The sequence below is a fragment of the Oreochromis aureus genome, linkage group 15 (genome assembly GCF_013358895.1).
Source record: "Oreochromis aureus strain Israel breed Guangdong linkage group 15, ZZ_aureus, whole genome shotgun sequence".
NCBI lineage: Eukaryota > Metazoa > Chordata > Actinopteri > Cichliformes > Cichlidae > Oreochromis > Oreochromis aureus.
Window position 1 is genome coordinate 21,338,940 of NC_052956.1, and position 72,089 is coordinate 21,411,028.

Genomic DNA, 72,089 nt, shown 5'->3' on the forward strand with positions numbered 1-72,089 from the left:
TTGAATCAAATGGACCATTACGGCAAGGCTGGGATGGTCCATTTGGTAAAGTAAATCCGTTGGGCATCTTTCTTTGCCTTTAGACAATAATTCTGATGGCAAAAGAGCCAAATGGGACAGGCGCAAAAAAAAAAAAAAAAGAATACATCTATCTAATAGACTCCAATTTGCTCATGTAAATGCAGAGTCCTCTTCACACACTGAAGTTCCACATGGTTCAGTGCTAGGACCAATTCTGTTTACATTACACATGCTTCCCTTAGGCAGCATCATCAGAAGACTGGAGTGTATCACTGTTTTATGTTAAATTTTTGTTTCTCTTCTTCTTTCTTCTGTTTAGTTTTCTCCGGTTTATTTTCTATCTATTCACTGCAACTGAGCAGTAAACTTTCCACTTTAACATTTATGGAGCCTCACTTCTTCAAAGGAATAGAAAGGGTGATAGAGAGAAGTAAGACGAAAAGGACAAGATAGGAGAGAGCAGAGAGGAGAGCCAGAAGGGGGACGCCTGATCTGGCTTCCCACACCTCCCCGGTGGATCGGGCTGTACGCTCTACCTCCCCACTGCCTCCCAGAAAAGGGAAGAAGAGCGGAATATTTTTCTTTTCTTTGAAAACTGACGCTCTTCTTGCTTCGTAAAAGGTTGAGCTTTGATGGATTTTCTTTTGCACTTAACTTTCTCAGCCAGACAACTGAGGACCTGGTTGTGTCTCCATGTGTATCTGCCCTGAGTAAGGCTAGTCCTACAACCAACCAAGATGTGCTTGAGTGTGGCTGGGACTGTACACAGGGGGCAGGATGGGTCCTTTCCAAACCACAGCTGCAGATTTATTGGGGAAGGCAGCACATCGTATGTCACTCGGATGATGAAACTTATTGATGAAACCATTCCACAGATTTCACTCCATTAGAGTTTCCTCTTTTCAACACTGGATAACACACACCAGTTAGTTAAACTGCAGGAATGTCTTAAAGACATAAAGAGCAGAAGTGAAATTTATTTCCTCAAGAAAATCATAGATATGATGTTATCAGACACAGTAGGTCTTCTAATTTGTGGAGGATATTTAAATATACATGTACAACCAAAACTAGATATTTCTAATGAAAAAGCACAGGATGCATAAACATTAATTAAGAAAATTAATACATTATTTGAGGAGGTTGGTCTAATTGATATATGGAGAAACTTACATCCCTATCAAAGGGATTGTTCTTCACCCCATTCTTTATATACAAGAACAGATTATTTTATAATATTTGGGGAAGACAAAAATAAAATAAACACTTGTGAAATTGGGGCAATAGATTTAAGTTACTACGCACCTGTGTACCTGTCTGTTGATTTAACCTGCAACCAAAGAAATAGGATGTTACTCATAAAATGTTTCCTATTGTTTTCCTGGATGCTGCATGAATGTTTGAATCATAGAGTAACTTCCTTTTTGTTCCTTTTAAAGTAATTTCATATGATTTAATGTTGGGTGTAATATAAATTTATGTACAGTGTAGCAGGTTGGAAAAGGCTACATGTTTATTTTTGTAAGAAAACCAACACCCCCTTATTTTTTGTTTATTATTGTGACTTATTTTGACATTGTTATGCGTTGCCAGACCAGGGTTATATCTCGTTATGTCAGTAGATGGTGATCTTGCACTGCTGTGGAACTACCAGAGAGACTCGAGCTATAGGCTCCGTGCATGCGCAGCTCAGAAGTAAATGAGCTCCGGCCTCAGGATTGGCCTGGAAATGAGGAAGACTTCATTGTTACTGTAATCTAGTGACATTTACCTGTATATTAAGTGACACACTGCACGGTATATTGTTATTAAACTTTTTTTTTTGTTTAAATTGATGCATGACATTTTTAACAATACAAAAAAGGAGCGGTGTATCTCACTGTATCTATGATGATATTATGGCATGCAGAGGGATCTTACAAAGAAGCTCACAGGGAGAGATTGAGCTTGTTATTCAACCCCAAGCTGGTAGGGGGAGCTCTTTATTAAACAAACTTGCTTGTGCTACAATGTGCTTCAAGGGTCAATAACAGCATAACAGAACTCACTTATGGTACTGCATTCTTTCTATAAAACAATAACTGTCAGTGACTTTGTACCGTAGTATAAACACAACATTCAAGATAACAGTTAAAAGTAACGTAACCATAAACAATAAAACAAGAACATCTAAACAGCAGCACATGTCCCAAGGCATGATGGGAGAGAACTAGCTGTTCCCCCAACACGCCACACAGCCCCCACCTGAGTGGTTAGCTGTCCCCAGCAACCGGCATGTCCATAGCAAAGTCTCTGAGGTGTTGGGGAAGGCGACGGTTTCATTGAGGACGTTCCGTGGGTCCCCCAGCCGCCTCTGAGGCCAGGTTGGGGGCCTGCAGTTGAAGCTGGGACCCTGACTCCTCCCTGGATGGACTCAAGGGCTGATAGGGTGCCAGGCGATCACGATGGAGTACGACCACCCTGTTCCGTTTGACCAGCCGCACCCTGTAGACCACGTCGGACAGCCTCTCGAGAACAGTGCAGGGTCCAACCCACTGGCTCATCAGTTTGGGAGAAAGCACTTTCTTCCTCTCCGGGCTGTAGACCCACACATGCTGACCGGGCAAGAGTCCTTCCCCCTTGCAGCGGGTATCATAAGCCCGCTTCTGCCGGGAGCCTGCATCTCGGAGAGCCTGCCTGGTCAACTGATGCACCTCTTGTAGCCGGGCGAGGAGGTTGTGGAGGTAGTCCAACCCGGGGTCCCCGCACACTTCCTGCTCTGGGGGGGATCCAAACACCAAGTCCACTGGGGTACGAAGCTCATGACCGAACATCAAGGCCGCTGGAGTGCACTTAGTAGATTCCTGGACTGCAGAACGGTAGGCCATTAGGACCAGGGGAAGGTGTTGATCCCAGTCACGCTGCTGGCGGGAGGTCAGGATAGCAAGCTGGGTGGCCAGGGTGCAGTTGAAGCGTTCCACCAACCCATCACTTTGGGGGTGCAGTGGCGTCATCCGGGTCTTCCTGTTACCCAGCCGCTGACAGACCTCCTTGAACACCGGAGCCTCAAAATTCCGGCCCTGGTCGCTGTGCAGTTCCTCTGGTACCCCGAACGGGCAGAACATCTCGTTGACCAGACGCTCAGCAGTGGTAACAGCACTCTGGTCAGGGACTGCATAGGCCTCAGGCCACTTAGTGAAGTAGTCCATGGCAACCAGGACGTAGCGGTTCCCCTGGTCAGTGGTGGGGAAGGGTCCCAGGATGTCCACACCAACCCGCTCCATGGGAGCCCCCACCTGATACTGCTGCAAGGGGGCATGAGTGCGTTGGGAAGGCCCTTTCTGAGCCGTGCAGGCATCGCACCGATGGACATGGAGCTCTACGTCCTGGCGAAACCCGGGCCAGTAGAACCGAGACCGAAGTCGCCGCAGAGTCTTGGTAACTCCAAAGTGTCCTGCCCCCACCACACCATGGACCAGCTGGAGCACCCTGGACCACGACTGTTGAGGTACCACAAGCTGGAAGACCTCACGGTGACCCCCGGGAGCCTGCCAGCGGCGATAGAGGAGGCCGTTTTGGTTTGTGAGGTTGGCCCATTGGGAGTAGAGAGCTTTGGTCTCGAGGTCCAGTGCAGATACCTCTGGCCATGATGGTCTCTGACCGGCTCCAATCCAACACTGAACCTGGGAAAGGGCAGGGTCTTGGTTCTGGTCGTGTTGCAGCTGTTGGGGATCCATGGCCTCCAGACCCTCAGTATACCCTGCGGCGGACTGGACCTGAAGACTGCTACAATGCCCACCCGGAACAGAGTCCTTCTCAGGGCCGCCCTGTGGTGACGCGATCACTGAAGTCATGCCCTCCCGGTCCTCCAAGCGTTGGCAGTACCCGCACTGCTTTTTCTCACAAGGGCGTCAGGAGAGGGCATCTGCATTGGTGTGGAGACGTCCCGCCCGGTGACGAACCTCAAAGTGGTAATCTTGCAACGTCTCCAACCACCGGGCTAGCTGTCCCTCCGGTTCTTTAAAGCTGAGCAGCCAAGTGAGGGACGCATGGTCTGTGCGCAGGAGGAACTTCTTCCCGAAGAGGTAGGGTCTGAAATGGCGGAGACCCAGGATGATGGCCAGCAGCTCTCGACGGGTGACACAATAGTTCCTCTCCGGTCTGCTGAGGGAATGGCTGTAGTAGGAGATGACCCGCTCCCCCCCAGGGCCCTCCTGCGACAGTACAGCCCCCACACCTGTGTTGCTGGCATCGGTGTCCACGACAAAAGGGAGCTGCAGGTCTGGGTAGGCTAGCACCGGTGCCTCAACCAGTGCAGATCGGAGCCGATCAAATGCCACGGCACAGTCCTCACTCCAGTGGAACTCCCGGCCCTTCTGTGTGAGCCAGTGCAGGGGGCTTGCAATGATAGCAAAGTCCTTGACGAAACGCCAGTAGTATGATGCCAGGCCAAGGAAGCTCCGCAACTCAGCAGTGTTGCCCGGAATGGGCCAGTCCTTCACAGCAGCCACCTTCGCAGGGTCAGTGGAAACCCCTGCTCTGCTCACAACGTGACCCAAGAAGGTCGTCTCCTTTCGGAAGAGGTGGCACTTTTTGGGGTGGAGACGAAGGCCAGCCTGACGGATAGCATAGAAAACAGCAGTCAGGTTAGCCAAGGCTTTCTCGAAGTCTGTTGCGTGGACGAGGAGGTTATCCAGGTAGACCACACAGCGGTCGCGGGGGATGTCAGCCAGAACCCTCTCCATTAGGTGCTCGAATGTGGCTGGGGCATTGCAGAGGCCGAAGGGCATCACCTTAAACTGCCACAGTCCCTGGCCAATGGAGAAAGCAGTCTTTGGGTGGGCTTCTGGCGTCAGCTCCACCTGCCAATAGCCACTGCACAAATCGAGGGAACTGAACCAGCAGGACCCAGCAATGTCGTCAAGGGCATCGTCAATCCGGGGCAATGGGTAGGAGTCCTTGCGTGTGATGCTGTTGAGTAGACGATAGTCGACACAAAGCCGCCAGGTACCATCCTTTTTCCGAACCAGTACAACCGGGGCTGCCCAGGGGCTGTTTGAGGGTTCGATGATGCCCACCTCTGCCATTTCCCTGATCTTCTGCTCTGCTGCGGCATGCTTGGCAAGGGGAAGGCGACGAGGGCGGAGGTGGATGGGCTGTGCATCTCCAGTGTCAATGTCGTGTTGTACCAGGCTGGTTTGCATGCAGTCCTCATCCTTGGCTGCAAAGATGTCGGCAAACAAGTCGAGTATCTCTCGCAGCTGCCGTTGCTGATCAGCCTGGAGACCCTCGCAGCTCCTCTGGTATAGGTCCTCGACAGCTTGCTTGGTCTCTGTAGACCAAGCAAGCTGCTGGTGAAGGAGAGGCCCCTTCCACCGCCAGTGGCGACAGGTCCTCAGGCTTCCTGACGCTGGCTGAAAAAGTGGAGGCAGGCAGCGGGACTTCCTTGGTGGTGTGGAGCTTCACAGCCTCCGTGCCCAGGTAAAGGATTGCTCGGGACACGTCCACTGTGGCCTCCTATTTGGCTAGCAGGTCCAGACCAATGATGCATTGGTCCTGGATGCTGGCTAGCCAGAACTGGTGGTCCACAGTGCAGTTAGCAACAGTCACCGGGAGGGATCTTTCCCCCTTAACTTTGGCACGCTCCCCCGTGACTGTGGTGATGTGGAGCTGAATAGGCTGCCAACCCTGCGGTCTTGGGCCGTCAGTACCAGGGAGGACTCCGGCCTGTACCAAGGAAAGCGTGGATCCAGTGTCTATCAGGGCTCTACAGGTGGTGCCGGCAAGGTCACAGTCCAGATACAGTCCCCGTGTCTGGCCGAGCCGGCCAACCCGCAAGTGTGGTTCAGAGGACAGAGTGGTGGCAGGGGGCAGTTCCTCCGTTGTGCCACCCCGCCTTAGTTTAACGGCAGCTGGGATGCCAGGCTTTGTGGGCTTGGTGCTGGACAGTAGCGTGCGATGTGGCCTGGTTCTCCGCACCGATGGCAGTTACCCCTGGATTGGCCTCCTGCTCGTCTATTCCCTCGCCGAGATCGCCAGAGTGGTGTGTTGGTGGTTTGGCGGGCCTCCTCCTCCTGGTTACTCCTTTCGTAGTCCGTTTGGCGCACTTGGTGACTTATGCCAGGGCTGCGTGCACCTGGGCTGAGCACATGCTCCACTCTTTCGGCCTCAGTTAGAGCTGCCGCCAGGGTTTCTGGTGCATGCAGACGGATGTGCTCTTGTAGTCGTTTTGGCTGGAGACCCTGGACAAAAGCCTGGAGAGCAAGCTCTTCTTGTGCTGCAGCACCAAAAGCAGGGTACCCTCTACATGCACAAAGATGTAGGTCGGCAGCATAGGCACCCAGACTCTCCTCTTGTCTCCGTGGGCGGCTAGCAAGTTTATCTCGGGCATCATCTGCATGTGTACGGAGGCCAAACCTGCTCTGCATTGCTCTGGCAACAGCAGGCCAACTTAAACGCTCTTCTGGCTGAAGATCTGTGAGGATCTGCAGGGCCCTGCCTTCCAAGGCGAGGGCGACTTGGACAGCTGTCTCCTCTGTCGACCATCCGTTTAGCTGAGCAGCCAGCTGTTCGCAGAAGTCGAGTCTACGGTAGTGCAACGTCTACGGTGTCTGTAGACCATTACGTCTTCTCATTGGCCCGGAGTCTACGGTGAGCGTAGACACTGTAGACTCAGGCCAATAGGAGTACCGAAACCCACTGTAGACGACCAATCGTCTGGTCGACGGAAGTTGCGTCACCAAAACAACAACAACACACAGCGAAGAAGCCGGCAAGTCTGCTATTTTTTTGAAATGGAAACGGGCATTTCTTCTATGTTTACGTGAAGTTACAGACTCTGGATTTAGCGGAAATTACACGATGCTGAATAGCGCATTTAAGCCTTTTTCTTTGTGGTAAATGTTAGCCGCGCGCTAGCCGACATCTAATGTATTACGCCCATTTCTAGTCTTTTCAGTGGCTACAACTGATGATCGCGACATTAGCAATTCATGTTGTAGATCCAGATGCCCATGCACCTCGTCAGCAGGCCTGGTGAGAACTATGGTCTTCACCAAATCTGCACACAGCAGCTGCTCAGCCGAGCCGCTGCCTTCACTCACGCACGGAGGGTATCCACGCGCCTTCAAGTCAACATGATGCTTTCCGTGGCTCCTTACAAACGATCTGAGATACATGAAGTAGTAAGTGTATTTAATATCATACTAGGCAGATTTACCGCACTGCCATTTACTACACATTTACCCGTGTTTGGCTATTGTCAGTACATCTCGCTCGTTGTAAACTTTCTTTAAGTATGTGTAACATTCACAATGATATTGTTGATGGTAACGTGTATGATTCCAGCCTACCTGATAGGCACTTTTGACTTTTTGTAGTTCAGTTCACTGATTGACTATCTTGCAGTGCTGTTTTCCTGTATTCCTGTTTCATCTACTTTAATAAAGTTTCCTGTGTTACAGTAACAGTGAGTTGTGGATTTAATTCAATTCAATTCAATTCAATTTTATTTATATAGTGCCAAATCACAACAAAAGTCGCCTCAAGGCGCTTTATATTGTACAGTAGATAGCACAATAATAAATACAGAGAAAAACCCAACAATCATATGACCCCCTATGAGCAAGCACTTTGGCGACAGTGGGAAGGAAAAACTCCCTTTTAACAGGAAGAAACCTCCGGCAGAACCAGGCTCAGGGAGGGGCGGCCATCTGCTGCGACCGGTTGGGGTGAAAGAACTTACTTAATGAATGCCTAAGTTGGGCTTTAATCTGCCTTAGACATGTAGACACAACTATGTAGAAACACATAACAGACCTGAACCAAAGAAGCAATGTGTACAAGCAGGCAAAGACAAGTTTTGGAAGTATTTGTACGACACATGCCTCCACAACAACTTCAGTGTATCCTGGAATTGTTTAGTAAACACTAACAGAGCTATTATCTATATGTTATGTGTGTCAAATTTCCCCAGAATAGTCTTGGTTGACATCAGGTGACTGTGAAAGCCATGGTGTATGATCACACCTTTTTCATAATCAACTACTCAGTCTATTTGTCACAGGACAAACATAATCTCTCATAGCAAGTTTGTAATGATTTTACAACTCTTTTACCTTTGACAAGTGAACCCTAACATGGCAGCAAAGTGCAACAATGTCTCTCTGTGTAGGGGTCAAGAGTTCAGGGCATGCCTTTAATTTCTTGCCTGTCTGTAAATGACAGTGTCATGGCATGAATAATCCTTCAGATTTTACCAGTAGAAAAGTAAAACAATTACATTGTCTCATCAGGAGAACCCAAAAGACTCCTCTTATAGCTAGTCTTTGCACATAATAATCACAGAAGAAAAGAAAGGAATTGATTTTCAATTGCACTTAGTTTCAGGAGACTTTCCAACCTGTTGGTTCAAAAGAGCCAAAAGAAAATCCTCATCGATGTTGGAGTAAAAACTAGATGCTTTTATTGGAATATACACTGATAATGCTTACTGTCCTGTCATTGTAAACCAGTCAAAATACACAAATAAAACATTGTGATCATGCTGAAGACCACAGACAGCATTCCAGGCATCAGGTGAGATAAAGGAGCTGGAAACATCACCTGATAAAGAAAAAACAGACAACAGACTGAATGAATGAAAGAAGGCTTCTTCACTGAACATTTTCCACCAATCACAAGCCTCTTCTTTCACTCTAGACTTTTGACCAATCACCGATCAGGATGAATTGCACTACTGTACTGTGCATCCCCATTTGCGGATAAGGTAGGTCTCTGGAGGTGCCTCCCCATTATAGCGTGGCAGCTTCATGCTCCCCCAGACAGGAGCCCCTGATGGCAGTGGCGGCTGCACTTGGTCCTGGAGACAGTTGGCGTTGTCCCCCTTGGCTGCCAGCAATGAGGGTGTGCTGCTCCCAGGCATCACCATGAGTGGTGGCTGGCTGGCTGCTCATGGTCTTGGAGCCTGCAGCATGCTTTGGTGGCTCCAACAGCTTCCCAGTGGGCGGGGGTGTGAGGCTCCATCTGGTAAGCCCCACAGATCATCCCCTGGCTGGCTTGCTGCTGCCTGGGGCTCTCCCCACTTCTTTGGTCATGCTTCATTCACCGCTTCCAGGCAACTGATAAGCTCCTCAATCTTCCTTAGCTCCTCTTCCTGAATACTGGCCATGTTCTTGGAATCCCACTTCTGACACAAATGTGGCATACAAAGAAATCTCACAAAAAAGCTCACAGAGAGAGCTTGAGCTTGTTATTCAACCCCAAGCTGGTATGGGAAGCTCTTTATTAAACAAACTTGCTTGTGCTACAGTGTGCTTCAAGGGTCAATAAAAGCATAACAGAACTCACTTATGGTATGGCATTCTTTCTATAAAACAATAACTGTCAGTGACTTTGTACCGTAGTATAAACACAACATTCAAGATAACAGTTAAAAGTAACATAACCATAAACAATAAAACAAGAACATCTAAACAGCAGCACATGTCCCAAGGCATGATGGGAGAGAACTAGCTGTTCCCCCAACACGCCACAATATCAAACTTCCTGTTTGTGATATTCAAAAAACATCTTTGACAGCAAAAACACTCAATTTCAGCTTTCAGACACTTTAAAAACATAAAAATAAAAGAAGAAGACTGACGATAACATGTCTGATTGTGCACACCTAGTTTTAAAGATTAGTGTGCACCAAAATATGATTGTTGGGTTTTTCTCTGTATTTATTATTGTGCTATCTACTATACAATATAAAGCGCCTTGAGGCGACTTTTGTTGTGATTTGGCGCTATATAAATAAAATTGAATTGAATTGAATTGAATTGAAAATCCTCAAGTTGTAGATGCTGTTCAAGGGCTCTGATGCTTGCAGGCTAACTTTCTTATTGTGCTGTGCTGACTGGCTTTCCAGCTTCTTGGTAAGTTTGAATTTTGTTAGTGAATGCTAAACACTTCCTCTTCACTTATCAGAAAAAATACGACTTCAGAGGTGCAAAGAGGAACAATCAGGTCTCAGACCACTAATACATCTCATCTAGCTGCTAACAGCGGTCACTGCTGCAGTGTCATCATTGCAAACATCACGATTCAAATTCTGATGTGTAATAAGTTTGAATCTTGACCTCTTTTCATGTGTGCAGACAAACATCACCATGAACACTGTTTTCTAATAATAAACCAAATGTACAAAAGAGCTGCATTAATGTAAACACTTCATCTAACAGTCTTCACACATTTAACTTCTCTTTTCTCCTGTTGATCAAAACATTTTACCCTGTTCTGCAATCCTGCAGGAAAGTCTGCAAAATAAATTAATTCAGAAGATATTGAAAAGTTTTAAAAAGTTTTTAGTCATTCAATATCTACATTAAGAGAGAGAGGGAGATGTGGCTGCTTAAACACTATGAACTGAATTAATTTAGCAAGAGGAGAAAAAAGGAGTGATGTCACTATGAGGAAGTGAGCAGGAAGTTGATGCTGTATTCATCTCTGAGTCTCATTTGTGAACGTGAGAGCAAGAACAGAGACTGAGAGAGACATGATTAACTTTTTGACTTGACTGACTCTTGGAAACTCAAGGTGAAAATTAAACTTGTGTTGTATTTATAATAAACTTCACATTATAAACACAACACTCATGTTCATATATTTCTTTATAACGTGATAGAAGGTCAGCATAACTGTAACAGTACTACCTGATCTTTAGTAAATCAAACAGCTCAGTATCAATCTTTGAACTTTGACAGACTAAAGAAGTCAAACCTAAATCAGACAGACTGAGTCTTTCTGCAGACTGTTCTCTGGTTATAAAGAAGGTCACAGATCAGGATGTTGGTCGTTACACCTGCAGACAGTACAAAACAGCAACAGGACAACAAGAAGGTTCAGACTTTATGAACTATTAAAACATTGGAGACTCTTCTGCTTCTGTCAGACTCCACTGATCAATGACATCATCAGCTCAGCACAGACATGAATCCACTGCTGTTTAAAACATTTAAGTTTTGATTTATTCTCATGTTTAGAAGCCAAAACCTGTTTTCATGTGCAGTTTGATTTATTATAACAATAATAACTTTATTTATAGAGCACTTTTCAAAACACAGAGTTAAAGCTTCACAGTTCAAGTAAAAGCTGCACATTGAAGATAAGTATACAAGTGTTAAAACATACAGAAACATAAACACACACATAATCAGCCATACAGACAGACATTCATCCAATATACACACATAGATGCATGTATGGTTTAAAACTATGGTTACAAATGAAGTGAATGGATTAAAACAATAACAGAGTCAGCCAACCTGATTGACTGAGGAAGACTTCCACATTCTGGGCGCTACAACCTCAAAGCATCACCTCTGGTTTCAAAATCAGGTTAGAGGGCCCTGGTTAGATGATCGGAGAGGCCGACTGCATTGATAAGCTGTACGAAGCTCTGCTATATAAGCAGGGGCCTGTCCATGTAGAGCCTTATATGTTAATAACAGAATTTTAAAGTGGATTCTGAATCTCACTGAAAGCCAGTGAAGGGATGAAGCAATAAATAAATACATACAATAAAATTCACATATTTTTTCTTTTCTTTTCTTTTTTCTTTTGTGTTCTTTGTTGTACAATTTAAGGTAACACACTGAGATAAAGTCATGGTGGCTGTATTTCATGTCCCCTGTTTTTCAGTTCAATAATGTCACCTACTGGTGCAGGAAAAATAGGCGGGGCAGATGAGCGTGGAGAAAGGACACTTTATTAGTTCTGCATGAGGGAAGTAATGAAGAACATATTCTTTTGTATGCTTGCTTCAGTCTTTGTTTATAAGGCAGTTTTTACAGCTCTCTAAACAACCAAATATTTTCAGGAAGGCTCAGATAAGAAAGCTGTTTTATTTTTGAATTTACTGAGTGAAGTTAGGAAGACCAGCTATCAGAATAACAGGTTATCTAATGGTGTTTAAATTTCTTTTAATGTGTTAACATTATTATTATCTGTAAATATTTCTTTTGGGTGTGTTATAATCAGACTAAATCAGAAATAACAAAAAATGTTTGTTTGCTCTGTGTTTGCCTCCCTGGTCTTACACCAGATAAAAATGGGTTTCACCTTTCTCACTTCTTTTACATTTGCTTCGATTGCTTAAACACATTTCTTGAAACTATGCCTCGTATTCCCCAAACAATAAACACAAATCCATAATGTCTCACCCAATTTCCCAAACATTGTATTGTCAGGTCAAAATGAAGCTCTACACTCAAAACCATTCACTGAAAAACCAAACTTTGCCCACAGACATCACACACAAGACCTCAAAAACACACACACGACACCATAGTCGTACATATTGGTGCAATAAATGTAAAACAACATTTACAAAACTGGCAAGTTATGTTGCTTGTGGTTCTTCCCCTCAAAAACCTTTTCACATGATGAACACAAAAGACGCAACCAATGTATATACAGTGGCACATTCTTATTCATGTAGCATACAGTACAACACACACCAGAAACATTATTCCACCTCAGCATCCTGTCTGTGGTCTGAGTCAGGCCAGAGAATCTCATCCACATCACAGGGTATATTGGCGCTAGCCAGGCAGCAGGGGTAAAATCCTCTTGCATGCCTGATTCACCCCTGGCATGCATCTACTGATATGTCTAGACAGGCGTTCTCCACGGCCTGGAAGAGGTGCACATGGACATAAGGTTCTCTGTCGCACACTTTCCACCGCCATGCCAAAAATTACTCCTCTATCGGGTTTAGAAAGGGAGAGTATGCAGGCAGAAAGATGTTAGACAACCTTGGGTTATTGGTAAACCAGTCATGAACCAGAGCAGCGCGATGGAAGCTGACGTTATCCCAAACAACAATGTAGTGAGGCTGCTCTGTGCTGGTTCCCTGTAGTTCCGCTGGACATATGTTGTCTCAGACCATCAAGAAAAGCAAGGAGAAGCATAGTGTTATAGGGTCCAAGAATGGCATGGCGGTGGAGTAGCCCTCGTTGGCTGATGGCTGCGCACATAGTGACATTTTCTCCACGGTGACCAGGGACATTTACAATAGCCCAATGGCCAATTATGTTCCTCCATCTCTACCTACTCCTCCCTGGTGTCCTAGACCTCCTTCTCCTCCTCGACCTCTTCCTTTGCATGTCTTTGGATCCATTGTTTCAAACCTGAATGAGTTGACTTTGGTCCTTTTATTTATCCATTAAAGTTTCTGACTGGTGTGTGATACATTTTGACTCCTAGTGTTTCCACTTTGTTAATTGTGTGCTAGTTGAGCTAAAGCTGTGCTGATGTGAATTAACATTATTGACTGCTAGTGCTTTCTAAGGGACCACATGGTGTAAGCACTGACAAATGTAGGGATTTGTGTGAAGAGTTTTGCAGTAACAGTTCACCACATCTGATTCATGTGTTAAAGCAGGTGCAAAGTGTTTATAGTTCAAGGAAATGGGTGTGCTTTTTGAAAGTGGCATTATGGTTTTGAAATTTGGGTTCACAAGATTGGTTATAGTGTTTAAGCAATCGAGAAAAACTGTTAATACACTGGCTAATGATGATGACTAGAGACCTGTGAGTACACAGCTGAACTTAATCTAATGATACGTAGGAAGTGGAACAGAACATAATGCACACAGACAGATGGATAACATAATAAAACAGCAAATGTGAACATGTGGAAAATAATCAGAGAACAAAAACAAACTGCAAACACTGGATCAACGACCCAGGAACTGTCACGCAGGCGGAAACGGACTCAGGCGTAGACCAGCTGAACTAGAATTGCAATCACAAGTTTATTTACAAACACACCACGTGAAAGTATATATACTGTACAGGGCAGGGATATTCAATGGTCCTGGGGAAAAGGGAAGAAAGTCCAAACACGCTCTGCTCATTCGCTTCTTTGGTACTTGTCTTCAGCACTCTCACTCCACTCCACTACACGCTGCCAGGGAAGTAGATCAGGGATAAGGACGAGTCCAGGAACCTATGTACAGGAGAGCTGCGGTTAGCATAAACTGAGAAACAACACAAGAAACAGAGTTTATCGGGGCTGTACTGACGAGAATAACTCAACGATCCAGCAAAGACACCTTCTGAGCCCTCAGCTTAAATAGCAGCCCAGGAGTCCCGGTAATCAGGTGGATTCACAGCAGGTGTGTGAGCCAAGGGCGGGAGCCCAGCTGAGCTCTCAGCTCTCTGAGAGAGACAAACTCAAAACAACATGTGGCCTGCAACCTAGGTCAGCCAGGGAGACACGGAGACCATGACAGGAACCCTGACAACAGTAACCAACGTTATTCTCCAGATTACAATTTTAATGTTTTCTATAACTATTTCTCTTCATTTTGGCTGTATGATAAGAAGACTAAATAATGAATTAATAGAAAAAAAAACTGTGATCAGTATCATTAGATTTTTTGTGGCTCTGTCTCTGATACCTCACACACATCATCCTTCAACCTCAGACCACAGGACAAGCTGGTGGTTATTATTGTCTCCAGTTTGACTTCCTGTTCTTTCATCTTCAGTATTAAACTCTGAGCTCTGCTGCTGTTGTACCCACATTCTCACTTCCCCCTCACTTCTGAGAAGAAACGAAGTGCCACACTGTATCAGGGCACTAATGCATTTCACCTGGGTTCTAGCTGCTAATGGTAATGCTAATGCTAATGATCACTGTAGCAGTATCACCATGTTTTATTGTTAACATCAACAGAGTTTCTGTTGCAGAAAGAGTTTTCTGACTTTTGACCTCTTTTCATGTGTGTCTACAAACATCATCATGAGACTGTTTTCTAATAATAAACTATATGCACAGAAGAGCTAAAGTACTGCAAACACTTATCTCTACTAACAGTCTTCACACCTTTAACTTCCTCTCTCCTATTTTTGATCAAGATATCTTAAACTTCTGTACAGTCCTTTGAAAAGGTTGACAAGTTTTCATGCAAATCGCATGAAGTCTAAAAGTAAAAATGTTTAAAAGTTGTTCAGTCATTTAATATCTACAATAAGAGAGAGAGGGAGGTTATCAAGCTGACTTAAATAAATTCATTCCTCTGGACACAGGGGAGACAAAGTGACTGATGTCACTATGAGGAAGTGAGCAGGAAGTTGATGCTGTATTCATCTCTGAGAGCAAGAACAGAGACTGAGAGAGACAGAGAAGCACGATGGCTGCATTCACATGGATTCAAATGTCTTCATTACTGATACTGATGCTTCAGTTTAAAGGTAAGTGTACATAGAAACACATTCAATTAATAAACTGCATTATTATCACAAGTGTTATTAATTCTTTCTTTAACTGAAACAGTCATGATTAACTTTTTGACTTGAGCTGACTCTTGGAAACTAAAGTTGAAACTTAAACTTGTGTTGTATTTAAAACAAACTTCACATTATAAACATAACACTCATATTCATAACATATTTGATGTTTCACATTTCTCTCTCTCTTTTTCTCAACAGGAACAACTGAGCAACATCAACGTGGACATGATGTTACTCTGCCTTGTAAAAATGTGATACAAGGTCAGCATAACTGTAGCAGTACTACCTGGATCTTCAGTGATTCAAGCAGCACAGTATCACTCTTTGAATTTGGGCAGAATAAAGAAGTCAAACGTAAATCAGACAGACTGAGTGTTTCTGCAGACTGTTCTCTGGTTATAAAGAAGGTCACAGATCAGGATGTTGGTCGTTACACCTGCAGACAGTACAAAACAGAAGGAGGACCACACGAAGGTCCAGACTTTATGATTCATCTGTCTGTTATTAACAGTGAGTATTTACATCTTAATGTTTTCTGTTAGGATGCCTGGGTCATTGACCCAGGGCTTTTGAGTTTATTATATTATTTATAATTTCTAGTCTTTGGTTTCTTTGAGTTCTGTCTTATGGTTTATGTCTCTGTCGTCTCTAGTTGCTCTGTCTCCCCTGTCAGCTGTATCCCCTTGTCTAGTTCGCGTCTCTGTGTATCCTTAGTTGCTATATCCCCGTGTCCAGTCAGTCTGTGTCTGTAAGTTCAGTCTGTGTTGTGTTTCCTGTTTTACTTTGAAGGTCTCTGTCTTTTCTCAGTGTGTTCAGTTTACGCTTCTTTGTCTCGTTAGTCCTGATTTGCCCCAGCTGTGTTTCCCTCCTGTTGCCCATTCCTGATTACTCCCTCTGCGTATTTAAGCCCTGTGTTTCCTGTGCTCTCGGTCGCGTTCTACCGTTTACTTAGCTGTGTGTTCTGTTAGTCCTCTGGTTTAAGTTTATTTTGATTTTTTCCAGTCATGTTATGTTACCCCTTTTTGAGTTCAGTATTAAAGCTGTTTTGAGTTCACCTTTGGTCTCCGGAGTCTGCACCTTGGGTCCTATTCCTGTCTGCACACAGCCAACCCTAACATTTTCAGCTCAAACTGTCCTGTTAGAACAACAAACTGAAACACCACAATAATTATGATCACAGTGATGAAGTTCATTTTTCTATTGTTGCTTTTCTCTTACAATATCTCCATCTTCACCAGTGTATGTACATGAGAACAATGATAAAGCATCTTGAACAGCTCTGTGTTGACATATGAACACTGTAGACTCACAGTTGAGTGTCTGTATGAAGATAAAGAGAACATATCCTCAGACATGAGACATCATCAAAAATGAGACTTGTTAGACTGTTAAACATCTCACCACTGTTTCCTCTCTGTTGTTGTTCACTTACTTTCAAGTCTTTTCTTACTGTTGCTGTCTTTAATGTTGTTATTGCATTTCTTTAGGTGAAGATGTGAAAACGACAACAAAATCAACAATTAAACCAAAATTAAAAATAACAAATATATGGACAACAAGAGAGGAAGTAAAGACATCGCTGACAACAACATCAAATCAACCAGACGGTAGTGACTGAATTGCTCTGTTTTTAAAAATCTGTATCGACTGTTTAGCTTCTATGAAAGATAAAATGAAATTTTATTACTAATATATTTTTGAACACATTTAGTTGATTATTAACATTTTCATTGCTGGTGTTTATTTAGAATATTTGATTTTGTATTTTTAAATAAATACTGCAGCCTGAAACTCCACAGTCCAAAAACACATCAACCGTCATCTCTACATGTTAGAAAACCGACTGTATTTATTAGATTTGAAATCTTTGGTTTTGTACTGAACAGAAATTTGAAGCCAAAATATTTTTATTATTTTCAGATTGTCTGTATTTGCTGAGATGTATCATTGTGTCTGTGGGTTTAGCAGCACTCTTAATATCTGCTGTTACAGTCAACATGTGGACAAAAACTAAAGGTGAGAACATTCACAGATGAAACTTTCATACATAAAAAAACTTCGAGTTTTACTGTAATTTTTATTTTTGTTATTTCAGGAAACAAAACACAGACTTAAGAAAACATTGTAAGATTGAACACTCAATATTCCTCTGTAACTTTTGTTACTATTACCGGTGCCAGATCTAGGTGAAATCCGACAGCAAACGATACACAGACTAGGGAGCACTGCAAAGCCAATTATATAAAAACTGTGGAATAATAGAGAGGACACCAAAGCTAGAAGATAGAAGCAGATGTTACATGAGCTCTGCTTTTCTGTTTCAACCCTATGTCACTGTTTTGGCGTGTGCTGGGAGGCGGAGCTTCATGGCTTCAGAATGCTCGAACAACTAATAAGCTAGTTAATAGTGAACTTCTTTAAACCAGCCCAAGTCGAGTGATAACAAGAAAGAGCAAATAAAAGCTGATTGATGCTGATTCACTTGTAGGCGTGTGTCTACCTCACCTTCCAGGTGGCGCCAGGTAGGGCGCTGCTCTTGCGGCGACCAGCAGGTTGTCTCTGTCTGTCAGTGTCAGTGTTTTAACTTATTTTTATTCTTTTACTCCTTTATTTTATTTTATTTATTTATTTTGCCTGAGGAATCTTGTAGCATCGGCTTGTGCTTTGTGGAACTTCTTTTAATGAAGATGGGTTTTTTAATTCGCATGGTTTTATTGGCAATCCTGACGGTTGTTTGGAGTCAGTGCTACTCTCAAACAATTACATACTCACGGGAGTTTCTTCTGGATCTTCGGTGGAAAGGCCCGTCTCTGGACTCTTTTCACCCTCCAGTGTTTTCCAGCTCTGGATTATCCAGTAACCACAGCGGCACTTTTGTTTTTAACAGAGTCAAAGCAAGAAAGCGGGGTAAGAAGGGAGGCGTACGTCAGCGATTGCGGAAGCAAATACGATACAATCGTATTCCTTTACCATCAATAATCCTGGCTAATGTGCAGTCTCTGTGGAGTAAATTGGATGAACTGCATTTGAATGTCGCACATTTACGTGACTACAGGGATATATGTCTAATGGCATTCACAGAGACTTGGCTCAAGGATTCTGACCCTGATTGTTCTCTGGAACTAAAAGGCTTCGGGTCTCCCATACGTTTGGATCGAGACCCCGGAGCTACCCAGAAATCTCAAGGAGGAGGGGTGTGTCTGTATATAAATCAGAAATGGTGTAAAAACGTGACCGTTCGTAGACAAGTGTGTCTGCCTGACATTGAGCTCCTCTCTGTGTCTTTGAGGCCGTTTTATCTGCCGAGGGAATTCCCACAGATCAACGTCACCGTCGTTTACATCCATCCTAAAGCGAATCCTAAGAATGCGACTGACACCATCTCCAACGTCATCCACTCACTACAATCTCTCCCCTGAGGCTCCTAATATTGTTCTTGGGGACTTTAATCGCTGCGACTTGAAGAAAACACTGAGCAGTTTTTATCAGTATGTGAACTGTTCCACACGCTTCAATAAGACTCTGGATTTGTGTTACGGTTCCATAAAAGGTGCGTATACATCTGTGGCTGGCCCCGCCCTCGGATCCTCGGATCACAACACGGTGCATCTTCTGCCAGTTTACAAGACTGTGCTGAGAAGAGAGAAAGTGAGGAAACACCGCATAAAGGTTTGGAGTGACGATGCCTCTTTAGCCCTGCAGGGCTGCTTTGACTGTACAGACTGGTCGGTGTTTATAGAATCATGCAGAGACATTAATGAACTCACTGACGTTGTCTGCAGCTATATCTCCTTTTGCAGAGACATGATTATCCCTTCAAAGGTTGTGCATTTTTCCCTAACAACAAACCATGGTCTTCAAAAGCTCTTATGAGGCTGATTCATGAAAGGAAAAAAGCTTTTACTGAAGGGAATAAGTTAGAAATTAGGAAGGAGATCAGATCAGAAATTAAAAAGCCAAAATAAAATACAAGGATAAGGTAGAGGCAGAGATGGGTAGCAATAACCTAAGGGTGGCCTGGGCAGGCATGAAACACATGACTGGTCACTGTTACAGTGACTGTAATAAGATCATTCTGCCTGGTTTTAGTTCAGACTCTCAGTTAGCCAATGAGCTGAATAGATTTTATTTGAGATTTAATGCTAATCATAATCCAAGGAATACACTTGATTTCTTAATAGAGAGCACCAGGGGCCCGCCAGCTTTGTTCTTTGATGAAAGAAGGGTGGGAAATCTTTTAAAATGAGTAAGATTAATAAAAGTCCAGGTCCTGATAATATATGTGGCCAGGTGCTTAGAACATGCGCTGAGCAATTATGCAGTATTTTTTATTATATCTTTCTTTTATCTCTTCAGCAACAGAAGGTTCCAGAGGTATGGAAAAAATCAATTATTTCTCCAGTTGCTAAGACCACAAAACCTACGTCATTAAATGATTTTAGGCCTGTCGCTTTAACATCCTTAGTGATGAAATCCTTTGAAAAACTTGTCAGGAAGGAGATCCTGCAGCAAGTAGAGAAGCTTATAGATCCACTACAATTTGCATACAGGCCTTGTAGAGGTGTGGATGATGCAGTGGTCACTCTGTTGAACTACCTTTATCACCATCTTGATGGCGCCAAAGCTCATGCTCGGCTCTTATTTATTGATTTTTCTTCAGCTTTTAATACTATCCAGCCACATCTTTTAGTTGATAAGCTTCTTAACCAGTTTAAACTTGATTTTAATCTCGTTGGTTGGATTTTAGACTTTTAACTGACAGATCTCAGTGTGTGAGAGTAAACGGCTGTTTTCCAAACAGCTGAACTCTTCTACTGGCTCACCACAAGGTTGTCTCTCTCCTCTACTGTATATTTTGTACACTAATGACTGTCGCAGTACACAGGCCAACAGGCATTTCATTAAATATGCAGATGACACAGTCATTGTAAGCCTCCTTCATGGTGAAGAGGATTCCCATGGGCCTGTTGTGGATGAGTTTGTTTCGTGGTGTGATCAGTCATTCTTAATGATTAACACCTTAAAAACCAAGGACATGGTTATTGACTTCAGGAAGACATCGCCCCATCCTGCGCTAACAGTGGTAAATGGTGCAGCCATTGAACTGGTGGACAGTTATAAGTATTTGGGGGTTGTTCTTGATAAGGCTCTGTCCTTTGATTCACATCTTGCTGCTACAGTGAAAAGGTCCAACAAAGATTGTACTTTTTAAGGAGGTTGAGAGGTTTTAATGTTTCATCTGAAATGATGACTCTTTTTATAAAAGTTTTATTGAATCTGTTTTAACTTTCTGTATCATTGCCTGGTACGGTAATAATATGTCCCTGAATAATAAGACCAGACTTAACAACCTGGTTAAAGTGGCTGGCAAGATTTCAGGGAGGCCTCAGGTCCAGCTTGTGGACTTTTATAACAGGCAGGTGCTGAGGAAGGCAAACTCTGTCCTGTTGTGTTCAGATCATCCTCTCTTTAATGATTTTCAACTGCTTCCATCAGGTCGTCGTTATAAAGTGCCTGCAGTGAAGACAAAGAGACACAGACTGTCTTTTGTACCTAGTGCTATTATCACAGTTAATAACACTAAACCATGAGTGTTGTTGCCATTGCACATTGCACTTATTTTGATGAAAAATCTAGGTTGTTTTATCAGGCTTATATTATATTATTTTGGTGAGTGTATGTGATGTGTTGGTTGTCTGTTTGTTTGTTTGTATGGACATACTGCAAATCAATTTCCCGTTAGGGACAATAAAGTTACCATTGACCATTGACCATTGACTTAGATGTTACAGCAGGTATGTCTAAGTTCAGTAAACTCAAACAGACTCTGCAGCTGCTTGATTTACTTTCTTAAGTTCATGAAATTTATTATTAGTTGTTTTAAACCATAAACAAAAGGTGTTGAGTACACATGACACAAAACACCAACTGCCACAACTGGTCGTGTCCATCTGCCACAGGACAAAAGACATGTTGTGGAAAAGAGCCAGAGATTAATAACAAGTAATGATTAAATGCAGAGAGGGCTATTAACACATAGCGGGTGAAAAGGTGACTGAAGACGAAATACTCCACGCATCATGAGAATCCCCCAGCAGCCTTTGCACTATAGCTAAGAGAGGATTCAGGGTCACCTGATCCAGCCCTAACTATATGACTGAGCAAAAAGGAAAGTTTTAGGCCTAATCTTCAAAGGCTCTTCCTCCAGTTCGACTGTAAAATACTCAAGGAACCACAAGGAAGCCCACAATCTGAAAGGGAAGTGCTCTTATGAGGGTGATACCGTATCAGTATTACTGATTATTCAAGACATTTTATGTGAGGGCAGGATTTTAAATTTGATTCCAGAATATAACAGAAGACAATGAAAAGAAGCCAATATATGAGAAATATGTTAGTAATATTTAAGTTAATAACACTAATTAATAAAATAATAATAATATTTATAAGTTCCAAGCTTAACTGTAATCATAAGAAATCTAAAAATGTAATAAAATGCATAAGACTGAAAACATCGAATAAAACAGGAAAACAACATCACAAAGTATGAATATCAGAGAGAATCTAAAGTGTGTTGTGTTGTTTTCCACAGGAGCTTAATGATGAGGGTGAAGATGGAGTGAACTATGAAAACATTGGAGACTCTTCTGCTTCTGTCAGACTCCACTGTGTGTGTGTGTGTGTGTGTGTGTGTGTGTGTGTGGCTGGGTCTAAGTCTGAGACTTGCTGAGCTCTGTGGGACATTGTTATGATGGGTGAGGGTTGCTCCTCCCCACCACTCCCTGCTGGTCACTGTCCTTGAGAACTTTTAGGAACTCTTTCTGGGGCCTCCTCCTCCTTCTGCACATGGTTGTCATCTGGACGTGTGGGCTTGGGTCTCAAGTACTCCTGGGGTGCTTTGGATGGCCCTGCTGAACTGGATTGTTCCTTGTCTACTTCTGGGTCCAGGGGTGTTGTTGTGGCCTCGGACCCTCATTATTAAGTCCGTTTTGTGACACACACACACACACACACACACACACACACACACACACACACACACACACACACACACACACACACACACTTATAGCAAAATTGACCATGTACATGTGTGTCTTTGTATTTTCCTGATGTGCTGTTTGCTTTTTATATATTTTCTTACAATTTTCTTACAGGTGCAACAGTTGGTGATCTGCTGAGTTTAACTATGACTGCTTTGTACTTTTATTTGTCTCTTTTCTAAGATTTTCTCTGCTTTTTATTTTTGTGTCACTCTCTTTTCCCCTGTCTTCTCTTTACCCCTTCTTACCTTTCATTGCCTGTCAGCTCTTGTATTGCTAAATTACACATAAACAAAGTGAATACGAATGAAAATAAATAAAAGAAAAAAAGAAAGAAAAACTAAGAATGCAAGGCTACAGACATTTCATATTGCTCCTTTGGGCAAACAAATGAGTTTGGCTCAACAGAGCATTCAGATCATGTTTCTCCTGTCAGAAAAGAGGTTTCAAAAAGGAACAAAAAAAAAAGTTTGATTTTATCTCATGTTTAGCTAAAACCTTTTTCATGTGCAGTTACATTTGTTTTTAGATAAATCTAACTTAAAACAATATTTTATCCTTCATTTAGTTATGATAAACAGGATCTTTTGTTGTGTAAATCTGTAGCTGCTGATGTTTACTGAAGGTAAAACAGTGAGATCAGAATCACAGGTTTTTTATTGCTTCTTAAATTTTGTCTTTTGATTGTTTGTCTTTATACTTTATTTTTATCCCTGAGCTCTTCTCTCTCTTTTTGAGATGTGGAGAGGAGGTGAGTTTTAAAGACATTTAAAAATAGTAAAAGATTTTATGATTCAAATTATAACTTCAATGTTACATTTTACTTTTTCATGTTTTGGATGATAATACGAATAAATGAAAAACATATTTGTGAACCACTTTATTGTGTGTTTTCAAACTCTCTCTCTCACACACACACCTGATCCATCCACCACAGACCACAGTACAAACTACCATCTATTATTGTCTCCAGTTTGACTTCCTGTTCTTTCATATTCAGTATTAAAATTTTACTCTGGTGGTTTGAACAGCTCTGTTTGTACTGAACTTCTATTATAACATTTCCAAACGTGCAAACATCTGCTTTTAGTTTTGATAGCTGAATTATACTTACACAACATTAAAAAAGGTATAAGGACCTGCTGTGTGTAGAAACTGGTGTGAATCCTACAGACAGTTTAGTGTCACGTTCATCGATGTGTTAACCATTTATCTGTCAGAGGTTCATCTGGTCATCATGAAACCTCCAGAGCTCTGCTGCTGTTGTACCCACATTCTCACCAAAACACTTCCCCTTCACTTCTCAGAAAGAATGACTTCAGAGGTTCAATGAAGAACAAACAGGTCTCAGATCACTAACACATCTGATCTGTGTTTTTATCAAGCTGCTAACAGTGGCCCCTGTGGCAGTATTACCATGTTTCATTACAATGATTAAGAATCAGATTCTAGTGTGTAAATAATTTGAGTCGTCAACTATTTCATGTGTGCAGAAAAACATCACCATAAACTTATTTTCTAGTAATAAACCAAATGTACATAAGAGCTGCATTAATGTAAACACTTACCTCATCTAACATTCTTCACACATTTAACTTCCTCTTTTCTATTATTGATAAAGATATTTTCCACTGTTAAACAGTCCTTTAAAGGGAAAACAGGGGAGTTTGCAAAATAGATTAAATATAAAAGTTATTAAATGTTAAAATTTTATATCTACATTGAGACAGAGGGGCAGATAGAGATGTCTAAAAGCTGAATGAACTGAATTAATTCAGTAAGAGGAGAGTAAAGGAGTGATGTCACTATGAGGAAGTGAGCAGGAAGTTGATGCTGTATTCATCTCTGAGACTGTCTCATTTGTGAACGTGAGAGCAAGAACAGAGACTGAGAGAGACAGAGAAGCACGATGGCTGCATTCACATGGATTCAAATGTCTTCATTACTGATACTGATGCTTCAGTTTAAAGGTAAGTGTACATAGAAACACATTCAATTAATAAACTGCATTATTATCACAGGTGTTACTTCTTTATTCTTCCTTTAACTGAGACAGTCATGATTAACTTTTTGACTTTAGCTGACTCTTTTAAACTAAAGTTGAAACTTAAACTTGTGTTGTATTTAAAATAAACTTCACATTATAAACATAACACTCATATTCATAACATATTTGATGTTTCACATTTCTCTCTCTCTTTTTCTCAACAGGAACAACTGAGCAACATCAAACTGTTCAAACTGTCACAGCTGAACGTGGACATGATGTTACTCTGTCTTGTAAAAATGTGATACAAGGTCAGTATAACTGTATCAGTACTACCTGGCTCTTCAGTGATTCAAGCAGCACAGTATCAATCTTTGAACTTGGGCAGAATAAAGAAGCCAAAGCTAAATCAGACAGACTGAGTGTTTCTGCAGACTGTTCTCTGGTTATAAAGAAGGTCACAGATCAGGATGTTGGTCGTTACACCTGCAGACAGTTCAAAACAGCAACAGGATCACAAGAAGGTCCAGACTTTACGATTCATCTGTCTGTTAGTAACAGTGAGTATTTACATCTTAATGTTTTCAGCTCAAACTGTCCTGTTAGAACAACAAACTGAAACACCACAATAATTATGATCACAGTGATGAAGTTCATTTTTCTATTGTTGCTTTTCTCTTACAATATCTCCATCTTCACCAGTGTATGTACATGAGAACAATGATAAAGCATCTTGAACAGCTCTGTGTTGACATATGAACACTGTAGACTCACAGTTGAGTGTCTGTATGAAGATAAAGAGAACATATCCTCAGACATGAGACATCATCAAAAATGAGACTTGTTAGACTGTTAAACATCTCACCACTGTTTCCTCTCTGTTGTTGTTCACTTACTTTCAAGTCTTTTCTTACTGTTGGTGTCTTTAATGTTGTTATTGCATTTTTTGAATATGTGAAAACAACAATCAAATCAGCACAATCAACAATTAATCCAACAAAAGAGGAATTAAAGACATCAGCAGGGACACTGACAACAGCATCAAATATTCCATCTGGAGGTAGAGACTGAATCTCTCTTTTTTCGAAGTCTGGATGTCAGACTGAGACTTGACTATGTGTGGAGAAATTCAGTATCATGTTTAACATGTTTTAATAATCTCTCCAGTTCATTCTAGGTTTATCATCGTTGCTGTGATTTTAGTAACACTGTTAATCATTGTTGTGCTGATCATCAGATGGAAGAAAACTAAAGGTGAAAACAATCACAGATTAAAGTTTATGATAAGTTGACTCATAAGTAAACTCATCTTTTTTTCTCTTTTCAGAAAAAAAAACACAATGTGGCAACAACACGGTGAGTTCAAATTCAGCCATGTCATTTATATCATCATCTATTAACTCTATAGTTTCATATCAGACTGAGCCTATAATTGGAGATGAAATATCGGAATTTCAGGAGCGGGACCACGTCTCCAAACACGCTCCTTCCGGTTCTCATGTATATAGGTTCCCTCAGTTCTACAGGCCGCTCGTTCTCATTTTCGTGCCCCACCCTCCTTCCCTTTTCAATTCTTTAACTTCTTTACTTCTGTTTCGAACATTGGGATCTGCCAGGCCTGGGAGCCACCGCCAGTCCCCTTCGAGGACTTCCCAAACCACTAAAACACTGTCAAACCTAAAATGAGCGCATGGGCCCAGCTAGTGAAATGATCTTTAGCGATAAGTTCAGTGACATAAAGGTTCAAAGGAAGAAACAAGGACTGGGAAATACGTTGAATTAATTGATTAAATATTCTTTAGATTAAATTTGTTGTTTACATTGAGCAGATTTTAAAAATAAAACTGTATTTTTTCAGGGACTGAGCTTAAACCCTGCAGATACTCAGTCTGGTCCAGGATCCAGTCAGGACACGGTGAGATCACACACTACTCCCAGTACAAAGTTAGTTTCAACAGAGAAGAGCAGAAACTATGATGTGATGAGGACCTGATGCTGAACTTACTTAAACAGATGTGAAACAGACTCATTATAAATCCACATATTACTGAGCAGTCATTGTGTTGTATTCACTGTGCAGGCTGATGCTGATGATGGTGTTTCCTACGTCTCCATCAGTTTCACCAAGAAGTCCAAGAATAAATCCAGGGTAAGAATTTGATATTCATACAGATGGTGTTACTAATAACTTCATGATTTTCAAAGCTCCTTTCAGGTTATGTCTTTAAGACGTTTTTGTATTATTTTCTTAAAGTCCCGTGGTGATCATGATGATGATGATGGTGACACTGTGACCTACAGCACTGTGAAAGCTTCTTCCTCACCTGCTGGAATTTCCCCTGATCCCAACAACCTCTACTCCACCATCAATTATCCAAAGAAATAGGATGTTTCTCATGCTAAGTTTTTTTTATCTATCTATCTATCTATCTATCTATCTATCTATCTATCTATCTATCTATCTATCTATCTATCTATCTATCTATCTATCTATCTATCTATCTATCTATCTATCTATCTATCTAGATAGATAGATAGATAGATAGATAGATAGATAGATAGATCAGCTCACTTATTAGTTTTGGTAACTCTGAGTCAAACAGAGTTACCAAAGGTGGTGGCTGTGGCTACAATGTAGCTTGCCATCACCAGTGTGTGAATGAGTGTCTGAATGGGTGGATGACTGGATGTGTAAAGCGCTTTGGGGTCCTTAGGGACTAGTAAAGCGCTATACAAATACAGCCATTTACCATTAAGTGTGATTATGTTTACTTGAGAATACAAAGACTGCAGGATTACTTTTTCATACCACTGCATGTGCTCATAGATTCAGTGGATTACTTTGAACAAGGTGAACATTATTACATTGAATATTATTACATTAATATTCACCTTAACGTTTCTTAAATCGATTTAGGTCATTTAAAATTTTTTTTTTTTTAAGTAGAATATAAAAACAAGTAAACAAAAACTAAACCAACACAAAACACAAAGTTACAAATAGTGTACTAGTGAAAATAACATGTCTGATTGCACATGCCTAGTTTGTGGGATTAATTTCAATGTTAACCAGAATCCTTAAATAGTAGTTACTGTTTCAGGGCTCTGGTGATGATTTCTTACTATGCCGTGCTGACCTGCTTTCCACCTTCATGGTACAGTAAGAAGAATCTGAGCTTTTAATGCATGCTAAACCTTTTGCTATAAATATACCAACACTGCAGCAGTGCTTTCAATGATATCCTGTGATTATATGAGTCAATACAGTGACATAAGTGTATGGGTAAAAGTACACTTTGGTCTATGCACAGACAAAGTATGTGATGGAACAGCATGGTTACCAGGTGACACAGCAAATGTTCAGACTCACATATGACAGTGTTAGATAAATGAAAATATTCTGCATGTTCATATAAATGAATTAATGAAACACTTCACTAAGATTAACATTAAAAACTATCACAGTAGTGATCTCCCTACAACTGTTTAATTCTGGAGCAATTTCCACTAAAAACAGAACTGTGTAAATGTTAGACTTTTCATTAGGCTGACATTTAGTAGTAAGTAGTAAGTGTGAAGTTTAAGTAAACTGTTTTCTTTTCCAGTTTCATTAGGAAATTTATGATTACTCACTGTTTGCACACCAAACTTTGTGGTAAATTCTTAAGGACAGTGAATTCAAGAAAAACAAAACAGCAAACAGACATTTGTCACCAGCTGTCTTCATGAGAAGTTCACAGAAAGAAGAAGTGCATGATATGTATGTGGTCAGCATTAGAGGTTAAACCTCCACAGCTCTGCATATCCTCACCAAACCACTTCCTTCACAAAAAAATACATACAAAAAAGAGACAGGAAAGAAAAGGTTCAATGGGACCACCAATACATTTTAATGGGTTTTGTTGGTTGTTTTTGTGCAATACTCTTTTCTGGCATCGTTGTATTATACTCGATTGTATATAGCATTTGTATTCTATTTTATTCTATTGTATGTAGTATTTTATTTTATTCTACTGTGTACACTTCTGCACAGTATCTTATTGATATCTTATTCCAGTGGGGTTTTTTTCTTCTAATTTTTCTTTGTAACTTTGCACTGTCCACTGCTGTAACAAAACAAATTTCCCACGCGTGGGACTAATAAAGGTTATCTTATCTTATCTTTTTCCTAAATGCTAGCACTGGTGACATGTGCTGCACATTCCCTATTTTATCTTTTATGATGGAAAATATCTGCTCTATCTCAGTTATTGAGCTGAGAGTGACATCAGTGACATCAGTGACAGTAACTGATGTTTTATTACATAGTATGTTTTTTTTTATTTTATTTTTGGGGGCCTGTCTGAGACCTCAGAGCACAGTATCAGGTAGCATGTAATGTTCTCTCCAGTTATCCTTCCTGTTCTTTCATCTTCAATTTTAAATATTTAATTAATGGTTTGAACAGTTTTGTTTGTACTGACCCTTTTCTAAATAATGCATGAATGGCTGTCCTTACATTTCAGCTCTTATATGATTGCAAATTATACTCAGACAGCATTAAAAACAAGATAAAATGATCTAATATATGTTGAGAATTGTGTGAAACCTCAACATAGTATATTCTCACGCTCATCAGTGTCTTAACCATCTATCTGTCAGAGGTTCATCTGGTCATCATGAAACCTCCAGAGCTCTGCTGCTGTTGTACCCACATTCTCACCAAAACACTTCCCCTTCACTTCTCAGAAAACAACAACAACAAAAAATAAAAGACTTTAGAGGTCAACGAGGAACCCAGTGACGGTCCTAGCCTGTTTGGCGCCCTGGGCGAACACTCCCTCTGGCGCGCACACACACACACACACACATATGAAGAGAGAGAGAGTATGCATAGTATGCAAACGGCTACTAAACAGACATCATAATTCGTCATACAATGAGAACAGGACAAATCAACAATTTACACTGACTAATTAATATTATATTATTGTATATGTTGTTTGGAGTTTAGTCTGTTACTGTTACTATTTTTACCATTTCTTCTTGGAGGAACTGTAACCCACATAGTTTCCTTAGAGATTAAGAAAGTATTCTGATTCTTAATGTTTTAGGATACATGACCTGCCATTATCCAATGACACATCTGCTTACCTGTATCTTTTGCTCGTTTCTCCTTGTAGGAGCCATAATTAAATGTATTGAATTTTAATGATCACTGGGTTTTCATTTGTTTGGTTGCTATGGTGATGTGTAACGGGAGTCACGTGGGTGGTAGCGGTGACATTAAGAGGGCGTTGTCAGTCTGTCTTTCACTGGTTTGATTTTGACAGAGCAGGGCTGGGTAGCCATAGTTTTTGTTGACCGCAACACAACGAGTTTCCCCTTGTTGCATTAGAGCCTGTGATGTTTTAAGAGTTTGAATCGCGAGCCGATCACATTACTCTGTAAACTTTTCAAGCACTTTAATAAACAAGCAAGCAATTCCACCTCTCGCATTATTGCGTAAAGTTGACAGCGCATCAGGCAAATAGGCAGGCTCAGTCCCGGCCTCTAGCGACTGTGGAAGTCGGCCTTGCGGGTCAGTTTATTGAGTCTTTGGCATCTGTGACCCGTCACCTGATGCCCCAGCATGCAACAGCATAGAGGATGGCACTGACCACAGCAGACTCATAGAACATTCAGAGCATTGTCCGAGAGATGTTGAAGGACCTCAGCTGCCTCAGAAAATAGGGACGACTCTGGTCTTTCCTGTAAAGTGCAATGGTGTTTTAACCTAGTCCAGTTTATTGTCTATGTGTATTCCAAGGTATTTATAGTCCTCCACAATGTCCACATCGACCCCCTGGATTGAAACAGGGGTCAAGGGTTACCTAGTCTTCCTAAAATCCACAATCAATTACTTGGTCTTTGCCACGTTAAGCTGCAGATGATTCTGCTCGCACCACATGACAAAGGAGTCAACCACAGCCCGGTACTCCGTCTCATCATCCCTGCTGATGCATCCAACCACCACAGAGTCATCAGAAAACTTCTGAAGATAACAGGTCTCTGTGCAGTTACTGAAGTCTGTGGTGTAGAGGGTGAAGAGGAAGGGGGAGAGGACAGTCCCTTGTGGTGCCCCTGTGTTGCTGATGACCTTGTCAGACACACAATGTGGAAGACGCACATATTGCGGTCTTTCTGTCAGGTAATCAACAATCCAGAGGCATCTATCTGCATCGCTGTTAGCTTATCACCCAGGAGGGTCGGCCTGATGGTGCTGAATCCACTGGAAAAGTCAAAAAACGTGACCCTCACAGTGCTCGCCGGCTGGTCCAGATGGGTGTAGACACAATTGAGCAAGTAATTGATGGCGTCCTCAGATCCAAGGCAGGGCTGGTAAGCAAACTGAAGGGGATCCTGATGTGGTCCAAATATGGGTCGGAGCTGGTCCAGGATGAGTCTTTCCAGAGTCTGTGTCATTTGTGAACGTGAGAGCAAGAACAGAGACAGAGACAGGCAGTCAGGATGTGCTTTTAACTTTTTGACTTTAGGTGATTCTTAGAAACTAAAGTTGAAATTTAAACTTGTGTTGTATTTAAAATAAACAAGCACGTTTAAGATTGATCAGCTGTTGTTAGAATTTATTTAATATTAATTTCTAGTATCAGCTGATGTTTGCTGGAGCCACAGCTGTAAAGCTGCTGGTCATGATATCGGTTTGGTTATCTGGTGAGAGGGACACATGAAGATGAAACCAGGAGATGTTCTTACTGAATCATCAGAGCTGAACAGGTGATGGAGAAACAGGTTTACCTTTTAGGTGACATGAATGAGTTGAAGGGAAGTTATGAACTGTTTCTGAGAGACAAATAACACCAGGATCATTTTCTACGTAGCTGACAGCTGGTAACTGTGCAGGGGCGGATCTAGCAAAGTGTTGCCAGGGGCCAGTTAGGGCATTAACAGGGAAAGGGGGCACAAAGAAACACCTCTCTTTCTTATTCTCATTTAAAATGTCTCGCTTTTAAAAATAATTATCTGAGTCTTACAACAAACGATTGATAGATTGATACATATATACATATATACCATCAGAACAGTGTACATCACTGTCACAACAGTGTTTGTTTTCATTCAAAGGCTTTATGATTTTTCCTATAATGGTGGGCGGTCTCTAGTCAAAATGCCGGGGACGATTTTTTGTCCCAGTCCAGCCCTGTATGCAGCTCATCTGCAGTCTGGTGTCACCTACATCTTCCTATTCAGAAGGCAGAATTTCCGCGTTTTGAGTACAATCGAAAGCACCACGACTGCAGTTTTTGTGTTGGATGTAAAAAGCAGGCTAGAATCATGGCGGCGGTCAACGACGGTCTAGCTGCTAAAAGTAGTAACTTTAAAATATAAATAAATTAAATATAATTAAAGATTAAGTATAAAAGTTATTAAATATTTAAAACGTTTCTAGTCATTTGATATTTACATTAAGAGAGAGGGGAGTTACAGATATGGATGCTTAAATGCTATGAACTGATGTCACTATGAGGAAGTGAGCAGGAAGTTGATGCTGTATTCATCTCTGAGACTGTCTCATTTGTGAACGTGAGAGCAAGAACAGAGACTGAGAGAGAGAGAGAAGCACGATGGCTGCATTCACATGGATTCAAATGTTTTCATTACTGATACTGATGCTTCAGTTTAAAGGTAAGTGTACATAGAAACACATTCAATTAATAAACTGCATTATTATCACAAGTGTTACTTCTTTATTTTTCCTTTAACTGAGACAGTCATGATTCACTTTGTGACTTGAGCTGACTCTTAAAAACTAAAGTTGAATCATAAACCTATGTGGTATTTAAAATAAATGTTACATTATAAACATAACACTCATATTCATAACATATTTGATGTTTCACATTTCTCTCTCTTTCTCAACAGGAACTCAACTACCACCTGGATCGTCAGTCATTCGTGGATTTCAGTAGCAATCTTTGACCTTGAACAGAATAAAGAAGTCAAACCTAAATCAGACAGACTGAGTCTTTCTGCAGACTGTTCTCTGGTTATAAAGAAGGTCACAGATCAGGATGTTGGTCTTTACACCTGCAGACAGTTCAAAACAGCAACAGGATCACATGAAGGTCCAGACTTTATGATTCATCTGTCTGTTATTAACAGTGAGTATTTACATCTTAATGTTTTCAGCTCAAACTGTCCTGTTAGAACAACAAACTGAAACACCACAATAATTATGATCACAGTGATGAAGTTCATTTTCTATTGTTGCTTTTCTCTTACAATATCTCCATCTTCACCAGTGTATGTACATGAGAACAATGATAAAGCATCTTGAACAGCTCTGTGTTGACATATGAACACTGTAGACTCACAGTTGAGTGGCTGTATGAAGATAAAGAGAACATATCCTCAGACATGAGACATCATCAAAAATGAGACTTGTTAGACTGTTAAACATCTCACCACTGTTTCCTCTCTGTTGTTGTTCACTTACTTTCAAGTCTTTTCTTACTGTTTGTGTCTTTAATGTTGTTATTGTATTTCTTTAGATGAAGATGTGAAAACAACAACAAAATCAACAATTAAACCAACATTAAAAATAACAAATATATGGACAACAAAAGAGGAAGTAAAGACATCGCTGACAACAACATCAAATCAACCAGACGGTAGTGACTGAATCGCTCTGTTTTTTTTAAAATCTGCATCGACTGTTTAGCTTCTATGAAAGATGAAATGAAATTTTATTACTAATATATTTTTGAACACATTTAGTTGATTATTAACATTTTCATTGCTGGTGTTTATTTAGAATATTTGATTTTGTATTTTTAAATAAATACTGCAGCCAGAAACTCCACAGTCCAAAAACACTTCAACCGTCATCTCTACATGTTAGAAAACCAACTGTATTTATTAGATTTGAAATCTTTGGCTTTTGTACTGAACAGAAATTTGAAGCCAAAATATTTTTATTATTTTCAGATTATCTGTATTTGTTGAGATGCATCATTGTGTCTGTGGGTTTAACAGCACTCTTAATATCTGCTGTTACAGTCAACATATGGACAAATACTAAAGGTGAGTCTTTTCTTACTCTCAGTGTCTTTAATGTTGTTATTGTATTTCTTTAGGTGAAGATGTGAAAACAACTAAATCAACAAAAGTGAAGTTCACCACAAAAACCTCATCGTCGACAACAAAATCCAGAACATCAACAATTAAACCAACCGTGAAAATAAACACATGGACAACAAGAGAGGAATTAAAGACATCAGCAGGGACACTGACAACAGCATCAAATATTCCATCAGGAGGTAGAGACTGAATTTCTCTTTTTTCGCAATCTGGATGTCAGACTGAGACTTGACTATGTGTGGAGAAATTCAGTATCATGTTTAACATGTTTAATAATCTCTCCAGGTCATTCAGGGTTTATCATCGTTCCTGTGGGTTTAGCAGCACTCTTAATAACTGTTGTGGTGATCATCAGATGGAAGAAAACTAAAGGTGAAAACAATCACAGATTAAAGTTTATGATAAGTAAACTCATCTTTTTTCCTCTTTTCAGAAAACAAAACACAATGTGGCAACAACACGGTGAGTTCAAATCTTCCAATAAGTTCTTATTCAGTCATTCATGTCATCATCTTTGAACTCTATAGTTTTATACCAGACTGAGTCTTTAAATGACCTTTAGTGATGAGTTCAGTGTATAAAAGATTCAAAGATTGAAAGGAAGGAAAATGATTTGCAAATAAGTTGAATCCGTCAATTAAATATTCTTTAGGACAAAGTTGTTGTTTACATTGAGCAGATTTTAAATATAAAACTATTTTTCAGGGACTGAGTTTAAACCCTGCAGACACTGAATGTGGTCCAGGAACCAATCAGGACACGATGTGGACTGATGCTGATGATGGTGTGTCATATGCCTCCATCAGCCTCACCAAGAAGACCAAGAATAAAGCCCGGGTAAGATTTTGACTTTTCTACGGATGATGTTGGCAGCAAGTTTGTGATTTTTAAATTCCATGTCAGGTTTTATCTTTAAGAACATCTTATAATGTTTCCATGCAGGCTGGTGGTGATGACGACACTGTGACTTACAGCACAGTGACAGCTGCCTCACCTGCTGGTGTTACCAATGATCCCAGCAACCTCTATTCCACCATCAGCAAACCAAAGAAATAGGATGTTACTCATAAAATGTTTCCTATTGTTTTCTGATGCTGCATCAATGTTTGGATGATAGAGTAACTTCATTTTGTTCTTTTTAAAGTAAATTTGTAATTTTGTATGATTTAATGTTGAGTGTAATCCAAAGGTATGTAGACCATGGATCAAGCAGCGGTGTGCATGAGTGTGAATTGAGTCAGAATTAGCTACTGCAGTAAGTCCCATGAAATGTTTTTTTAGTATATCATAAGAATTATTGGCTGAAGCACATTAATATATCTAAATATTCATCTTTTATTTGATGTCTTCACAAAAAACTTTAAGTGAACTACTTAACCTCAGTTAATACATCATTTAAATCCTTAGTTACTGAAGAAATCTTTAAAACATGTAACTGACAGTATATTTGTACTGAGGTAACAATCGTTATGCTTCAGGATTGGCCTGGAAATGAAGAAGACTTCGTTGTTACTGTCATCTAGTGACATTTACCTGTATATTAAGTGACACACTGCACAGTACCTTTTTTTTGTTTAATTTGGTGCATGACATTTTTAACAATACAAAAAGGAGCGGTGTATCTCACTGTATCTATGATGATATCAAACTTCCTGTTTGTGTTAGGATGCCTGGGTCATTGACCCAGGGCTTTTGAGTTTATTATATTATTTATCATTTCTAGTCTTTGGTTTCTTAGAGTTCCGTCTTATGGTTTATGTCTGTGTTCTATAGTTGCGGTCTCCCCTGTCGGCTGTATCCCCTTGTTAAGTTCGCGTCTCTGTGTTATGTTTCCTGTTTTACTTTGAAAGTCCGTGTTTCATGTTAGTGTATCTGGTTTTGCTTTCCTTGTCTCGTTAGTCCTGATTTGCCCCAGCTGTGTTTCCCTCCTGTTGCCCATTCCCTGATTGCTCCCTCTATGTATTTAAGCCCTGTGTTTCAGTTTGTCATTGTTGCGATCTGCCGTTCATTTTGCTGTGTGTTCCGTCTGCCTGTTTCATGTAAGTTTATTTTGTATTTTTGGGGTTTTGTTACTTTTTGCCATCCAGCATTAAAGCTGAGTTTTTGAAATACACTTTTGCCTCCGAGCATCTGCACTTTGGGTCCTCCTTACCACCACTCCTGCCTGCACACAGCCTTAACCTAACAGTTTGTGACATTCAAAAACATATTTGACAGAAAAACCACTCAATTTCAGCTTTCACACTTTAAAAACAAAAGAAATAAAGAATACAAGTGATGACAATGTGTGTGATTGTGCACGCTTAGTTTGAAAGCTTAGTGCGAATCAAAATCCTCAAGTTGTAGATGCTGTTCAAGGGCTCTGATGCTAACAGGCTAACTTTCTTCTTGTGCTGTGCTGACTGGCTTTCCAGCTTCTTGCTAAGTACAGTTTGAGCTTTTTTTAGTGAATGCTAAACACTTCCTCTTCATGTCTCAGAAAAAACGGCTTCAGAGGTGTAAAGCGGAACAATCAGGTCTCAGACCACTAACACATCTCATCTAACTGCTAACAGTGGTCACTGCTGCAGTGTCATCATTACACGAACATCACGACTCAAATTTTGGTGTGTGAAGAGTTTAAATCTTGACCTCTTTTCATGTATGCAGACAAACATCACCGTGAACACTGTTTTCTAATAATGAACCAAATGTACAGAAGAGCTGCATTAAAGTAAACACTTACCTCATTTAATATCTACATTAAGAGAGAGAGGGAGATGTGGCTGCTTAAACACTATGAACTGAATTCATTCAGTAAAAGGAGACAAGACGACTGATGTCACTATGAGGAAGTGAGCAGGAAGTTGATGCTGCATTCATCTCTGAGACTGTCTCATTTGTGAGACTGAGAGCAAGAGCATAACACTCTTATTCTTATATTTCTTCATATAGTAAACTTGATACAAGGTCAGCATAACTGTATCAGTGGTACCTGGATCTTCAGTGAATCAAACAGCTCAGTATCACTCTTTGAACTTACAGTCAGTAGCGGTTTTAGATACGGGTGACACGGGCGGTTGCCCGGGGCGGCATCACGGGCATCGGCAAAAAAAAAAAAAATGCTCGTACTCATGCTTCCCCGACGGCAGCCAGCGCATATTGGGAATGTCATAGGCACCAATCGGTTTTCTATCGCCCATTTGCTGGGAGTAAGGGCGCCCTCCGTTTGCGAGGTGCGCCTGCTGCTTGCGGCACAGGGAGGAGAGGGCGGGGGATTCTCTGGCTGGCTGGAGCAGCATCTAATAACCAACTCGCAAAATAAAACAAAATAAAAACAAAACAACAAACACGAAAACACCGGACATTATGATACAGACTTATAATTTGCACCGATGTTTTTTCGAAATTCTATACACGAAAACTGAGCGCGAGAGCCCTCGGTGCGCCTGCGCGCTGCTGAAGTCAAAGTAAACTTTATTGTCATCTCCGCTACATACAGTCCAGTATATAGAGAGACGAGACGGCGAGGCTCCAGTTACAGCAGTGCAAATAAACGAACAAATATAGTAGAGTAAGAAAATAAATATACACTTTAGGACTCGGGATAAAGGGATCAATAACAATTTAAAATTTATAATTTACAGTTTGATGATTTAAAGTCTCACACATAACCCGTCGAAAGGGAGGGGTCCGGCTGCTTCAAATAGAGCACATTTCATTCATAATGATGTAAATCCAAGCCCATTATGTATTCATGATTTGAATCCTGGGTTGTGTGAAATCCCAGAAATACACCCTAGACAAAGTTAATCTGTGAACTAAGGTGTAGGTCTGTTAGGTTATGTTGTGGTGATCCTCTGGTTGAGGGATGGGTGTTCATACTGGAGTGCAAAATTAAAACCAATGGAAGATGGACAAGAAAAGTTCAAAGCCATCAGGTGCTCAGTTTAGAAAAAGAGAAAAGAAGAGGAGAAGAAACGAACAAAAGATACAGGTAAGCAGATGTGTCATTGGATAATGGCAGGTCATCCTGAAACAATCAGAATACTTTATTAATCCCTAAGGAAATAATGTGGGTTACAGTTGCCCCAAGAAGAAATGGTAAAAATAGTAACAGTAACAGACTAAACTCCAAACAATACATTATGTTACAGATTTTAATATTAATTAGTCAGTGTCAGTTGTTGATTTGTCCTGTTCTCATTGTATGACGAATTATGATGGCTGTTTGGTAGCCGTTTGCATACTATGCATACTCTCTCTCTCTTCATATGTGTGTGTGGACAACAGTTTTATGTTAATGTACAATCCTTAACATGTTTTGTGTGTTTGTGTGTGTGTGTGTGTGTGTGTGTGTGTGTGGGGGGGGGGTGCCAGAGGGAGTGTTCATGGGGCGCCAAACAGGCTAGGACCGCCACTGCCTACAGTACAAAACAGCAACAGGACAACAAGAAGGTCCAGACTTTATGAACTATAAAAACATCTGAGAGACTTCTGCTTTTTTTTTTCTTCCAGAACTTTATTGAAAATTGTAAAGTGAACAGTCAGTCATTCCGAGTTCACTTTGTACAGTAGACATACAGGACAAATAAGAGGAACAATAAGCAACATAATGAAAATAAGAAACGGTGAATAAATAAAGATTTTAAAAGAATGACAGACTTTGGATGGGATGTGACAGACTTCATAATAGCTTTGTACTTTGTACAGAAAATTGTATCTGTGACAGCTTTGTTGAAAATTTCTGAGTGAATTTCAATCAGTGATAAACCTTTTTATTTAAAGTTCATTTAAGAGAGTTTAAGAAATTAAAAACAAATTAAATAATGGGGATAAGTTTTGAAAATTACATTTATGAATCTGGATCTTCCCCAGTAAGATATAAAGTTTGAAAATGGCACAAAAATGATTTTCTTTGGTTTCAAAATAAGTGATAATGTCCTTCCTTCAATTTTGACTTCAGTATATTGTTTTGCACAGTATATAATTTTCAAGTTCTCTTCTGAGACTCTTCTGCTTAGCTCTATCTGTCCATGAAGCCAGGTAACACACACCAATTACTTAAACTGCAGGAATGTCTTAAAGACATAAAGACCTGGATGGCCGCTAACTTTCTGCTTCTTAATTCAGATAAAACTGAGGTTATTGTACTCGGCCCTGAAAATCTTAGAAATATGGTATCTAGCCAGATTCTTACTCTGGGTGGCATTACCTTGGCCTCCAGTAATGCTGTGAGGAACCTTGGAGTCATTTTTGACCAGGACATGTCCTTCAACGCACATATTAAACAAATATGTAGGACTGCTTTCTTCCATTTGCGCAACATCTCTAAAATTAGAAATATCCTGTCTCAGAGTGATGCTGAAAAACTAGTTCATGCATTTATTACTTCCAGGCTGGACTACTGTAATTCACTATTATCAGGATGTCCTAAAAACTCACTGAAAAGCCTTCAGTTAATTCAAAATGCTGCAGCAAGAGTCCTGACAGGGACTAGAAAGAGAGACATATTTCTCCTGTTTTGGCTTCCTTCATTGGCTTCCTGTTAAATCCAGAATTGAATTCAAAATCCTGCTCCTCACATACAAGGTCTTAAATAATCAGGCCCCATCTTATCTTAATGACCTTGTAGTACCATGTCACCCTATTAGAGCACTTCGCTCTCGCTCTGCAGGCCTACTTGTTGTTCCTAGAGTATTTAAAAGTAGAATGGGAGGAGAGCCTTCAGTTTTCAGGCCCCTCTTCTGTGGAACCAGCTTCCAGTTTGGATTCGGAGACAGACACTATCTCTACTTTCAAGATTAGGCTTAAAACTTTCCTTTTGCTAAAGCATATAGTTAGGGCTGGACCAGGTGACCCTGAATCCTCCCTTAGTTATGCTGCAATAGACGTGAGGCTGCCGGGGATTCCCATGATGCATTGAGTTTTCCTTTCCAGTCACCTTTCTCACTCACTATGTGTTAATAGACCTCTCTGCATTGAATCATATCTGTTATCAACCTATGTCTCTCTTCCACAGCATGTCTTTATCCTGTCTTCCTTCTCTCACCCCAACCGGTCACAGCAGATGGCCCCGCCCTCCCTGAGCCTGGTTCTGCCGGAGGTTTCTTCCTGTTAAAGGGAGTTTTTCCTTCCCACTGTCACCAAAGTGATTTTTGGGTTTTTCTCTGCATCTATGAAGCGCCTTAAGGTGACTTTTGTTGTGATTTGGCGCTATATAAATAAAATTGAATTGAATTGAATTGAATTGCTTCTGTCAGACTCCACTGATCAACGGCATCATCAGCTCAGCACAGACATGAATCCACTGCTGTTTAAAACATTTAAGTTTTGATTTATTCTCATATTTAGAAGCCAAAACTTGTTTTCATGTGCAGTTTAATGTATTAAAACAATAATAACTTTATTTATAGAGCACTTTTCAAAAGCCAGTTCAAATAAAAGCTGCACACTAAAGATAATAGAGCTGGATGTCTCGAGACCACTGTTACGTGATCTTGGTCTCGTCTTGGTCTCGCTGTCTCGGTCTTGCTGTCTCAGATCAACATAGTGGTCGGGAGATTTGGAGTCAACAGTATCCATGACACACAACGTAACGTTCGATAATGTGTCATGCGCAAAAGCTTCAGCTCTAAGAGCCGTGCTTAGAGAGTGCTTTGTACCGAATCAGAAGAGTCGACACCCATTGAGCGAGAGCCGGCTCCTCACTTATTTTCCTTTCGCTGCTCAGCTCTCACACAGTGGCTCAGCTATGCTCCAATCGCTCCATATTGTGACCAATCACATGTGAGGATATAGGATAATATCATTATGTGAAAACAGAGAGGTGAGAGACGCGACAGTCAAGTGGAGCGTGCGTCTGTCCTCTCGGTAAGTGAGTGAGACAGTAGACAGCGGTGAGGAGGGCTGTGCGTGTGCATCGCAAATACACATAAATATGCCTGACAGCCGTAAACGAAGCAGCATCTGGCTGCAGTTTAAAGACTTTTTGCATCGGTCTCAGTCTTGTTCTCGTCTCGACTTTGTCTTGGTCTTGACTCGGTCTGTCTTGGTATTGTCTTAGTCTTGGTTTAGGCGGTCTTGACTAAAAGTCTAGAAGATAAGTGTACAAGTGTTAAAACATACAGAAACATAAACACACACATAATCAGTCATACTGACAGACATTCATTCCAGTATACACACATAGATGCATGTGTGGTTTGACACTATGGTCACAAATGAAGTGAAAGGATTAAAACAATAACAGAGTCAGCCAACCTGATTGACTGAGGAAGATTTCCACAGTGTGACCGCTACAACCTCAAAGCATCATTACCTCTTGTTTCAAAATCAGGGTGAGTTAGAGGACCGTGGTTCAATGATCGGAGAGGCCGACTGCATTGAAAAGGTGTTATAAGCTCTGCTATATAAGCGGGGCCTGTCATGTCCCTGCAGAGCATTTCATGTTAATAACAGAATTGTAAAGTGGATTCTGAATCTCTCCGAAAGCCAGTGAAGAGATGCAGGAATAAATAAATATATACAGTAAAATTTACATATTTTTCTTTCTTTCTTTTTTTTTTTTGTGTTCTTTGGCGTACACACTGAGATAAAGTCATGGTCTCTGTAGTTCATGTCCCCTGTTTTTCAGTTCAATACTGCCATCTACTGGTGTCGGAAAAAAGGTGGGACACATGAGAGAAGTGGGGGAATGAGAGGAAGTAACGAAGAACATATTCTTTTTTATGCTGGCCTCAGTCTGTGTTTCTAAGGCAGTTTATCCAACAAGCTAAACAATCAAGTATTTTCAGGAAGGCTCAGATGAGAGTAAACTCAACTCTACAGAGCTGAGTTTACAGCTTCTATCATGTCAATGATATCAATGGCGAAGATGGCGCCGCGTATAGCAGCCTCGGTACTGCGCTCTCTCGCACTTTTCTTGTTTTTGTTTATTTTCTGCACCTTTGGTCACTCAGACCACATCACTTTCTCCGGAGATCAACTGCTAAACATCAGGCAGTCGTCTCACTATAGTTCTTATCCATTTTTCACAAACCCAGAAAGTTTTTTTTGGAGATTTTAGTTGGAGGCGCAGAAGCTCTCTGTGGCTCCTGGAGGAGACGTAGACGGGGTACTCGCGCTGGTGCGCTGGTGAAACTACGTCGGCGAGGATTACGCACGGCACTCCTTGGAAAGTTTTTTCATCAATTGTAAACTGTTTCGTTCACCGCGGGAGTTTTCTTCCTTCATGCTGGTCGGAGTTTACATCCCTCCTCAGGCCAACGCGAACAACGCACTGTGCGAGCTGGCTGACCAGATTACCACCCTGGAAAGGAAATTCCCGGATTCCTTTACAATTATCCTTGGGGATTTTAACAGAGCAAACCTAAACCACGAACTCCCTAAATACAGACAGCATATAGACTGCCCCACCAGGGACAGCATCATACTGGATCACAGTTACACCACTTTAAAAGATGCTTATTGCTCTGTGCCCCGGGCAGCTTTGGGACATTCTGATCACTGATCGATACATTTTTGATGAACAAACTTTCTTTGTTCGAACATGAGCCATAGTGTGTTCTCCCTTTGTTTGACATCTTAATATTTGAAAACATAACTAACAAAACATTCTTCATAATCATATAAAACGCTCTTATAGTTTGGGAGTATGCTTGTGCTGTGAGGTCCATCCTACTGTGTGGGTATGTAGCCTCTCCTTAGCTCTAGATTTATCCACCCTCTCTCTGTTTCAGTAGTATTCTTATCGAGCGGAAGTGGTCATTGCTGCAATGTTATCTTGTTTCCTTGTGAACATTAAGAATAAAACTTTGGTTTGTGAAGAATTTGTATTTTGACCTCTTTTCATGTGTCCTGAAAAAACCCACCATGAACACTGTTTTCTAATAATAAGTCAACATGTAAACAATAGCTTCATTAATGCCACACCTACCTCATCTAACAGTCACACATTTAACTTCCTTGTTTCTGTTGTTGATCACAAATGTTTCCATTGTTGTACAGTCTGTTTAAAGGGACGAAAGGGGAGTCTGCAAAAAAGATTAAATATAAAAGATAATTTAAAAAAAATTATTCATTGTGTATGTACACTGGGAGAGAGATGGAGCTAAGGATGTTTAAAAGCTATGAAGTGAAATAATTCATTCAGCAACAAGAGACAAAAGGAGTGATGTCACTATGAGGAAGTGAGCGGGAAGTTGATGCTGTGTTCATCTCTGAGAGCAAGAACAGAGACTGAGAGAGACAGAGAAGCACGATGGCTGCATTCACATGGATTCAAATGTCTTCATTACTGATACTGATGCTTCAGTTTAAAGGTAAGTGTACATAGAAACACATTCAGTTAATGAACTGCATTATTATCACAGGTGTTACTTCTTTATTCTTCCTTTAACTGAGACAGTCATGATTAACTTTTTGACTTGAGCTGACTCTTGGAAACTAAAGTTGAAACTTAAACTTGTGTTGTATTTAAAATAAACTTCCCATTATAAACATAACACTCATATTCATAACATATTTGATGTTTCACATTTCTCTCTCTCTTTTTCTCAACAGGAACAACTGAGCAACATCAAACTGTTCAAACTGTCACAGCTGGACGTGGACATGATGTTACTCTGCCTTGTAAAAATGTGATACAAGGTCAGCATAACTGTAACAGTACTACCTGGATCTTCGGTCATTCAAACAGCTCAGTATCACTCTTTGAACTTGGGCAGAATAAAGAAGCCAAACCTAAATCAGACAGACTGAGTGTTTCTGCAGACTGTTCTCTGGTTATAAAGAAGGTCACAGATCAGGATGTTGGTCGTTACACCTGCAGACAGTTCAAAACAGCAACAGGATCACAGGAAGGTCCAGACTTTGAGATTGATCTGTCTGTTATTAACAGTGAGTATTTACATCTTAATGTTTTCAGCTCAAACTGTCCTGTTAGAACAACAAACTGAAACACCACAATAATTATGATCACAGTGATGAAGTTCATTTTTCTATTGTTACTTTTCTCTTACAATATCTCCATCTTCACCAGTGTATGTACATGAGAACAATGATAAAGCATCTTGAACAGCTCTGTGTTGACATATGAACACTGTAGACTCACAGTTGAGTGTCTGTATGAAGATAAAGAGAACATATCCTCAGACATGAGACATCATCAAAAATGAGACTTGTTAGACTGTTAAACATCTCACCACTGTTTCCTCTCTGTTGTTGTTCACTTACTTTCAAGTCTTTTCTCACTGTTGGTGTCTTTAATGTTGTTATTGTATTTCTTTAGTTGAAGATGTGAAAATGACAACCAAATCAACAATTAAACCAACATTAACAATAACAAATATACGGACAACAAAAGAGGAAGTAAAGACATCGCTGACAACAACATCAAATATTCAACCAGACGGTAGTGACTGAATCGCTCTGTTTTTTTAAAATCTGTATCGACTGTTTAGCTTCTATGAAAGATAAAATGAAATTTTATTACTAATATATTTTTGAACACATTTAGTTGATTATTAACATTTTCATTGCTGGTGTTTATTTAGAATATTTGATTTTGTATTTTTAAATAAATACTGCAGCCAGAAACTCCACAGTCCAAAAACACTTCAACCGTCATCTCTACATGTTAGAAAACCGACTGTATTTATTAGATTTGAAATCTTTGGCTTTTGTACTGAACAGAAATTTGAAGCCAAAATATTTTTATTATTTTCAGATTTTCTGTATTTGCTGAGATGCATCATTGTGTCTGTGGGTTTAGCAGCACTCTTAATATCTGCTGTTACAGTCAACATATGGACAAATACTAAAGGTGAGAACATTCACAGATGAAACGTTCATACATAAAAAGCTTCGAGTTTTACTGTAATTTTTTTTGTTTTTTATTTTTGTTATTTCAGGAAACAAAACACAGACTTAGAAAACATTGTAAGATTGAACACTCAATATTCCTCTGTAACTTTTGTTACTATTACCGGCGCCAGATCTAGGTGAAATCCGACAGCAAACGATACACAGACTAGGGAGCACTGCAAAGCCAATTATATAAAAACTGTGGAATAATAGAGAGGACACCAAAGCTAGAAGATAGAAGCAGATGTTACATGAGCTCTGCTTTTCTGTTTCAACCCTATGTCACTGTTTTGGCGTGTGCTGGGAGGCGGAGCTTCATGGCTTCAGAATGCTCGAACAACTAATAAGCTTGTTAATAGTGAACTTCTTTAAACCAGCCCAGGTCGAGTGATAACAAGAAAGAGCGAATAAAAGCTGATTGATGCTGATTCACTTAGATGTTACAGCAGGTATGTCTAAGTTCAGTAAACTCAAACAGACTCTGCAGCTGCTTGATTTACTTTCTTAAGTTCATGAAATTTATTATTAGTTGTTTTAAACCATAAACAAAAGGTGTTGAGTACACCTGACACAAAACACCAACTGCCACAACTGGTTGTGTCCATCTGCCACAGGACAAAAGACATGTTGTGGAAAAGAGCCAGAGATTAATAACAAGTAATGATTAAATGCAGAGAGGGCTATTAACACATAGCAGGTGAAAAGGTGACTGAAGACGAAATACTCCACGCATCATGAGAATCCCCCAGCAGCCATTGCAGCATAACTAAGAGAGGATTCAGGGTCACCTGATCCAGCCCTAACTATATGACTGAGCAAAAAGGAAAGTGTTAGGCCTAATATTCAAAGGCTCTTCCTCCAGTTCGACTGTAAAATACTCAAAGAACCACAAGGAAGCCCACAATCTGAAAGGGAAGTGCTCTTATGAGGGTGATACTGTATCAGTATTACTGATTATTCAAGACATTTTATGTGAGGGCAGGATTTTAAATTTGATTCCAGAATATAACAGAAGACAATGAAAAGAAGCCAATATATGAGAAATATGTTAGTAATATTTAAGTTAATAACACTAATTAATAAAATAATAATAATATTTATAAGTTCCAAGCTTAACTGTAATCATAAGAAATCTAAAAAATGTAATAAAAATTCAATAGACTGAAAACATCGAACAAAACAGGAAAACAACATCACAAAGTATGAATATCAGAGAGAATCTAAAGTGTGTTGTGTTGTTTTTTACAGGAACATAATGATGAGGGTGAAGATGGAGTGAACTATGAAAACATTGGAGACTCTTCTGCTTCTGTCAGACTCCACTGATCAACAACTCAAACATCATCCTGTGACAAAAATGAGCCCATTGCTGTTGAAACACTGTGTGTGTGTGTGTGTGTGTGTGTGTGTGTGTGTGTGTGTGTGTGTGTGTGTGTGTGTGTGTGTGTGTGTGTGTGTGTGTGTGTGTGTGTGTGTCACAAGACGGACTTAATAATGAGGGTCAGAGGCCACAACAACACCCCTGGACCCAGAAGTAGACAAAGAACAATCCAGTTCAGCAGGGCCATCCAAAGCACCCCAGGAGTACTTGAGACCGAAGCCCACACGTCCAGATGACAACCATGTGCAGAAGGAGGAGGGAGGCCCCAGAAAGAGTTCCTAAAAGTTCTCAAGGACAGTGACCAGCAGGGAGTGGTGGGGAGGAGCAACCCTCACCCGCCATAACAATGTCCCACAGAGCTCAGCAAGTCTCAGACTTAGACCCAGCCACACACACACACACACACACACACACACACACACACACATTTATAGCAAAATTGACCATGTACATGTGTGTCTTTGTATTTTCCTGATGTGCTGTTTGCTTTTTATATATATCTTTGTTTTTACAGTTTTCTTACAGGTGCATCAGTTGGTGATCTGCTGAGTTTAACTATGAGTGCTTTGTACTTTTATTTGTCTCTTTTCTAAGATTTTCTCTGCTTTTTATTTTTTGTGTCACTCTCTTTTCCCCTTTCCCCTGTCTTCTCTTTACCCCTTCTTACCTTTCATTGCCTGTCAGCTCTTGTATTGCTAAATTACACATAAACAAAGTGAATAAGAATGAAAATAAATAAAAGAAAAAAAGAAAGAAAAACTAAGAACGGAAGGCTACAGACATTTCATATAGCTCCTTTGGGCAAAACAAATGAGTTTGGCACAACAGAGCATTCAGATCATGTTTCTCCTGTCAGAAAAGAGGTTTCAAAAAAGGAACAAAAAAAAGTTTTGATTTTATCTCATGTTTAGCTAAAACCTTTTTCATGTGCAGTTACATTTGTTTTTAGATAAATCTAACTTAAAACAATATTTTATCCTTCATTTAGTTATGATAAACAGGATCTTTTGTTGTGTAAATCTGTAGCTGCTGATGTTTACTGAAGGTAAAACAGTGAGATCAGAATCACAGGTTTTTTATTGCTTCTTAAATTTTGTCTTTTGATTGTTTGTCTTTATACTTTATTTTTATCCCTGAGCTGTTCTCTCTCTTTTTGAGATGTGGAGAGGAGGTGACTTTTAAAGACATTTAAAAATAGTAAACACTCACCAAAAAACCTCCCCTTGACTTCTCAGAAAGAATAACTTCAGAGGTTCAATGAGGAACAAACAGGTCTCAGACCACTAACACATCTGATCCGTGTTTTTATCAAGCTGCTAACAGTGGCCCCTGCGGCAGTATTACCATGTTTCATTACAATAATTAAGACTCAGATTCTAGTGTGTAAATAATTTGAGTCGTCAACTATTTCATGTGTGCAGAAAAACATCAGCATAAATCTATTTTCTAATAACAAACCAAATGTACATAAGAGCTGCATTAATGTCAACACTTACCTCATCTAACATTCTTCACACATTTAACTTCCTCTTTTCTATTATTGATAAAGATATTTTCCACTGTTAAACAGTCCCTTTAAAGGGAAACAGGGGAGTTTGCAAAATAGATTAAATATAAAAGTTATTAAATGTGAAAAAGGATTTAGCAAATTTTATATGTACATTAAGACAGAGGGGCAGATACAGATGCCTAAAAGCTGAATGAACTGAATTAATTCAGCAAGAGGAGAGTAAAGGAGTGATGTCACTATGAGGAAGTGAGCAGGAAGTTGATGCTGTATTCATCTCTGAGACTGTCTCATTTGTGAACGTGAGAGCAAGAACAGAGACTGAGAGAGACAGAGAAGCACGATGGCTGCATTCACATGGATTCAAATGTCTTCATTACTGATACTGATGCTTCATTTTAAAGGTAAGTGTACATAGAAACACATTCAGTTAATGAACTGCATTATTATCACAAGTGTTACTTCTTTATTCTTCCTTTAACTGAGACAGTCATGATTAACTTTTTGACTTGAGCTGACTCTTGGAAACTAAAGCTGAAACTTAAACTTGTGTTGTATTTAAAATAAACTTCACATTATAAACATAACACTCATATTCATAACATATTTGATGTTTCACATTTCTCTCTCTCTCTTTCTCAACAGGAACAACTGAGCAACATCAAACTGTTCAAACTGTCACAGCTGGACGTGGACATGATGTTACTCTGCCTTGTAAAAATGTGATACAAGGTCAGCATAACTGTAACAGTACTACCTGGATCTTCAGTAATTCAAGCAGCACAGTATCACTCTTTGACCTTGGGCAGAAAAAAGAAGCCAAACCTAAATCAGACAGACTGAGTCTTTCTGCAGACTGTTCTCTGGTTATAAAGAAGGTCACAGATCAGGATGTTGGTCGTTACACCTGCAGACAGTTCAAAACAGCAACAGGATCACAAGAAGGTCCAGACTTTACGATTCATCTGTCTGTTAGTAACAGTGAGTATTTACATCTTAATGTTTTCAGCTCAAACTGTCCTGTTAGAACAACAAACTGAAACACCACAATAATTATGATCACAGTGATGAAGTTCATTTTTCTATTGTTGCTTTTCTCTTACAATATCTCCATCTTCACCAGTGTATGTACATGAGAACAATGATAAAGCATCTTGAACAGCTCTGTGTTGACATATGAACACTGTAGACTCACAGTTGAGTGTCTGTATGAAGATAAAGAGAACATATCCTCAGACATGAGACATCATCAAAAATGAGACTTGTTAGACTGTTAAACATCTCACCACTGTTTCCTCTCTGTTGTTGTTCACTTACTTTCAAGTCTTTTCTTACTCTCAGTGTCTTTAATGTTGTTATTGTATTTCTTTAGTTGAAGATGTGAAAACAACTAAATCAACAACATCAACAATTAAACCAACCGTTAAAATAAACACATGGACAACAAGAGAGGAATTAAAGACATCAGCAGGGACACTGACAACATCATCAAATATTCCATCTGGAGGTAGAGACTGAATCTCTCTTCTTTCGAAGTCTGGATGTCAGACTGAGACTTGACTATGTGTGGAGAAATTCAGTATCATGTTTAACATGTTTTAATAATCTCTCCAGTTCTTTCAGGGTTTATCATCGTTCCTGTGGGTTTAGCAGCACTCTTAATAACTGTTGCTACAGTCAACATGTGGATAAAATGTAATGGTGAGAAAATTCACAGATGAAACTTTTACACATAAAAAGTTTTGAGTTTTACTCTTTACTGTACTCTTTTTTTATTATTATTTTTGTCTTTTCAGGAAACAAAACAGAAATGGAAACAAACAATGTGAGTTTGAACACTCAATAGTCCTCTCTAACTTTATGGAGCAAAATCTTTTTGTAGCATCTGTTCCTGTTTGATATACAAAGATAGAACATAATGAAAGATAAGGATATACTGTGTTGACCATGTTCAACTGAAACTTAACTGTAATTATAAGGAATCTAAAGAAAATCACAAGAGTGAAAACATAAGTATGAATATCTGTCACGGTCCTGTGGGGGTGACCCAGTGTTTTGTGTTTTGAATTATTAATAGTCTTTGTTTTCATTATTATTTAGAATTTTTAGTCTCTTGGTTTCTGCGCTCTTCCTGTGATCCATGTTCCCTTTGTCTCCCCTGTCAGTCATGTCTCCTTGTTTCAGTGTAAAGTCCGTGTCTTCTTGTTTGACTTTGACAGTCTTGTGTGCCATGTTAGGTTTTTCGGTTTTCCTTCTTCCAGGTCTCGTTGCGTGTGGTTTCTCCAGCTGTGTTTTCCTCCTGTGTCTCATTCCTTCGTTACCTTTGTGTTCCTCTGTTTGTTGCTGGGTCGTCTGTGTTTCTCCTTCTGCTATTTCTGTTTTCCTTGGCCCTCGTCTCAGATTTTCATGTTTCATATTCAGGCTTTTGTCTCGGGTTTAGATTTTTTATATTTGTTTCTAGTTTTTCCCAGTTTAGGTTTGTGTTAGTTTTTCACAGTCTCCGATCACCTTTTGTTTTTGGTGTTTTTTGCAATGAAGGCTCGCTTTTTGTTAAACATTCTCCTGCATCTCTGTGTCTGCATTTGGGTCCATATTCTCTCCTCTTCATGCCGTCTGCCTCATCAGACGTGACAATATCAGAGAGAATCTAAAGTGTGTTGTGTTGTTTTCCACAGGAGCATAATGATGAGGGTGAAGATGGAGTGAACTATGAAAATATTGGAGACTCTTCTGCTTCTGTCAGACTCCACTGATCAACAACTCAAACATCATCTCATCACATAAATTACCCCATTGCTGTTGAAAACACTGTGTCTGTGTGTGACTGGGTCTAAGTCTGAGACTTGCTGAGCCTTGACACCTGTGGGACGTGGTTATAGAAGGTGAGGGTTGCTTCTCCCTACCACTCCCTTCTGGTCATTGCCCATGAGAACAGTCCTGAGCTCATGCAGGGATGGTTCTGGCTCTTAAACATTCGCCATGCGAGCTCTCTCTGGGGCTCCCTTGTCATTCTTTCCTCCTTCTGCTTATGCCAGCACATGGTCATTGTCACCTGGACGTGTGGGCTTGTGTCTGCAGGACTCTTGGGGTGCTGTGGAGGCCTCAACTAAACTGTGTGTTTCTCTTTCACACTAACATGCAAGATTGTGCATTTTTCTGAGGTGCTGTTTGTTTTTTGTATACACTGTAAAAAAAGATTCCGTAGAAAAACAGAAAATGTCCTGGTAATTTTCTGCCAGTACATTTTCCTTTTTTTTACGGAAGTTTGACGGACTTTTCTGTAAATGATAAAACGGAAAATTCTGTAGATTTACAGTATACTCTCTGTACTATTTACGGACATTTCCTTCAGCTATAAAACGGAAAATTCCGTTTATTCACAGTATATTTTCTGTATCATTAACTGATATTTTCCATTAATAGAAAAATTGAAATTTCTGTTTATATTACTATTTCCAACCATTTCTTTTCACTGTAACTCATTAAATATAGTTCTTTATATCCTTAAACGTACATTTCTATGCAATTACAACCTAGTACACCATATGCTCAAAAATTCATAAATTAAAACTTTTAAATTAATTTGTGCTTCAGTACACAACAACATTGGTACATTTAATGTTAAATATTCTTTTATTCTCCTTAACTCAAACACTATACTAAAATATAACAACAGCATCCATCTTGTCATAAAACGACTAAACAGCTGATACATGAACAAAATAACTCACAAGCTTTCAAATTTAAGCATTTTTATTTCCTTGAAATCAGGTTGCCCTCATGTAAATGTGTTTATTTATATTCATTCAAGTGGCTACCAAGTCTTTTCTTCAAACAGGACACCTGACAAACAAAAAATATAGTTAAGTTATATTTAACGATATGTTCACATTTATTAATATCCAGAGTACCTTTTAGTTAGAATCACTGCCTTGTGGTAGTTTTGACTCAGCCAAATGGTTAAGGTGTGGTTTACATCCATGTCTGTCCACTTATGGTACAGTATACACATGTAGTCCGTTATAGCCAAACACATTTGATTACTGAATTGCATTCACTTCATTAATGAAGTGAATGCAATTCATATTTGTGTGAACATTTGTCCGAGATTAACTCTTTGGGGTCTTTACCTTACAATATAACATACTTGACTGTTTAAGTCGTGCCACATGAATAAAACTGAACAGATCTAAAGAAGATGTTCCTGAACTTTGGGTTTATGCAAACAGGACGGATAGATAACCACAGAACTTTTCCACATATGATAACTAAAGCACAAAATAAATTAAGACAGATTACTGTCCCAAACTTGAAGATAAAAGTGCATTTACTGGACTTGTTTTGTCAGTGAGGAGCAAAGTACAACTAGAAGTGCTCGTTCTGATGAAAAGTTAAATTGTAAACAGCAGCGTAGTGAATAAGGATCCTCAGCAGTGACAACACTTAAACATCATAGTTCAAAATCCTTAATGCACACCTTTTTCTCTGTGTTCAAATGCCCTTAGCTGTTTAAGTAGAGGAAAAAGTCTGACATATTTCACGACCATTAAATGTTAGACAAGGCTCTGAAAATGAGGTTACGGTTACAAACAAAACCTCTGCTTGTGTGCACACACCCTAAATCACAACACATAAGACAATAGTAAGACTAATTACTACAAAGTGACACCAGAGGCTGGAGAAGAGCAAGCATAAAGTGACACATTGTGTGTGCACAATTTCTCTTGTTACCACTCTTCATATACCAGTGTGACAAAGTCCTGAATGCAGCCTGCATGTTAGTCCATCAAGGTCCATCTGAGCTTTAAATAAAATACACTCAGCTTTTCCTTGGATTTTAGAGTTGCTCAGTTCATACGGGAACTTCAGCAGTCGGGTTAACGTGTCGCTGTGTTGCTCCTCCATCTCAGCCATTGAGACTAGTCGTAATTTATTCTGAGGAAAAAAGAGAAACAACAAGACATTTTTAAAAATTTTGTATTTTTATAATTTTTTACCTTGAACATAAACAACAGAAACAAAAAAAGGATTAGGGCTGTGCGATATGACGATATATATCAGATGACGATATAAAATGTATCGTTTCATATTATACGCTATCATTTGTTTTGTGGTGTTGCAAAATAAACTGTTTACGGCAATATTTTTTCATGGTTTTGATGGTCACTGTAGTGGCTATATTATTTCTTAAAGTTCTCTCCTTCTCTTATACTTACAATAACCACACTATGGACGGACAAGCGACTGTTTTACACGTACTTTCGTTACCAACAGTGATGGTAAAACCATCGTGTGGCTCTGCCATCCGCTTGTTTATTTTCCACATAAACCTTTCACAATAAAGCTCAAGTTTCTGTTGAGACTTTTCAAAATGAACTGAAATGATATACATTATTCTCAAACATAAAATTTCAGAATATGCATCAAACAAATGACCTCAAATAAAAACATCAAGTAACTATAAATGGCGCTTACAGTCACCACACAAGGCACAGAGAATACCAGCATGGCCAGCAAGGATGAGGCAGAACCAGCTAGCGCCAAGCAGATGGACCAGTCAAAACAAATCGAGGACCTTATTGTTAAACAAGAGGCTACCTCTGTAGCATGGACATGGTTTGGTTATGAAAAGTCTGACACAAACTGGTCCCCACCACCACTCAAACACGACAAACCTCTTTAACCACCCACACAAGAATCACATGAAAGAGTTCCGAGAGAGTTTACGAATGAAAAGCAAAAAAGAGCCGTCAGGTGCTCAAAATAATCCTTAGACTCAAACGTTAGAACAGGCTTTTCCTTGCAGCACGCTGTGTAACAAATACTCAGAAAGAAAATGGCGGCCGTTTAAACTCATGTCTAAAAATGTATAGTTTCATGCATCGGTCAAAACACTCGACTCCAGGTTAGAGCTGGGCGATAAAACGATAACGATATGTATTGCGAAATAACTTTTTCTCGATAGAAAAATTAAACTATTGCGATAGACCTCATCTCTCTTGTCCTCTTAAAAAAAAAAAAAAAAGAACAGCCAATCCAAATTAAGTAGCGCAGAGCCGAACCAATCACAGCCGCAGCGTCACGTCACATGACTTGTTACGTACAGCACAAGCGCCAAGGCACACGTGTATTTGTTTTTGCAGCCGGGCTGCCCGGGTAATGAAGGAAAGGAGTTTGCCGACTAGAGAAAAATCAACCGAGAGCGTGAGCGAAGGTTACCGAAGAAAAAACAGATGATGGTTCCAATGCTGGAGAGATTGTCAAACGGAAGGGCCACAGAAGTTCCGTAGTGTGAAGGTATTTCGGCTATTTCGAGTCTGACAAAAAACAGAGTAGCGCGCACTGTAAATTGTGCCGAAAGCAAGTCTGGATATACAATAAAGCGGTGCATGCTCAATCTCTGACTGAAAGAGCTAATTCGTCATTCGGCTTTTGTCAGACTAAAGTAACTGTTAAAACTGTTTGAAAAGCTAACCTAAAAACAAGGAGAGATTGATGCTACGTCCACACGTACCCGGGTATTTTTGAAAACGCAGATTTTTCTATGCGTTTGCACCTTTCGTCCACACGTAAACGGCGTTTTCAGTCACTGAAAACGGAGATTTCTAAAAACGCCTGCCAGGGTGGATATTTTCGAAAACTCCGTTTTTGCATTTACGTGTGGACAAGAAAAACGGAGAAAACGTAGCGTCAAAGGTGTGCGCCTTTTTTGACGTCACACTGTGCGCCACGTTATTGTTTCGGTGAAATGAATTTCTACAATACTGTTACTGTTAATTGTACTCTCTGCAGTGTTTAAATGCTTACATATACACACATAGTTACTGTCCCTCCACACATATGACTCGGTTCTGTTTCTATGCCCCATCTTTGTTTACTATTTCCTACCGAGGCTTCTAGACTTCTGATTGGCCAACATTTCTACACGGTTAGGAATATATCGCCACCTGTTGCTTTGGCATGTTCCTAGCAGCGTTTTCCTTCATTTCTGCGTTTACGTGTGGACGGGATTATTTTTAAAAACGAAACGGAAAATCTCCGTTTTCAAAAATACCCGTAATGCGTGTGGACGTAGCCTGAGAATTTCCTTTAGTTCTCAGTTTATTTGATATTGACAAAAGTTAGTCAATTTTGTCTGTTCTTCTGTAAAACGACCTAAGATTTATTTTTAGAATTAAAATTTTGTTTCTAAGTGGAATTGACAATTTAGTGGTCTGTTTTGTTTGTTCTATTTTGAAACTTAAACGCTTTAGCGGCTGCCTTTTGTGTAGTTTACAATATTTGCCTTTATCTGAAACTGAAGTCTCATGTTCCTTAAGTACATCTACCCTGTTGAACTTATTATGGGAAATAAATATTTTAATTAAAACAAGCTGCTAATTATTTCACATTTTACTTGTGAGCAACGGCACATTTAAATCTTACAAATATAGTTATTTGGCTTATATCGTGATATATATCGTTATCGCCTGAAATGAAAAAAGCATATCGTGATATGAAAAAATCTTATATCGCCCAGCTCTACTCCAGGTACACGACGCCCAACTGAAAACACTTCACATAAGTCGAGTTGCCCGAGAATCACAGAATTTACAGAAAATGCACTATTTTGTGACATATATCGTTATCAGGAGAGATATGTCTTATATTGGGATGCGAGATTTTGGTCATATCACACAGCCCTACAAATGATTATAATTCACATAGAGTTGCATACACATAACAACATTCTGTTGCAACAAAAGCAGTTTATAATTGAAGTAACATACAGTACATACCTTGAAAAACTAAATCAACCACAACATTAAACTCACCTTGTTTCTGTGGAAAAGGTGATCAGGGTTTTTCTTCATTTCCTGAGACCAGCTGCTCTGGATCATCACCAGCTTGCATCTTCATCTTCTTTTTCACTCAGGGAAGTCTTTCCTTTGCTTGGCCATTGCTCTGCACTGGAAAACCAAAGTGTGTGATCAAAGGTGAAGTAAGGGATATTTTTCCACTGCAGGATTTAGAGTGCTTCAAGTAGTAATAGCTGTTGATCCATTTCTCAAATAATCTCTAAGGATCTGAATTTTAAGAAAGATACCAATATCTCTGCTTATATTTGGCTAAAAGCTTGATATAGACATAACAGTATGTCAGCATCCCCACAAGGCATATAAAGCTCCTGCACACCAGCACTGCGCTTACAATATAATTCAATCAAGATATAGTTATTATTGATTAATTATTGAATTTTTAGTAATAATTATTAGTATTTAATCACATTAGCACAGTGGGGTGACAAAAATATTCCACATACTAGAAATGCTGCTCAGCATTTCATAAATTACATTTTCAACAAACGTTGGAGTAAAAACAAAGTTACAGGAAAATGTGTCTGTCTGCAAATATTAACTAAACATTTCTATGTGCTACAAAATAGACATAATTGTAAATGTAATGAGCTGAAACTATACTTTCAATAATATTACCACTACAGTTTGTTAACCACCAAAATAATCTATGCTGGTCAGTTAGCCAAAAGTCTTTACTTTAGGAGCCCAAATCAGAGGCTAACATTAGCATTTGCTAGCGTCAGCCAGGAAGGTCTGAGGCTTAAACTAGGGTTAGTGTAACTTTGCCTGAAACCCTTTAAAGTGTACAGTAGAGCCAACTGTAAAACACAGGTATTTATATAGCACTTATTAGAGTCCTAAAATAATTTCTTCCTCTCTTTTCCCAATTATCTACATCGCTGACTTTCGCGAATTAGCTAGTTAGCAGTCACAGCTGTGTAATACCCAGAGAGACACAGACAGCTATAATATTTGTGAAAACTGGTTCAGCCACTGAAGGGCAAAACTGGTGGTATCACAGTAAAAATTATTTTAACATTAACTAAATTGAAAAGCTTAAGTCATGTTAAACCTAAATAACGATTATTTAAAAATGAGTCAGCAAAATATTCCTGACTTGTCTGGAGACATCCGAAACCAGTTAACAAATAAATTAACAATTCTTTCTAAATAAAAATGCGGAGTCTTTTGAAAACATTATTTTAATAAAAAGAAAACATGAGTTTTAATACTTACCACGGAAATTTGAAGGCAGTTTCTCCAACTCCAGAGTCCAAAATCCAGATGAAGCCTGAAAGAAGTCTAATGGCTGCTCTTGCTCTGACTTTTCCCTCCTTTTTGGGTTCTTTTTCCCACAATGCATTGCAGTAGTTGAGAAATACAGAAAAATACCTGTAAATGACTAATACGGAAAATTCCTTCACATTTATACAGTAGATTGTACTGTATTTTTACGGATTTTTTTTACAGTGTATGTTTTTCTTACAGGTGCAACAGGTGGTGATCTGTTGAGTTGAACTATGTGTGCTGTGTCCTTTTGATTTTGTCTTCTCTCAATTTTTCTGTTTTTCTTTTTTCCCTTTCTCCTCTCTGCCCATTCTTACCTCTCCCTACCTGTCAGCTCTGGTATTGATCAATTACACATAAGTTAATGTGAATAACAATGAAAATGAATAAATCAAATAGAATAAAAAGAAAGACTAAGATAAGTAACCTATACACATCTCATAAAGCTCCTCTTGGCAAAGCAAATGTGTTGGCACAACAGACCATTCAGATCATGTTTCTGATTGTGAATGCTGTCGAACGAGACAGGTTTAAAAAAAGGAAACAAAAAATTACATTTTGATTTTATCTCATATTTAGCTAAAAACTTTTTCATGTACATTTAGCTTTATTCTAACAAGTAAAATACCATACAACAATTATTTATCCTTTATTTAATGATGATAAACAGAATCTTTAGTTTGTTTAAATTTGCTGTTGATGATTTTTATTAAAGGTAACCCACTGAGTTAAAAATGACAGGTTATTTATTGCTGTTTAAATTTTGTGTTATTTATTTGATTGTTAGTCTTCTTACTTTATTTTTATTCCTGAGGTGAGTTTTAATGAGATTTACAAACAGTAACAGATATAATGATCCAAATTATAACTTCAGTTTCTAACTATTGCTTTTTTTGCTGTATGATAATAAGAATAAATGTAAACATGTTTGTGAACAACTTTGTGTGTTTTTGAACTCTCTCCATCTCACACCTCACACACACCTGATCCATCCACCACAGACCACAGTACAATCTACCATCTATTATTGTCTCCAGTTTGACTTCCTGTTCTTTCATATTCAGTATTAAACTTTTACTCTGCTGGTTCGAGCAGCTCTGTTTGTACTGAACTTGTATTATAACATTTCCAGACATGTGCAAACATCTGCTTTCATTGTTAATATTATTCTTCTGAATTGTACTTACACAACATTAAAAAAATAATAAGGACCTGCTGTGTGTAGAAACTGGTGTGAATCCTAAAGACAGTTTAGTGTCACGTTCATCGATGTGTTAACCATTTATCTGTCAGAGGTTCATCTGGTCATCATGAAACCTCCAGAGCTCTGCTGCTGTTGTACCCACATTCTCACCAAAACACTTCCCCTTCACTTCTCAGAAAGAATGACTTCAGAGGTTCAAAGAGGAACAAACAGGTCTCAGATCACTAACACATCTGATCTGTGTTCTTATCGAGCTGATAACAGCGCTCACTGTGGCAGTATTACCATGTTTCATTACAATAATTAAGACTCAGATTCTAGTGTGTAAATAATTTGAGTCGTCAACTATTTCATGTATGCAAAAAAACATCACCATAAACTTATTTTCTAGTAATAAACCAAATGTACATAAGAGCTGCATTAATGTCAACACTTACCTCATCTAACGGACTTCACACATTTAACTTCCTCTTTTCTATTATTGATAAAGACATTTTCCACTGTTAAACAGTCCTTTAAAGGGAAAACAGGGGAGTTTGCAAAATAGATTAAATATAAAAGTTATTAAATGTTAAAATTTTATATGTACATTAAGACAGAGGGGCAGATACAGATGTCTAAAAGCTGAATGAACTGTTTAATTCAGCAAGAGGAGAGAAAAGGAGTGATGTCACTATGAGGAAGTGAGCAGGAAGTTGATGCTGTGTTCATCTCTGAGACTGTCTCATTTGTGAATGTGAGAGCAAGAACAGAGACTGAGAGAGACAGAGAAGCACGATGGCTGCATTCACATGGATTCAAATGTCTTCATTACTGATACTGATGCTTCAGTTTAAAGGTAAGTGTACATAGAAACACATTCAATTAATAAACTGCATTATTATCACAAGTGTTACTTCTTTATTCTTCCTTTAACTGAAACAGTCATGATTAACTTTTTGACTTGAGCTGACTCTTGGAAACTAAAGTTGAAACTTAAACTTGTGTTATATTTAAAATAAACTTCACATTATAAACATAACACTCATATTCATAACATATTTGATGTTTCACATTTCTCTCTCTCTTTATCTCAACAGGAACAACTGAGCAACATCAAACTGATCAAACTGTCACAGCTGGACGTGGACATGATGTTACTCTGCCTTGTAAAAATGTGATACAAGGTCAGCATAACTGTAGCAGTACTACCTGGATCTTCAGTGCTTCAAACAGCTCAGTATCACTCTTTGAACTTGGGCAGAATAAAGAAGCCAAACCTAAATCAGACAGCCTGAGTCTTTCTGCAGACTGTTCTCTGGTCATAAAGAAGGTCACAGATCAGGATGTTGGTCGTTACACCTGCAGACAGTTCAAAACAGCAACAGGATCACAAGAAGATCCAGACTTTATGATTCATCTGTCTGTTATTAACAGTGAGTATTTACATCTTAATGTTTTCAGCTCAAACTGTCCTGTTAGAACAACAAACTGAAACACCACAATAATTATGATCACAGTGATGAAGTTCATTTTTCTATTGTTGCTTTTCTCTTACAATATCTCCATCTTCACCAGTGTATGTACATGAGAACAATGATAAAGCATCTTGAACAGCTCTGTGTTGACATATGAACACTGTAGACTCACAGTTGAGTGTCTGTATGAAGATAAAGAGAACATATCCTCAGACATGAGACATCATCAAAAATGAGACTTGTTAGACTGTTAAACATCTCACCACTGTTTCCTCTCTGTTGTTGTTCACTTACTTTCAAGTCTTTTCTTACTGTTGGTGTCTTTAATGTTGTTATTGTATTTCTTTGTGTGAAGAGCCGGTAACAACAAAGTCAACAACAGTGGAGTTTACCACAAAAACATTATCGACAACAAAATCCACAACAACAACAACGTCAGAAGAGACATCAAATAATCCAGCAGGAGGTAGTGACTGAATTTCTCTCCGAATGTCAGACTGACAGTTGAATCTTTGTGGGAAAATTCAGGATTATGTTTAACTTATTAATAATATTTTCAGATCAGTCATGGTTTATCATCGTTCCTGTGGGTTTAGCAGCACTGTTAGTTGTTGTGGTGATCATCATATGGAAGAAAACTAAAGGTGAGAAGACTCACAGATTAAAGTTGATCATAAATGGAAATAAGGAAGTTTTAATATTAATTAAAATAAATATCTGGTTGAATACAGTTTTGTTTTACATTTCTGTAGCTTATGATTATTAAAAACAGAAAAAAAACTGAGATTTTTAATGGGGAAGGTAAAGAATTGTTTTCCCTTCTTCAGAAAACAAAACCCAACAGAGCAACAACACTGTGAGTTCAAATCTTCAAATACTCAAATGCTCTTTTTTTGCTCCATAACAGAATCATTTTACACCTTTAGTGTTGACTTCAGTTCATAAAGTGAAAAGGATAAAGGGAAAAACCAGTGACATAACTTCAGGTGGCAAATAACTTAAATCAGTTCCTCCTGTAGTCATTTAAGTTTTCTTGAGGTTAAATTTATATTACTGAGCAGTCATAATGTTGTCTTCACTGTGCAGGCTGAAGCCGATGATGAAGTTTCCTACGCCTCCATCAGCTTCACAAAGAAAACCAAGAGTAAAGACCGGGTCAGATTTTTCATAGAAATGATGTCAGTAGTAAGTTCAGACTTTTCAAAGTTCTCGTCTTTAAGAAGATTTTGCGATGTTTTCTTACAGCCCCGCGTCGATGATGATGGTGAGACTATGACCTACAGCACTGTGAAGACTTTCTCTCCACCTGCTGGAGTTTCCACTGATTCCAGCGACCTCTATTCCACCATCAACAAACCAAAGACATAGTATGTTGGTCATGAAAGGCTGCATGTTGTTTTTCTTGATGCTGCATTAATGTTTTGATTGTAGAGTAACTTTCTTTTAATTTTTTTTAAAGTAATACGTAATATTGTGTGTAATATATAGATAACCACCATGCAGCAAACACTTTTTTGTAAGTTTAACTCAAGTCAGTACAGACATGGTAGTTTATTTAACTGCTGAATTAAGTCATGTGAGTTGTTTTTAAGTAAATAACTTGTTGTTTTCTTAAGCACGTTAGTAGATCTAAATCTTCCCATTCCTTAATTTTTTAAATTTAAATGCCTTAAACATATTCTCATCATTATCTATGACAGTATTACATTACACACCAAACACAATAGGTCGTTGCGAAAAAGTCATCTTAAAAAAAGCAATGTGAAAAAAATGAAGTGATGATGAGCTAGTCTGCATGTTTCTAAGCAACAAAAGGAAGAAATGGAGAGACTGGGTTCATCCAGTTCTCACACGCAGGCAGCAGCAGGGAGAATTTTGTGGTTTTATCCACAACTCGAAGCTGCATCATATTCATCCACATTCCAGGATGTCAGTGAGGCAGTTTGAGCGCTTGTTAGCAGAGCCAGGGCTTCATCTGAGAAGGCAATGAAATAATTTCAGAGTCAACTGAGTCAGAGCAGCGTGTAGCTGTGTGTCTGAGGTAAAACAGAAATATTTGACTATTTCCGTAATTCTGCATAATCAGTATAGTGATCACATCCGTTTATCCGTTCACAAAAATCAGGAAAAAAAAATCGAGCTTGGTTCCAAAAACTGAATGCTGCAAACTGAAATTATTATAAAACTACAGCTGAATTAAGAATAACTGAGCACAGATTAAGATTCACACCTTTTTCTTTTATTTTTCTTAAAGCTCCAGTTTCTGATTTTTAATTTGACAATTAAATGCAGCACACAGATCAAAATCACTGGTTGTTTTAAGTTTTTCATCTCTATATTTAATTTTTATCTGTCCTCCTTCTTACTTCTTGAGCTTTGAGCTCAGTTCAAAAGATAAATACAGACCGATGTTATCCTCCATATTACAACTTCAGTATTTTCTGCAACTACTTCTCTTTGTATTGCCTGTATTATAATAAGAATGAACTAAAAATAAAGAGAAAAAAAAAACAAAATAGGGCGCGAGGCAGGGTAAACCTATTAAAAATGAACAAATAAAACAAAATGATCTGCAATGGTGTAAAGAGTTTTGATCTCTTTCACGTTCAGACAAGCATCACCATGAACACTGTTTTCAAAAATAAACCGTGAACAAGAGCTGCAACCCATACAGTAAAAAAATATATTTTAAAATACATTTTGAAATATATTTCAAAATATACAAAAAATGGCCAAAAAATATATGTGCTAAAATACATTTTAAAATATATTTATATATTTTGAAATATATTTTAGCACATATATTTTTTTGGCCATTTTTGTATATTTTAAAATATATTTCAAAAATATATTTATAATATATTTTCAAATGTGTTTTAACACATATATTTTTTTTGGTTGTTTTTTATATTTTGAAATATATTTATAAAATATATTTCAAAATACAATTTAAACTTATTTAAAATCATTCAAAATATATAAATTTAACCCTTCATATATTTCTAAGAAAACACATTCACATGTAACAGCTGAAAGAAATCTTTATTTGATGTTTAAAACATAGATATAGCATATCAATCAAGCAAGGAATATTCATTTTATAATTTTATTCTCATTACATACTTAAACATTCTAAAAGAAACACAGACACACATATATATATGTGTGTATATATATATATGTACACATATGTGTGTGTATGTGTATATGTGTGTGTGATTGTGTGAACATAAGTCAACATACTTTAAATTTAATTTCTTTTCCTTTTCCAGCAGTCTCAGTTCCCCCAGCTTTCACTGCAATCCTCAAAGCCCTTCTGGACACATTGGGAAACCTCTTCCTTACCGCCACTGTAACAAACAAAAGTCACAGTTCTATTACTTTTATCAGAGTTAAAATAAAAATATGATTTATGTTAGCTGGCTTCATTTAGCAAACAGATATTTCTGTTTATATAGATACAGATATTAATACAGATATATTTTATGCATAATTTTACCCCTTTTTTTCCTAGATGGAAAGTCTATCCAGTTCACATTATAGTAATGCTAACACCCCTTTTGGTTGTCTCTCCTTACCCTCCAGCATTCATAAATCTGTTGACCTTCTTTGTCTGAGACCAACCACTACAATGCATCATCACCTATTTGTATTGGTAACTTACTTTACAACCTATTTTAATGGTTGCAAAGTAAGTTACTTGCGCTATGTATGCAATTTCAGATACACAGAAAGTCTTCACTTACTATATATGGCTGTCATAGTGTCCTTGTGAAGGGCAGTTCTTCACTCTCTACCGATGTCCGTTTTGATCTGTGCTCCTATAAAAAGCATGAACATTTGAGTGTTTGACTAGTTTTACATTTCCAAAAATCTGATATTTGTACAACTAAACATTTGAACTACAATGATATGCTATTGAGAGATACTTTTATGGGTACTTTTGGTAAAGAAACTGGTGACAGAGTTGTAGGCTTTTTAGAATACTATTAGCTAACCATTTGAACTGACTTTCAAAGCTGTTTACCTTTTAAATTGCTGTGGATCAAAACCTCCAGTGGGAAGGCGGCCATTAGAAGAACACGCACCATTGAACCTGAAAATAACAAAACAAACAAAAACAGAACAATATATAAGAGTCAGGTAGGGTAATAAATCTCTTCTGAAGCAATATAGTTCATTTTGGGTGAAAAACTAAACATTCCTCTAAAATATATATACTGACATCAGCAATCAACATCATGATTGTAATTATTTCCTTTTAGTACATCTACTGCTGTGTGCATGTGTCAAGCACTACGACTGTATCTATGCATATAAATTCACCATATATATCCTGCAAAAAATGTTTTGTTATAGTAAAAAAGGCAAACAAACAAAGGCATTCAATCAGAGGTGAGAAATTAATTGAGAATATCAATTATAGGTGAACTATTCTTTACCTACCTACTAGCAATCGTATTTGAATGTAAAATAAAATAAATAAATAAATAATAATAAAAATAACATGATGTAATTAAAATGCACAACTTACATTAAGGAAATCTGCATTTGTATCCACAGGCTAAAAGTAAAACAGTAAATGTGTTAGTAATAGTACAGGTATTTGTAAAAAAAAAAAAAAAAAAAAGAGGCAGTAACTGTGACTCTTCTAGTGGGATGCTAAATGCAGAGATCTATATTTACAGTATAATACTGCATGTACAGGTAGCTGTGTTGTGAACTGTAACCGAATATTAGAGAATCTCAGAGAAATTAAATGTATTTATTTTTTGAATTTATCAATCATAAAACCGTCTGTTTTGAAGGCCTGTTACGATAACAACTTTTTGTTGGTCTGTATACTGCCCCATAAACAATTGCAACAAGTTATGTCATTGTCATTTTAAGACCATTTTATGTCTTTGAATGTATAATCATAATATAACACCATAATAATGCAAGATCTACACACTTTCAATTGACAAACCAACATCTAATTCTTAAAATATTTAGATCATGGAAATTAGGTATCAAAATATTAGATACCATAAAACTTGAATAAATAGTAAATTTTCTAACAAATAGAAAACAATGTTATTTAATGTTATTTTGTTGTTATTATTATATTTTATTTTTGTAAATATAATGGCAGATAAATTGCATCATTAACAATTATTGAGGTCATGTACATGTATTGTGTGTTAAGTCGATATATCGATTATTGTGACGGGCCTACTGTTTTGGTATCATAACAAGCTTGTCAAACATGCATGACCACTAAGCAATGTCTAAGCAGTAGTATTAGTCTGAATGACAACAAACATAACTAGTGTTTTGGAAAATCTGTTAGAAAACAGTTATTTCAATAATTATGATTAGCATGTGACACAGACACTGCATAAAAACTACAACAACAAATACTTACTTTAGGAGGATGGGGGAGGGCAGCATGAGGTTGAGACTTTGACATCTGTAAGAAACAAATTCATGTATTACAAACAAGTCACTTAAAAATACATTAATGTGGCAGATGCAGTGTATAAGTACAATCAGGGCTGTCACAACAATGGGTGGGGCCAAGTGGCTGCAACCCTAGGTACAATGTGCAGGTATATATAATTACATATAATATATGTGAATAAAGCAAGAATCAGTTTAGGTTCGTCACTGTGCTGACTGATGCTTGCTAGGTTTATATGATTGCAAACTGCACAAAAACAACAACAGCAACAACATTAATGACAATGACAAACAAAATTACTTACATTTATGTAAATCTCACATCAGGAAGATCTGCATTCGATTTCATGGGCTGAAATAAATAGGCAGAAACATTACTGCTAAAAACCAAAAACTCTAAAAAGCCTAAAATGACTTAAAAAGCAAGGAAATGTGGAACATTGTAATTAGCGAACATTAATAAAGCATAACTGTGCTTTGTTTCTAACCTTGGTAAGTAAGTGCTCTGTAGCCAGAAGGACAGGTGGGATTTCTGTGAAAGCCAAATTAAATGTGAATAGGTTTTGATAGTTATTGTATATAACAAGTGTAAACAGTTTTATTTGTATTTTTCCCTTTCTGAGAAGGCAGAATAATAAGAAAAGGCAAAAGTACGTCACATCATAATTAATTAAGTTACATATTTTGATTACCACATTATGGAAGCGTGGAGCTGCCACCCAGGCAAAAGAAAAATAGAGCTATATCACGTTATAACATGAAATGTTTATTGTTCTAACATTATGCTTTTCATGTTTGTATAATATAATATCACGTTATTACAATATACATAATTATCACGTTCGCACAATATTGTACAGATGTGATAATTATGTACATTGCTCGTACAATGTTGTTCAAACATGAAAAGTATATTGTATAAACATGATAGTATATTGTTAGAACGATAAATCTTTCACGTTATAACGTGATATACTTATATTTCTCTTTTGCCTGGGTGGCAGCTCTACTTCCGTGCCAAATAAGCGAGAATAAAGTAATATTATATGAGAAAAGGCACCTGCTAGCTTGATGATGGAGGCTTCATAGACCGCCACCCGTCTTTTGGCTTCTTGTCGCCACTCCACCAAATAAAGGTCCGTTTCCTCCATGCCGACTGATTATTCATCCTCATTAAAATCTCGTATATGTTCAGTTGGCAGAATTGAGAATTTTACATCTTCCAACCACCTAATTAACGCGAACATAATCGGCTTGTTTCTTCCCGTCTCCTGTATCCGGCCGTTCCTCTCACTGTCGGAATTCGCGCCTCAGAGACGTCGTTATTTTTCAAAAAAAAAAAAAGGAACAAAGAAAGAAACAGCAACAACTAATAAACAGTGTTTGTGCACGTTCATTGCACATTTGTGGGAATGTTTAAATATTAAATTTTTATTAATTACTTTTCATTATATCTTTATTTTTTTAAATCACCATGGCAATGCGCATGCGCATACTCTCCTGCACGCACAGGGCTTTGGAGTTGACGTAATGCCGCAATGCATTGTGGGAGCGCAGCACCATCTTGGCTGGCCACGAATCAAAACAAGATTGCTACGAACCATTCTGAAACGTAGCTCAAAAGAAAATGACGGTATAGAGACAGATTGTGTCCAGATGCAAAGAGACGGTACTTGATTGTTGAAATGTGGACCCGTATGAAATACTGCCGTGGAGTAGAAACCCTGAAGACCAAACCGCTATTGACTTAGCATGATCTACTCTGGTACCTTGTCTGTGGAGTCAGCGCATACACAGCGCACCAATTTCGCAATTATAAATCTCTGGAGGCGCACATCCAATTCACCAAGGACTGGGTACAAGATTTGGCTATTTTTAAGCCTCCACGTTGTGAGTACGCCGTCATTCAAGCAAAGGTAAGTCAGCTTGAGTACTGCGAGTAAAATGCGTTTGATTCCCCCAGAACATTCAGATTAGTGCAAGCATAAATTCATTCATGAGGGGGAAATTACAGTGAGAACATGTGGAGGCTGTTAGGGGGATAACCTAGTGAGTTCAGTGCACTGATGTGACATTGTCCTGAAGGATTTAGTTATTCTTTATGGTTAAAGAAATTGCCCTAATTAATTCATATTTATTATAAATAATCCTAATTACACATCTTGCTTCCTTGTTTGTGTCCTGTGTCACTAAAAATACATTCTGCTTTAGTTTTATACATTGATTAATGACCTGCAGAATCTCCTTATCATATTAGGTGTCCATAATTGTCACTTAAAGTTGAACATTATGTTTTCTCCTCTTGAAAGTGATTACATCCTTGCATTACATACTTTAGGTTCATTTTCTGTAGGCAGGTTTCTGAAAGAGAACAGGCAGATTTAGAATATAACATGCAGCGTTCTATAGATGGATGATAGGGGATGCATAAAAACTCTTTGTTACATTTATGATAAATGGATTTGAAAGTAGATAAAACACATTTGTGTCGGCCTTGGCTTATTAAAGTTCTTGTCTTTAAATGAACTTCGTCTGTGTGTGTTTCAGGTGCTGCACTCTTAAAGACTGAATTGCAGCATTGCAGCCACAGGTCATTGTGAGCATCACAGGGAAGGTTGAAGCCGCCCACTGCACCTGTATGGCCGGAGTCGTGGAGACCTGCAGCCATGTCGCTGCTCTTTTGTTTAATGTAGAAGCAACAGTGTTGATCTGTGGCACAAGGACTGTTACAGATGAACCTGCATACTGGGTTTTGCCTGGTAATATGACCAAGACACAGCCAGAGGTTGGCCATAAGATAGACTTCTCCTCTTCAGCTGCCCAAAAAAAGGTTCTTGATCAAAACATAAACAGACCATTCGTAGTGACAGGAAAAAGAAGCCGTCCTCAGAAAAGAAAAGTTCCACCTGCTACTGTGGAGGAGTTGGATCAACTGATGGGACAATATTTTTCCAAGCATAGTTCTGTTCTGAATAACCCATAATATTTTAATTTAGGGGGCCATGTAAATAATTTGCATTTACTGAATATGTACTTACTAAGTACCACTGTTCAAAAGAAACAAGGAAATGTTTGCCTATTTTTAATTAAAAGCACTTTGTAGAACATCAAATCAGTTACAATGTAGAATCAATGTTATGTTATGTACAAATGACAAAATGTTCACATAAAATCATGACAGCATTTAAATAATATCACCCACTACTAGCATTCTGTAATTTACTGTCTCTTTTGAAAACTTATCACTACATAAACAGCACAAGCCTTTTAAAAGTATTTAACAAGAGCATTTTTCCCTGGTTTTACTACCACACTGGGGCACATGTTCACCAAAACGCAGCAAACCTTTGCCATCTTATCCACGAGGGTCACCTTTTTACCTACACATGGAAGAAGTAATCTGATTGGTATGGTGGTATGTAGCATGTAGTTTGAAGCAGGGATTTCGTAGTGCCCCATGTGTAGTGTTGGAACCCAGTCAGGATTTGTTTCTTTCATTTCATAGGCTGGTTTGCTGCAATAATGCCAAATAATTAGCAATTCTATAAATAGAAGGTAATTCTGCATGGTTGTTCTAAGTTTGTGCTATGACCTCAGAGCGTATTGAAAATAAAACTAACAGGCTATAAAGAATAATATGAATTTATTTAGAACGTACCTGAATGAAAATACTGAAGCACACCAACAGATATCTGTGGATGGTAGAGAACTGAATATCAGCTCGTCTCGCAGCTGCTATCCAGGCTAGACGCCTTCTTTTGGTAACATCCAACACATAAGCTCCCTCATGATGCTTCCAGGTGAGGAAACAATGAAAAGAGAGCCTGTTTTCAAGCTTATTCCTTTGCTGGTAGTGCAATCTAACATTACAACCGACCACACAGCAAGCATTTGTTTGGCCTGCGAATATGGCACCTCGACCAAAAATCCTGGCTACGCCCCATCCCGTAAGATCACGCTCCAGAGTCCTATTAATGTACGGATCTAGAAAGAAGACGTTGCATTTTTAACTCTGAGGAGATGGAGAATGAGCCTATTTCAAAAAAAAAAAGTGGAGTGTGTTCCTTTAAGTACTATATTGTATATATTGTCAAAAACTAAAGTGTACATAGCAGTTGTTGTATCTTGTTTACTGTATCACTGACAGATAATTTCAAAGTCAATGAGCGCTACATTATCGTGAGATATTGTGTAATGTGAAATACTGTAAGCAAATGAATAAACAACCTAATTCGTGATAGACCTTTGACTCTGTTTTGTTTGAATCCAACTGTTTTTTGCAGATGTGCATAAAACATGTTACTTTTAGTATTATTATCATTATCATCATTATTGCACTCAATACATTTTAAATAAAGGATACTTTGATATACATTCTACTGTAAGGTTGGAAATGTATTTTCTTCACCCTAAAATATGTTGTTGAAATGTATTTTGGTTTGAAAGAAATATATTTTCAATTTCAAAAATATATTTTTTTGGAGCATCACAAATACAAAATATATTTACCATATATTTGAAATATATTTTGGCCAGGAAAAATGTATTTTTTTACCGTATGGGAATAATAGACACATGTCAACTAATTATCTTCACACATTTAACTTCCTCTATTCTATTATTGATTATCTTCCACTGTTGCACAGTCCTTTAAAGGCGTTACAAGGGAGTCTGCAAAATGCATTAAATATCAACCTAAAGCATTTTAATGTGTTTTTTTCACTCATTTAATATCCACGTCAAGAGAGTGAAGGAAGTAAGGAAGCTTAAAAGTAATGAACTGAATTCATTCAGCATAAGGAGTGATGTCACTATGAGGAAGTGAGCAGGAAGTTGATGCTGTATTCATCTCTGAGACTGTCTCATTGGTCAAAGTCAGATTACACTGAAAGCACGATGGCTGCATTCACATGGATTCAAATGTCTTCATTACTGATACTGATGCTTCAGTTTAAAGGTAAGTGTCCTTAGAAAACACATTCAATTAATAAACTGCATTATTATCGCAAGTGTTACATCTTTATTTTTCATTTGCAGCTGATGTTTTTTCTTGCGAGATGACTCTGATGACTACTTTGGTCACAAAAGTTTTGCAGTGACTGAGTTTAAACCCTGCAGACACTGAGCCTGGTCCAGGAACCAGTCAGGAGATGGTAAGATCACACCATACTACCAGTTCAAAGTGTTATGTTTAGGTCAACAGAGAAGAGGCAGGAGCCATGATGTGATGAGCATAAGCTGAAAATGGATTTACTTAAATAAATGTGAAACTCACCTGTTATAAATCCACATATTACTGAGCAGTCATTATGTTGTCTTCACTGTGAAGAATGAAGATGATGATGGTGTTTCGTACGTCTCTATCAGCTTCACAAAGAAAACCAAGAATAAAACCCAGGAATGATTTTGATATTTACAGAGATGATGTTAGCAGGAAGCTTGTGGTTTTAAAGCTCCTGCCAGGTTTATGTATTTAATAACACATAATATGTATTTATAGTTTTCTGGTGGTGATGATGATGATGATCATGATGATGATGGTGGTGGCGACAGTGTGACTTACATCACTGTGAAAGCTTCCTCCTTTCCCACTGGAGTTCCCACTCATCCCAGCGACCTCTCTTCCACCACGGACAAACCATAGAAACAGTATGTTGCTAATGAAAGGTCGCGTGCTGTTTTTCCTTGATGCTGATGAATGTTTGTTTGATAGAGTAACTTCCTTTTTCTTCCCTTTGAAAAATATATTTGGTATAAAGTTATACACATCACCTGTCATGTTTTTAAAAAAGAAAATTACTGTTGTTTAGTTTAAGCACATTATTAGAGCTAAATATTCATCTTTAATTTGATGCCTTCACAGAACGCTTTGATTAAACTGCTTCATCTCAGCTGTTACAACATGTAGCGTCTCAGTTCAGTAAACTCAAACAGTCTCTGCAGTTGGTTGATTTACTTTCTACAGTTTGATTAGTTTGTTTTAGTTGTAGTTGTTATTAACCAAACTCCTCAAGTAGCAGTGACTGTTTTAAGGGCTCCGATGCCAACAGACTGAGCTTTTTTAGTCCATACTAAACTTTCTAGTATAAATATACCTGTATGTGCACTGTAAATATGATCTGTGTTACTGAATGACATAGTTTACAGTAGTTTATTATGTGTCTTGTTTGCTGCCTTTATTCATTATATAAACATAATATTGAGTATTTTGGTCTTTAGTTCTTGTTATAGTTTAGTCTCAGTTTTACTGTTGAATTTGTTCTCTTAGAGTTTCCTGTCACATCTTCTTGTGCCAATTTTCTTATGTTAAGTTCATTCATGTGTCTGTTCCCACATTTAGTTATGGTTCTCACTTCCTGTTTTATTGTCTTTGTGTTTAGTTTTACTAATTAAATTGTCTTTGATTAGTTTCACTTACATTTCATCAACCAGCCGTGTTCACTTCCTGTAATTATGATACTCTCGTTTATAAGTAGTGTTGTCTTTCTTTCACTCTTTGCCTTAATGTTTCTTATCCTGCCTGTGATTTTGCAGTTGGTTTTGAACTCTGTTTATTCTTTTAGTGGACTTTGTATTTTGGACATTTCATCAGCAGAAATAAAGGCTTTTTAACGAGTCAGTCCGTCTTTTGTGTTCATTTCCGTCCAGAAGTATGAACATAATTACTTTTTTCTTCAGGTAAATGCAACTATTCAGTAACTGCTAAAAGTACTAAAAAGGGGGTGTGAGGAAAAATTTAAATCATAAACAAAAAGTTTTGAGTAAACCAGAAACAACCACAGTCGCGCAGAAACTTACTGGAGAGAACCTGCTTCTAGTTTAGTTCTGTAAGTGTCATCTACAGATTTTGGCCAGTGATATGAGGTCTAGTGCATATTTACTCATTAAATCTATTTAAAAGGTTTTTAAATCACTCTTTTAAAAGAAACAGGAAATGACAGCATTGTTGTCAGGTGACATATTAAATGTACAGACCCACACATGACACACCAATGGAAGTATTTTACTTGCTGATATAAATAAATTAACACTGCACTATATTAGGATTAATACAAACACATGAACCATGACAGTGGTGATCGTCCCACAGTGATGGTTTAACTGTGGAGAGATTACTACTAAATGTGTGTAAAAGTGACAGTAACTGATCTTATACTCCATGTTACAGTTTTTTTTTTTTTTAATTTTCTTTAATTATGTCGCTTTGTATTGGCTGTATGATAACACTGAACCAAAGATAAACAGAAAATATATGTAATAATATTATTGCTTGTTTTGCAGCAGAATTAGTGCCTATTAATTCAAATTACATCAAAAAAACAAGATAAAATGATCTGCTATGTGTTGAAAATGATGAGAAACCTAAAGACACGTCAGTCTAATCCTCTTCGATGTGTTAACCATTTATCTGTTGTAGGTTCATCTGGTCATCATGAAAGCTCCAGAGCTGCTGTTGTGCCCACATTCTCAGACTTCCCCTTCACTTCTCAGAAATAAATGACTTCAGAGGTGCAATGAGGAAGCAGCAGGTCTCTGACCACTAACACATCTCATCTGTGTTCTTATCAGGCTGCTGCTAGAATGCTACAAATTGAACTTGGTAACTATGAAATGTAAAAATATATATATATAAATAAAGATTAAATATAAAAGGTCTTAAATATTTAAAACACTTTTAATCATTTGTTATCAACAT

At 38.7% G+C, this 72,089-nt stretch overlaps 2 protein-coding genes and 2 long non-coding RNA genes across 5 annotated transcripts; 2 read left to right on the plus strand and 2 right to left on the minus strand.

Moving 5' to 3' along the window:
• Nucleotides 1-24,025: 24,025 nt before the first annotated feature.
• Nucleotides 24,026-26,717, plus strand: LOC120433255. The gene is made up of 8 exons (XM_039599244.1): nucleotides 24,026-24,295; nucleotides 24,537-24,872; nucleotides 25,289-25,372; nucleotides 25,480-25,566; nucleotides 25,640-25,668; nucleotides 26,171-26,227; nucleotides 26,393-26,461; nucleotides 26,567-26,717. The coding sequence occupies exons 1-8, from the start codon at nucleotides 24,235-24,237 to the stop codon at nucleotides 26,696-26,698; spliced, it is 855 nt and encodes a 284-aa protein (XP_039455178.1). The 5' UTR covers nucleotides 24,026-24,234; the 3' UTR covers nucleotides 26,699-26,717.
• Nucleotides 26,718-30,612: 3,895 nt separating this feature from the next.
• Nucleotides 30,613-34,514, plus strand: LOC120433218 (location of vulva defective 1-like). The gene is made up of 7 exons (XM_039599110.1): nucleotides 30,613-30,758; nucleotides 32,215-32,453; nucleotides 32,844-32,963; nucleotides 33,429-33,611; nucleotides 33,866-33,894; nucleotides 34,138-34,269; nucleotides 34,375-34,514. The coding sequence occupies exons 1-7, from the start codon at nucleotides 30,613-30,615 to the stop codon at nucleotides 34,486-34,488; spliced, it is 963 nt and encodes a 320-aa protein (XP_039455044.1). The 3' UTR covers nucleotides 34,489-34,514.
• Nucleotides 34,515-51,776: 17,262 nt separating this feature from the next.
• Nucleotides 51,777-56,437, minus strand: LOC120433260. Its single transcript, XR_005608434.1, has 3 exons — nucleotides 56,240-56,437; nucleotides 54,980-55,114; nucleotides 51,777-52,100 (listed from the first exon to the last, which is right to left on the minus strand). It is a non-coding gene; the product is annotated as an uncharacterized LOC120433260 (long non-coding RNA).
• A 6,310-nt stretch (nucleotides 56,438-62,747) lies between these two features.
• LOC120433259 lies at nucleotides 62,748-65,485 on the minus strand. Of its 2 annotated transcripts, XR_005608433.1 has the most exons (7): nucleotides 65,454-65,485; nucleotides 64,882-64,925; nucleotides 64,699-64,745; nucleotides 64,359-64,403; nucleotides 63,486-63,515; nucleotides 62,979-63,047; nucleotides 62,748-62,772 (listed from the first exon to the last, which is right to left on the minus strand). It is a non-coding gene; the product is annotated as an uncharacterized LOC120433259 (long non-coding RNA). The 2 variants fall into 2 exon arrangements; XR_005608432.1 differs by lacking the exon at nucleotides 62,748-62,772 and having other exon boundaries at nucleotides 62,906-63,047.
• Nucleotides 65,486-72,089: the final 6,604 nt, after the last annotated feature.

Coding starts and splice junctions, on each gene's coding strand:
- LOC120433218 (XM_039599110.1), top strand. CDS start 30,613: ATGGGTGTAGACACAATTGAGCAAGTAATTGATGGCGTCCTCAGATCC. Junction 33,895..34,137: donor CACAATGTGGCAACAACACG/GTGAGTTCAAAT, acceptor ACTATTTTTCAG/GGACTGAGTTTAAACCCTGC. Junction 34,270..34,374: donor AGACCAAGAATAAAGCCCGG/GTAAGATTTTGA, acceptor GTTTCCATGCAG/GCTGGTGGTGATGACGACAC.
- LOC120433255 (XM_039599244.1), top strand. CDS start 24,235: ATGGCTGCATTCACATGGATTCAAATGTCTTCATTACTGATACTGATG. Junction 24,873..25,288: donor TCATCTGTCTGTTAGTAACA/GTGAGTATTTAC, acceptor CAATCAAATCAG/CACAATCAACAATTAATCCA. Junction 25,567..25,639: donor CAGATGGAAGAAAACTAAAG/GTGAAAACAATC, acceptor TTCTCTTTTCAG/AAAAAAAAACACAATGTGGC.